Raw genomic sequence first — 72,089 nt, 5'->3', positions numbered from 1 at the left:
AAAAAAAAGCCGTGGCGCCGTGTCAAGAGAACTTTGCGTGTGCTTTTGTAGCGAGTGCTGAGGTGCAGGCGATGCTAACTCCTCGGTCTAATCGCTCAGTGGTCTGGTGCATGCGCCCGCTTTTCGTTTTAACGCGTTTTCTTTTCTCGATTTTTTTTTTCATCGTCAAAGTTGTAAAACTCGTCCAAGGCACAACGTGGCCATAAACGACGTCACTTACTCGGCCTGCCAGAGCGGATAACCGGGCGAGTCCTCGCTGCGAATTTCTATCCTTTCGCGCAGCGCTGTGCGCATCTCGACGGCCAGGACCATACGACAATATTCTAGTACACTCTAAACCGCCATGAGCTAGATGTCGAGAATTTGCCGCGTCCATGACTGTGCCGCACCGCGCTTTGCGGATCTCAAAGGCCACATTAATGCCACGCTGATCACACGGATCAAACTAACTCGCGTCGTCACCCGCTAGATGTCGCTACTATGCCGCGTCGTGCGTGCAGCCTTTTCCGGTCTGCGCTCACGACGTCGTGCGTGCAGCATTACTCTTAAATTAAAGCACGCAATCAAGTATTATCGTGCGCCATACTAAACTTAAAAACAGTGCGCCGGTACATGAGATCACGAAGCGCGGTCCACGCCATTACAAGAGCAATTAGAGAAATGAAACAAAGAAAACAAGAATGTATAAAATATTTTGTCTCAATACGATGCGCAATCCAGTTTCCTGCAGCGGCTTTTGGCTCTGTATGAACGGCCAAGCCAGTGCTAAGCCAAGCTTGCGTCCCTGATCAGCTGTTTGTTTCCATCGAGAATTCAAAAGTGAACTGGCAATTTGTTTAGATGATATTGCTAAAGGGCTTGAAATTGAATATTTCTCTACGTACTACTGCTGTACTTCTCCTCTCTGTTTCCTGATCACAGTGATGAGGTTGAGGAGGTTACAATTTAGAAAACAGCAAGTGCAACTCAAGCATTGCTAGTATCGCTGTTTCGGTAATAAAATGTTACAAAGATTTTCCCCGCGACCTGCTTGCCGTGTTCGAGCACCCAGTAGAAATTTACGGTGCCGCGTTTGAAAGAGTTGAATAAAATTGCAATATTACGAAAGGAAGGCTCTGAAGCAACATCGCATTTTATCAGGCCTACACCTCCCACACCTAGACGAGTAAAACTCGTCGATATTATCTTGCAAAGCTGTGTATAATATTTAAAACACATTCTTTAGCCCACGATGAATTGTTCTCTCGTGTGGATTCTCCATTTGGTACTGTCATGTTAACTTACAAAGGCAACTTTCCATATTTAGTCTCTTTAGATGTTGCAAAAGCTTGACACGTGGTGTGTATGCCATACTGATAATTCTCCTCGTAACCTGGGTCCGCCTCTTTAAACAGCGTCGCAATTTATTGTTCGCAATTGTGTTTGTTTTATACTGTAAGCCAGCTGTGTGATTTCATCAATATTCACGAGTGTTCCCTGACTATACAAACACGTGCGTCTTATTTGGTGCGGTGCACGTTTGTATGTAGCAAAAAATGTCATTTCGTCAGCGTGTGTCTGCATACACTTGCATGCCCTGCAGTACGTGTACATAATTAATGCAGTAAGGACTGCAATGCATAGCCTTGCATGGGACATATATTCCATGCACCCTCAGAAAAATGTTGTTTGTTATGAGCCTACTGTTTATCATTTGATTTTTTTTCGTTAAAGTTTCATCTCCATATAAAGCAGCTGTATACAGGCACGAGCTTCAGCAGCTTCCTCGTTGTTCCATTTTAAATAAGAACACCAAGCCTACCCGAATCAATGATCTGTTTGCTATCATTACTGTTATGTGTTCTACGATGTACACAAGGACAGTAGTATACAAAAAATAGGGAGGGAATTGAATGCCCTGCCTGCATGGCTGCGCCGTTTCACAAGATCAGGCGCTGCGCTGTGAAGCTTCCTACCGGCCTGCAGAAATTCAAGGGAGCGTACGATAGCGTGGTTCAAGAGGACTAGTGGGGAATACTAGACACACTGGGTGTAAAAGATGGAGTCACTAATCGTTTAAAGGAAATCTGTAAAACTAACAAGGTAGTTAAAAAGTGCGAAAAACAGGTATCCAAGCCCACAGTGGTGAAACGTGGACTTAGGCAGGCGTGCCCACTGTCACCCTTCTTATTCATGATGTACCTACAAGGATTAGAGGCCAAATTAGAGGCAAGGGGACTTGGCTTCAACCTCTCTTTAGTCAAACAAGGAAAACTCATTGGTCAGGCACTACCAGCATTAATCTACGCAGATGATATAGTGCTAATGGCCGACAACAAGGAAGATTTGCAGAGGTTGATGGACATCTGCGGTAATGAGGGAGATGGGTTAGATTTTAGATTCAGTTAGGAAAAATCAGTAGTCATAATTTTTAATGATAACAAAGGTAGTGAGCTTAGAATACAGGAAGTCACGCTAGAGATAACAGATAAATACAAATAACTGGGCGTATGGATAAGCAATGGGACCGAGTACCTGAGGGAACACGAAATATGCGTGACGACTAAAGATAACAGGAATGCAGCAGTGATGAAAAATAGGGCACTGTGGAATTACAATAGGTATAATGTTGTGAGAGGAATATGGAAAGGGGTCATGGTTCCTGGGCTGACGTTCGGCAATGCGGTCTTGTGCATGAGATCAGAATTTCAAGCAAGATTAGAAATTAAGCAACGTGGAATAGGTAGGCTTGCTTTAGGAGCTCACGGGAATACGCCAAATCAGGGAGTACAAGCTGATATGGGATAGACATCATTTGAGGGCAGGGAAGCTAGCAGCAAGATAAAATTTGAGAAGCGATTGAGAGAAATGGGGGAGGACCGTTGGGCTATGAAGGTTTTCAGCTACTTGTACATGAAGAATGTCAATACAAAATGGAGGAAGTGAACCAGGAAATTGACTGGTAAATACTTAGAAAACAGCAGGTGGCCAAACCAGAAAGAACTATCGGTTAAAAAGGAACTGCAGGAAACGGAGACTGACATGTGGAGAATGGCATCATTAAGAAGTCCGCACTAGAGATCTATCGAACTTTTAAGCAGGAAATTGCCAAAGAAAGAATCTATGATAATACTCAGGGTAGTTCTCTACTGTTTGAGGCCAGGACGGGAGTATTGCGAACCAAGACATATCGGGCCAAATATGAAGAGGTAGACACAATATGCAGTGCGTGCGAAGAGAAAGAAAAAACTGCCGAACACTTGACAATGCTCTGTAAAGGGCTTCACTTTATAGTTCAAGATGATGGCGCAGAGTATTTCAAAGCACTGGTGTTTAGGGACAGGGAGGGCAAAATAGACTTTAAGAGGGTAGACTTAACTTGAAGGAGGTTATCTGATTGGTGGCTAAAGTCAAGGCACGATTGAAAATTAAACCTTTCACTTCAAAGTACCCGTCCAACTTTACTATTGAAAGGGGAAAAAAAATCTAGTGGTTAGTTCACTAAGCATTACGGCTAGGTGACGTTAGCCGCCGCCCGATCTAAAGGGTACAGCCACATCCATCCATCTATCCAGCCAAGAATATGCTCTCTGGCTTGTTGCTCCAGGCCTAATCAGGTAGATTTTCTGGCCTCACCGTTGAATTGTTTGCTCGGGTTGTGGCTTGCAAACATTGCGGTTTTGGGCTTCGTATCATCTTGTTCCGTCATCATGTCCTCCAAGTGGAGGACATGTCGCAGTGTGAGGAGGGAGTACGACAAGGCGCTGATAGAATGAGCTGTCAGTCTTACCAGGCAGGCGGTTGAGAGCGCACCGAGGCAGCTGACGCACACCAGCACTATCCGTTTCCTGTATAATACAGGCTAGGGAATTATAGAAACACAGAGCAGAAATCAACTCTTGTGCCTCTCTCATGCACTCACAAGGCGGAACCTGCTTCGAACACTGAGGACCGAGCTAAGCAACACCATGCGTGACGATAAATCATGGTCTCCTATTGCAGTAATGGTTAAGGCACGCATGCAACTTAAACCATTGTCACGCAAGATGAATTCACAACACCATCGAAGTGAACCCAAGGCACGTGCTGATTATTATGTACGGTACTAGCACTAAATTCATGCAGACGTTTAGTTGGCGCTGCAGTAGGCTTGGTTGAAGGAATGGCCACAGCTACTGCTGTGATGGAGAACGGGCTCATTAACATCTTTATGTAGATTAAAACGGCTTACCACGAAATGGCTGGGAGTGTCACGCTATCCCTAGCAGTGGCACATGCAGTTGCATATTTAACGATTACAGAAATGGCGTACCGATTTCCAAAGCACCTATATACTTCCGTCAAGGCATAGCACCAAACACTTTATCGCACATTTCGGGAAACATTCCTTTTTCTCCCAATCTGGTGGCTAGGCATGACTAAGCCCAAGAATAAGCATGTTATTATGTATGTCGGAGGTATTTTCATCTGATCCCTGAAAAATTATTTCCCTAAACCCATGCAAAAAAAAGAAAATGGAATTCGCACCTGTCATCACATTGCACCCCATCACAGGAGTGGGATCAGATTGGCCTGGCGCTCAATACTCCCTTACGCTTAATCAGAGCTCGGTCTGGCACCAGCTCCAGACAAAACCATTTATAATCTCCTGTCTGGCACATCTGTTTTACTCTGCTCTCTCTCAACCAGAGTGCACCATGTACCTGTGGTTCACCCCTGGTGGATCTTTTTCACTGTTTGTGAATTGCACACAAAGCCCTTACTGGTAGATCCTATTCCCAATTCTTCACTATTCTCACGGGAGGCCACTCTTTGGGCAGCTTACATCACGACATGTGCGTGTCATGATGTCAGTGCCGTCTTTTTCAGAGTCGGCGCCGTCTTTTCTTTCTCTTTTGCTCCTTCCCTGTCCTGTGTTTCTGGTGTTGCGCTGCAAACAAGTGAAGATGTTAAAGAACACGAGATGTTAAAAATTTGCTTCTCATTAATATATCGTGGTTTTGGAAATTAAAACCCCAGATATATTGAAAGAAGATGCATGAAAAGGGAAGGATGATATTGGAAACTGGCAAAAAAGGAATGACAGACTTCTTAAGCTATGCTGCCATTGAGATTTTCAGCTGTTCACGCAATTCTCACACGTGGCTTTGATGCAGCTATGCACATATCACACAAGCATGCTGACTGTACAGTTAGTATAACTGCAACCTTCATGTACCCAGCCTTCATGTACCCTCTATGACATTTCAGAACATATGAGTCAGTGTTAGCATCAAGTTATGTTCTTCATGCTGGGGAACCAGTGTGATGAGTTACCATTTCTACAGAATGAAGCCCTGTCTACCTGGAACAAGCTGCAAGATATATAACTAAACGGCCCTTTTCAGGGCCAGTCAATCTCTGTCCGGCTTAGATGCACCAACTGATTCCCTTTATCATCAACCCTCAATAAAACTAGCAAATGTTTGTACATGTGCAAGCAGTGTCATTCAATATCTTAGGAAATGCTTGTGAAGCAATTTCAAGGAGAATCGTTTTTCTGATCTCATAGTGAGGCATTAGGAACACCTTAGTCACACCAAATGCCATTATTCAATGAGAGGAACAAGAGAAATATTTCACTGGGAACTATGAAGTAAACAAAAAAAACAAATGTTTTCAGATACTGCGAGATCATTTCATAAAAAAGTTCAGAAGTTGCTATGTGTGGCCACATTTAATCTGTGCAAGCATCGTGTGGTTACAAAATTCTGTACCAAACATAGGTTCAGCTTTCTGGAATAGACCGCGCTGCACAAGCTAGCTCAGTGCATGCACTTCTGTACCCTGCCAGAGAATATTTTTACCACCAGTATGTTGTAACGTGAAGTGAAATGGTGATTGCATACTAGGGCGCGTCCTGCAGGACCCCAATAAAGTTGTTTCACTTGATCGGTTGGTGTGCTGTAAGCAGAACATTTCCAAGAAAAATCGCATAGTTTGGAGGAGGACTTAAGCAAGGAAAGGTGTAGATAAAACACTGGATTCACTGGCACTATTCTCACCAAGTATAACACTGTTTTTCTGGTGAAGCTTTGTGTCTGAACAGCGAGCAGGATAAGCTGGTAAAAACATGCAAAATGGGAAGTCTAGCACAGCAATCTGTGCAGTACTGCTCATTTCATGGAGCATTAATTTCACAGGCTTTGCTCAATGTTAGCGTTAAGCCTATATTATGTCCACTGCAGGGTGGAAGCCCAATCAATGTTCCCTGTCCTGTATGAGCCAATTTCATATTATGGCTGATAATTTTTCGATCTCATTGGAACTAATCACCTGCCACCCTCTGCTACATTTCATGTGTCCTAATATAAATTAATTGACATTACTGACCTGTCATCCATCTTTTTTTCTCATTCCCAACTAATGCATTCATTTTTGATAAACTCTGCTTTCTTCCCATGTCTTAATATTATGCTAGCCTTTTTTCATTTTTCTGAAACATTATCTTTGCTCAGAAGCTAGAAGTTATCAGAAAGAACATAACGACATTCTACCTCCTGAGCATATGGCATCATCAATACAAAAATGTAATAAAAGTGAGAAAACATCCTATCTATATAAGAGGCCCTAAAATACTGCAGGGGGCAACAAATAAACTGGTATTTGTATAAAGGCAGTGACAAAAACTTTGACTACTGTCACTTATTCTGATTCTTGGGACATCTTTTTTAGTACATCATAACACATAATTACACATTTACACAATTTACACAGAGGAATTGCCACCACGTGCATTGAGGCCACCCTTCAGAAGTCATGTGAGCACAAGGATGAGGTAAGCCTTAAAAACCAGATTAAAAGACTAAAGGATGCTGGATATCCCAACAGCACCATCACACCCGTGTGCTAAACCCTCCTGCAGAAAGTCAAGTTAAACAAAACAGGACCAAAATAAAAACAGAATGACCAAAGATCTTTGCATGCTATACCGTACATACATAATGTGTTTCACAATATAAAGAAAATAGCGAGCCGATATGATTTTATCTTGTTATTTTCCATCCCTTGCAAGTTTTCAAAAGTGTGTGTACTAAAAAGCAACAGGAATAGCCATTATTTCACCATTCGTCACGAGAATAGGTATACTGAATGCCAATATAATGTTGTGTATGAGATACTATTGACACGTGGAAACGTAAACATAAGACAAACTGGGCAATGCCCCAATGTTTGAGCAAGACAGCATGCTTAAAATGTTAAGAATGGCTATGGTAGTCGCATGGCCATACACTGTAAAGAATGTAAGTGCAGTTCTATGTTTCATAAAACACTGTTTTTGAAAAAAGCAAGAACAAGAAATGAAAGAGAGACTGTGAAAGCATTTTCTTGTCAGGAAGGCCATGGATCAGTGCATCAGTATACCTTCACTCATCCTTTCGGAGAGAGAGTATTCTTTTCTCAGTTAAGATTATATTATCATGGTCTCACATGTGTCGTTGTGCATGAGCACTGTTCTTGTACTCTGTAAAAAAGTGGGCGTAGTACCTTCAATAAAATTTAGTTGGCAGTCAGCGCTCTTTCCTGTCCTTTTTGTCTCTTCCTGAGCTTCTCTCACTGTTACTAGAACACAACCACGATGAACAAACTTGCCCAGATTAAGCTATTGTTGACGAAAAGTCAGAGCATGAAAATACTTCAGGGGCTCAGAACCTCCTCACTACCCGTCTAGTTACGGCCCTGGTCTATGTGTTCCGAGAGTGAAGCACTAGTGGAGCTATCTAACTACCTAACGGTGAGGAGGGTTTGTGTATACTCGAGCTTGTTTCATGACATGGTGAGAGGTGGCAGGTTGTTGAAATAATATGCTGTGTGGGAGGTCAAGATTTTGATTGAGAACGCTGAGTATGAGCCAGTGACACTAGGCGTTCAAGACTTTTTGCGATATTCACTCTAGCATAGGACTTTGGTTGGTGGTTGACGTGTGCATTTGATCACATTGTAGTCTTCCATCATAATTTTTTTGCCACTTGGCGTCGACGCTCTTGAGTTGTACCAAAGTAATTAAGCATTCAGGTACAAGTATCTTCTGTCAGTGTTTCAATGAAGAGCTGAATATGAGTAATAGCTTCCATCGATACTTCTGGCATTGGTGTATGCACATTTCTTTTGAAGTTCTCTTGCGAAAAAGGCATTAAAGGTATGTTTTTGTGGCTTTTTAGTGTTGGCCAGAACTGCTGGTGTGTCCGAACGGCTCTTCGATTGGTTGTGGTGTTGTCTTGTTCAGGGCCACAGAGCTTTCAGTCTTTTTTTTATATTTGCCTTCACAGAAATGCTCTTTGCATGCTTCTTCAGTACTTTGTATTATTCCTAAAGCAATGACTTACAAATGTTGATTGTGGTGCTTTAATCTAGTGTTCAACTTCACGCTAGCTTCATTTGCACACAAAGCAAGAACTCAGGAGTATGGTAACTTTTGCTATGGGTTTTCCCTTCTTCAGTCTACTGTATTTTTGCCTGTGTTGTCTAAGCGCTGACAGCCTGTGCGACAGCTTTTTTTTTGTGCACTTATTGTGTGCCAATGACTTATTTGCCTCCTCAGCTAAAGACTTTTTGTATTATAAGAGAAAGCTCTGTCTGTATTGCTTTTGTCATTTGCTGATGGTGTATCTTCAGTATCTTTTCTCAGTGTACACTATACTTGAATGGAAGCTTGAATGACTACCTTCAGCTGTTAGCAGGCTTTTAGCTGCTGTAATACTGATTGATGCTCCTTTCTCGGGCGTTCCATTGTGGATGGTTGGCATGTCATTGCTTCTTTTAAACTTTAAAACTGCAGGTGCGCCTTTTTCTGGTTACACCTGGTATATTTTTCCAGTGGTTATATATATATATATATATATATATATATATATATATATATATATATATATATATATATTGCTAACTTGAGAAACAAGGCCTCTTTACGTTAGGTGCACATCAGGTGGGAAGAGTACTTCTATTACTTGCCAAGATTGTGGCCCCTTATGGGGTGGGAATCATAATGCACTGTTGATGTGTCAAATTCACATAGCATAATTCCAAGGCACTCGATCAATATCCAAGGAAGAAAATTATGTTCTTTTGCGTGAGTTTCAGCAACTCATAGTAATTTGTATGTAAATGAATACTTCATCATTCTTGGCTGTCATGGTTTATGGAAGCACATGTGCTTCGTTAATAACAAAAAACACGCACGCTCACGCCACTGCAGTGGCGTGAGCGTGCGTGTTTTTTTTTTGTTATTAACGATTTGCCCTATGCATTCACGTTTCTTCTTTTTTGTGTGTCGTACTTCTCGTATCGCGCAGCCTACCGTTTTGGGCACACGTAAAAAAAAGTACATAAAAAAGAAGCGTTCCACGCCGAAATTCGCGTTCGCAACGAGCTGGGCACCGACAGGGTGCCCTACGACGCCCACACACTCCGCAACACCTTACCAACCGTTCGCTGCGATGTTGTTGGGAATTCGTGTGGTCGTTGCATGAATATAGCGCGTGCGTGCGTGCGCACGCGCGTCTGTGTGTTAGATCACGGCAACTGCATATGTTGTATGATTCAGTCACCATAACGCAACTGACGATCCCCGCTCTTCCCACACGTCAAGCAGCAGCAAGTGCCGTTAACAGTACTGTGCTGTGAACGCAAAACAGATTCGAATAGGTCGCGTAGATAGCTAGCCCGACACATGATACGATAAGATTTGCGTCAGATATTCGACGTCTACATGCACACGTAAGACATCGGTATCCGCAGCAGCTTCGTCATACGCACCGCATCGGACGTCACGTCTGACAGAGAAACTTGATCGGTAATTTTTTCTCACTTAAAAAGTCTACCTTGCACAACTTCAACCAACGATTATGCATTTCAACGAGCTGTGCATGGTTTAATGATTGATTGATTGAAATGTGGGGTCCAACGTCCCAAAACCACCATACGATTATGAGAGACGCCGTAGTGGAGGGCTCCGGAAATTTCGACCACCTGGGGTTCTTTAACGTGCACCCAAATCTGAGCACACGGGCCTACAACATTTCCGCCTCCATCGGAAATGCAGCCGCCGCAGCCGGGATTCGAACCCGCGACCTGCAGGTCAGCAGCCGAGTACCTTAGCCACTAGACCGCCGCGGCGGGGCATGATTTAATGACGAAAAGATAGTTCTAATATTGTGCCCGGCACATATATTACTCTCTGTCTAACTTGAAAAATCGGCGCGTGAATTGGGGCCAGAACAGCGCCAAAAAGCAGCACACGCAGAAATTGGCTCATATTCTGATATTATGACATCGTGATGTTGACTTTTCAGCTGACGCTGGCAATAACGTTCAAACGGCGGGCCAATAATGCCGGTCTTATTGGATGGCTCCGCCCATATTGCCTGCTACTTGTACAACCTGGCCCGATGTGTCCGTTCTAAAAGGCCGGCACAGCCTATATGGGCGGAAAGCTCTGAAAACTGGCCCAATATAACCAATCTAATAGACTGGCACAGCCATCATTGGCGAAATGTTGTTAATGCTGGTCCAACATAGCCGTTCTATTCGGCTTGCAGAACCAATATTGGGGGTACGTTGTCAACGCTGGTCCAACGTCGCCGTTCTATTTGGCTGGCATAGCCAATCTTGGCGGTACGTTGTGAAAACTGGGCCGTTCATGGGCCAGGCAATGCCGATCTATCCCCAATATTGGGCCAACCTTCTGTGCTGCCTGGGTACTGTCTAAGATAGATCCCGAAACACACGCGCCACAGTGCAGGTTCTGCGCCAATTAAACAGCCACCCTTTACCAGATGATTTGGGAATGTCCACACAATCTCCCTCTGCAACCCAGGACACAACAAAACATGCAGGAGTCTGAAGGATCCCAAGGCCCAAGGGTCCAGCTCGGATTCGAAGACCCAAGAGGCGCTCATGAAACGTGTGAGGACGGCAGCCCGAGCTAATGGGATACTGGACTGAGGATCCCACTCACCGATCTGCTGTAATAAACGGGGTTTTTTTTAGATCTCTCCAGACAAGGGACTAGCGTATTTCGACGTCCTTTGCAGGTAAGCATGCAAATACGCCACAAATATTTCGTTTTATTATTCTCTGCTGTTCCTCCAACCCACTTCTAATTTCCTCTCTTACTTTGATTCCTCCAAAGCGTTGCTAGGCAACGAGAGATGTCATATAGGATAGAGGCCGTTCATTGTGATGACAGTTGTTTTATTAACGCCACAAGAGGGTTTCGGTGATCTCCACTGTTAAAAAATCAAGAACTGAGCCGGGTTCGCTACGCTTTCGCCTTCCGAAAGGAGAATTCGAGTTGTTGAATAGAACGGGGCATTTTGATTCAATGAATACGTTCAAGTTCGTTTATTTGAGACCATAGTGATGAATCTGCCGGAGTATTTAGTGAATTGTTGCCCCCCCCCCTCACTTTAAAAGAAATAATCAAACGCAGAGTGTTAATTGTGTTGAAACGACAAAGACGACGAGGACGATTGAAATCCACCGATGTGTCATGTTCGCTGCTTCGATATATTAATTTTTCGATTTTGTGCTTATTCGCAAGGTGGTCAAACGAGCCCTTGGCCTCCCTATCAACACTCCAACGTACAAACTCCTCGAGCTTGGCGTACATAACACGCTAGAAGAGATCGCCGAAGCTCAGAAACGTGTGCAATTGACCCGACTCACTACAACAAAGGCGGGCCGCCATATTCTGCACGAGCTCGGCTTCTTCTCCTCGAGGGCCAGGGACCCCCCAAAGTTGACTCTGATTCCCCGTGAAATCCGCGACCTTATTACGATCGCTCTCATACCACGAAATGTACACCCCGAATACAACAGAGGCAGGCGCCTTGCGCGGGCGACCGCCATTCTCAAGCGCATAGACATGGAAGCGGACAACGTCTCGTTCGTGGACGCCGCAGCCTTTCGCAACAACCAAGCCTTCGCCGCGGTCGCGGTATCATCCGCGCAGCAGACTCTTAACTCAGCCACAATCCTCACCGGAAACCCCGAAGTAGCGGAGCAAGTAGCTATAGCTATAGCTAGGCTCGACAGCAAACGAGAATTCATCTACAGCGACTCCAGGCCGGCCATCAAAGCCTTCGAACGCGGAGTCATCTCCGACCAGGCGTTACGTATCCTGCGCAATGCGGACCCGAGTGCCCTGAAGCACCACACTGTCATCTGGTTCCCCGCCCATCTCGGCCAGGTGCCGGGTGCCCTATCCAACCTCAACGAGATCGCCCATGATGCAGCGCGCGCACTTACCGACCGCACTGCCACAGGTAACCTCATCTTCCTGGGTTGGATACCAATCGGGATGCACCAATTACGTACAATGAAATTACAAAGCACTTTTACTTGGAACGCCGCAATTTTCCACCCCCACATCCGAAACTTAACCGACCGCAGGCATTAACCCTACGCCTATTACAGACACACACGTACCCAAACCATGCCACGCTTCACGTTTATTATCCCGATGCATACCCCAGCGACACATGCCCATCATGTGGACACATAGCGACACTCGAACATATGCTCTGGGAGTGTAGAACAACTCCTCCCGACTCTACCTCAAGCACGTGGGAGAGGTCCCTCAGGAGCTCACTTTTCGCCGACCAGCGATGGGCCGTCCAGCAGGCCCACGAAGCGGTCGCCAGGTACTGCCTGTCGGTCCCTACGTGGGAGACGCCCGCTACGCGCTAAGCGCGTCCTGTAGGACCGAAATAAAGTTTTTTCATTCCATTCCATTGGCTTTACTTTCTATATAATAATTTTTCAGTCCAAAATTACTTTGTGTTTCTAAAACAATAGGCCATTTAATTAAAGACCCTGCTACCCGGTTCTTGGCCAATCCCCTCTTTTTGAGTGTGGGCCAGAAAAACAAGGATCATCATCATCATCATCATAAGCTGAGATTCTTCTCACGAGGCACCAGACTAAGTAGAAGAAGAAGAAGAAGAAGAAGAAAAAGAGGCCATCGGTCGAGAACGGCGACTCTCCGCTTCTGGTAGGTGAGCGGAAATTTTGCTCTGTATGCAATTTGGCGGGCTCTCAACGTCACTGTACGCTTGTGTGTGCATTGTTTTTGATTGCTTTTAAACCATAATACCGGTAGGATGGTCAATCTTGTTGGATATATCGACAAGCTGGCGTAGCCATACTCGCAGAATGCCGAGGCGCAGTGATAAGTTTGCTTAACGATAAAGTGGGCTCTTGGTTGTCCATGTTACACAGAATGCGTTACGTCGGGTTTAACATGGCGTAGCTGCTAAAGTGCGCCACTTCCGTTTATCGGATCTACTCTGGATAATTTACAGCAAGAACTTGGTTACTGATAATAAAACATCGAGGCAGCTTCTACTGGCTTTATTGTTCTCTTGTTATTCTTTTTCGCCCATCGCTGTAACAGTATTGCAGCTATTTCTTTGAAGATTGTCTTCAATAATGAAAATTTGACGTTTTGAAATAAATAAGTTATACAGCGGGAAAGACGTCAAAAGACAAGTAAAGCGCTTAGGTTTTCCGGTGAACTGAGTAAACAGGGTGTTAAGGTAATAAATTAGAGACCAGTGCACGTTAAAAACTACAGGTGGTCGAGATTTCTGTTGTCCGTCACCCCGGGGTGTCTCGTAAATATTTGGTGGTATTGAATCGCTAAAAAGCAAAGATATCAAACAAAGGGAGTTGAACCACTACAACACTCGGTTCTAACTAAAAGACTTTTTATTACTGTAAAGGGCTAGTTCATGCACGTACACGACAGTGAATATCGAAGTACATTGCGTATAAAATGCCCCCATAGCCCTCATTCTGGTCTGTTCTTATTTTGGTTGCGCGAAACTCTGTGAATGCATGTGACAAGACTGTCTTTTCTCAGAGCATGCAAAAAATAGGCAATGGGCATGCCATCTTCTGCTGACGTCGAACCGGAGCACGCCTGACTGCGGACATTGTCTTGCGGTTGTAGATCTCAGCGTTGTGTCGGCCTTAAGTTTCATATCAAATACTGTTTCCTCTGGGCCTATGATAATGATAATAATAATAATAATAATAATATTAGTAACAATAATATTAATAGTAGTAATAATAATAATAATAATAATGTTAATAATAATAATATTAATAATAATAATAATAATAATAATAATAGGTTCAACTATAGCAGTTAGATAATGCTGTAAGGGAAGGTGTTACTGCAACGATGAGGTGGCCATATTTTCAATTTCCTGAGGACGCATAAAGTGCTGACGTTGCAACCAAGCCAGGCCGGAAATAGTGTGATTAAAAAAGGCTGGTTAGGCTTGAACGTGAAGACTAAAATAAGCCGTAAATCTTCAGTAGCGGAGGATTCTTGACCACGTGAATTGCAGCGCTTCTCAAGCAGACAATTTCAGTTTCGAAGAAAAAATTCAGCCAGCTTCGCTTGGCGGGCACTAACAAAACAACGAAGCTGATGACGAGCAGTGGCGTTGAATGAAGCGGGTTGAATCAAGTGGGAAAAATGTGGCATGAAGTGGTTGGTAAAAGTTTGAGGAGTGGTTGATAGAAGTGTGAGGAGTGGCAGGAAATTTAGTGGGCGTAGTTCTGAGTTGTGAGAATAGACGGAGTGGTTGCAAGAGTGGCGCATAAGATTTACCCGCTCTCCGCAGGTAAATGCCACTACGAGCTACGACGTCAGCCGGACCCGGAGTTGAAAACAAGACGAGCTCCGCTGCTAGAGGTGAGCAACTTTCGCATGTCGCGTGGCATAAGGGAGGCACTTTCCGTGCCACTTTAAAAACTGATATGAAGGCCCATGTTTGGCAAGTACAAACGCTTAATTGCGAGCAGCCGCATGAATGTGCCAATTAGGTGGATCCAATATATCATGTGCTCTCGATATATCGTATTGATATAGCATCGACCAGCAAGTGGGGTTCTGCTCCATTGAGTACCGGACATACGGGAGCAGCTTTTGGCTGTCCTGAGGGATTTCCATGCAGCGGAGGTCTCGCTCGGACAGTCCCGTCGTGCGAGCGGCCTCCCGTGTGCTACGGTACATGCCTTCAGACTTCTATCAGTGCAGTTTTACCAAGCCATAAAAAATCATTCGCTAGTGAGATCGCTTCAAAATTTTAAATCACAACGTGTTCTGGAATCGTGTCGTCAAGAGCCAAGAGTTTGAATGCATTTACAAGTATTCGGATTCTTCTGTCGAAGCATAGCTTGTAGCAATTCCTCCATTCAGTGCCTGTTTTGTTATCAAACTAGTACCGGCTACACTCAAAGAGCGCGCCACGCCATTTGGCAGCCCGTCGTACCACAACAAAGGCTAGTCGACTGCACCCTTGTGATTTCAGCATAACGAATATTCAACGCGGTTAGTTCAGATTCCAACTACAAGCGAGCACTACATGTGTCGTTTTGTTGCCTGACGCAGGTCTCAAGGGCAACCCTGCCTCACGGGCAACCCTGTCAAGAGCAGCTCTGCCAATAATAACAGGGCTGAATGGCTTCCACTTCACCTTGGCTCAATATGGAGGATTGGACGCGAGGGACTTGTTTCCACCTTATAAGGCCATGTCCGACCCTGTGCGCCAGATTGTAGACTACCTTTCGGCATTGAACGACTTCCGATTAGAACTGCTTGAACTGCCGATGCTTAGCGGGCATGTATCACTGACGAGCTTGGCAGAAGAAGGCTTGTGTATACCGCACGACGCGGAGATGACGTTCAAACAAGCGGTCGCCGTCGTTCATCGGCTGCTCTAGGTGCACTCGTGCATTCACCACGTCCACAATCACCGCGGCCTTTTCGCCACGCATGCACCGCTCATTCGCGATGCCCTCAAGTGCAACCTGTTGACTAAGGTATTAAATGTCAGTTTCAGAGAGACCATCTTCAACCGCGGCCTCGACGCCGGCTTCGTAGCCGTAGAACTTCTCTATGAATCAGAACGTTCGGAACAGCAGTGTTACTGCGAACGGTCGATAATTCTCCACGACTGCTCGTCGCTGACTACCATGGATGTGACCAAGTGGCAAATGAAGTGCAGAATGGGCACTGCGTTCTTGGCAGCCCTGAAAGAAAAGGTCACGATCAAGGGGCTGTCGATATATGGTTCTGCGATATGCGAAGCCGAGCTTTTGGCACAGTACCTCAGCGAGAGCTTGTCTATGACCACGCTCAGCGTAACGGAAGATGACGCCAGCAAGCGGAACTGCTTCAGCTGGAGGGCCGAAGATCTCCTAGGCAGCAATACGATTAAAAACGGTCGCACCAACAACGTTCATTTCCACCAAGATAACGCCGTGCTGGTAGCACGGCTCTTTGCTGAAAACGAAACAGTACGGCTCTTCAACGTGGCGTTTTTACCACAAGCTTTGTCTCTTACACCGAGCGCAAGCTACTGCTTCTGGCTCACGTCCTTGTCCAACGATGAGACGCTGGAGAAACTGGGCCTTCCATTCGCTATCTGGAGCTGGCTGCAGTGGTTACACTTATTTTCGGCCTTTGCGAAGAAACAGAGCCTGAAGAAGATGATGGTTGCCTTTCATGCGACTGATCATTGCTTCCTGCCAGCGTTGTGCGTGTCTCTCCAAGAAAGCGGAGCGGAAGACAAGGTTTCATTTGGAACTGACTTCGTCTGCAAAAACATGAATTCGATTCACTCAAGGATATTATCGGACGTGGACTTGTTCTGCTTGAGCAACATTGTGGGACTGCTTTCACACGTGTTGCTGGCTTGCACTCATCTCACGTTCATTCACTTCTGTCTCCGGATGGGACACGTGTACCTCGCTCTGGTCAATGCCACTTACGTGAGAGCCACCTCGTCGCTTCGGAGACTGCGACTCTCTCTGTACACAGACAAAGACGATCCGCTGCAAGGTATGAACACCACTTGGGCGATGACAGTTAAGTCGTTCACTCGCAACATGAGCGTGAGAGAGCTGGGACTACACGTAGACTTTGACTGCAACCTCAGCGATGACGAAGATGATGTGACAAGCGCGGCCATGCAGGACCACAATGACTGCCTTGCCCACGCTATCGGGATAAGTCAGAACATGCGAAGGTTGCACTTCCAGGAAGAACATTTGTCCAAGACGGCCGCCTTGTTTCCACGCTTGCCTGAGGACGTCGCAGATAACTTCAACCTCGTACAGATCGTCAGTGGAGTACTGGACCAAAACCGGCCTTGGAATATCGCGTCGTCCGGGACAAAGCGAGCAGAAACAGCGGCCTGGTGACGGTTGTCGTGCAGTCGCCCATAGGACGTTTGGTGGACAGGTGAGCTTACTTCCCGATCTTACGGGTGTAGTTCAAGGCATGAACACTAAATGAATAAGCGCTGAAAATCAGCGAGCACACATAAAAGAGAGCATACGAGGGACTAGTGCTACTAACACTTGTTTATTTTCGTCACACTCATTGAATTGATATACACTGTCATTGCGTTTCGCATGCTCTACGTGTAAATTCAAACGCAAAGCAAGAAGAGACAGAAAATCCGTATATGATAACGCCTGCCATAAAGCACCAACCGTGCGCCTAAACTTGGAATGTCTGACGAAAGTAAACAGAACTCTTTTTTTGTGATGGTTTATTTTCTGCCCTTGTTCTATTTCTAAAGCCCCCACGGGCTCCTTTTGGAGTAATGTGTGAAGGGGGGATTACAGAGTGCATAATCACATTCGTTGAAGCATCAAAACATAATTATACGTGTTAGAGTAGAGAAAACAGTAAATAACGTTATTTAATTGTTAGCGAGAGCTATCGAGACATGAAGCTAATAAACAAAATTTTGAAATTCTCCTTTGTAGGCGTACATCACATATTACATTACCAAACTACAATAGCTAGTGAAGAGGATTATACATGATTTATTTGAAGGTTGAAGCCACTAGTGATGAAAAAATTGTAGTATTTTCGTAATGAAAAAATACAGGATCATCAATGTCGACAACATTGTGGGGAAGGCCATTCCATATTTGAATTGCTACCAGCAACTGGCCTGCGCTTCAAGTTTCGGTTTCACTGGCACTAATTTTGAATATGCGTGCGCAGCTGAAGTTTGGCTAAAGCGAAAGTTATTATTTTAGACTACTTGTCTGCGCCTAACTTACAAGGCTATTGTTTGTCACTTTGATTAAGCGATTCTTTATTTGGCCTAGCTCAAAACTGTTCGTGCGAATTGAGGTCATGGCATTATTTTTTTTTCGACTAAGTTATGATACAAAGAGATGCAGTTAGTCATAATACACTACGCTTCGATTCAACGCGCTGGTTTTTTTACAAGTGGTCAATCTGTACATCAATCAAAAAGACAGGAGACAGTGTCCGCAATGTTTTATCTTAACGCAATTAAGGTATAGGCTGAGAATATTTAAAAAATGCGAAATGAGAAAAGCATCACACAAAAATGCTCTGCTCTATACTGTGTACATTGCACAATGTTAACGTCTTACTGTCGCATCCAGCCACAAGATCTTTTTTAGTGAAAGTCGCCGTCGTCATAAGCTTCAGAAAAAGATTACGACTGCGTCAGTAAAGACACCGCGTAAGAAACATAAAAACACGCCCCACACCAAGCGTAACGTTTGCAGGCATGTTTGTTTCTTACATTGAGTCTTATTGGCACAGTTATATTCTTTTTCTGAGTCAATGATCCAACTAGCCCGACAACATGTAAGTCCACAAGCATCACTTACCCCACTGCGGTGGTCTAGTGGCTAAGGTACTTGGCTGCTGATCCGCAGGTCGCGGGGTCGAATCACGGTAGCGGCTGCTCAGTTTTTCAATGAGGGGAAAATACTGTAAGCACGCGTGCTCAGATTTGGGTGCACGTTAAAGAACTCCAGGTGGTCTAAATTTCCGGAGCCCTCCACTACGGCGTCTCTCATAATCATATGGTGGTTTTGGGACGTTAAACCCCACAAAACGTTCAATAACAAGCTTCACTTGAAAACATTCCTCACCTGCTCTCTCACAAACGAAAACACCGAAGCAGCCGCCGCCGACGAAACCTTCCCGCTTTCATGCCTGGGCTTGTCGCATGCTCGTAAGGCGGGTACACGAATCGGCGGGAATCGTAGACGCTGTTTATAGTGGTGTGGCTAACAAAAATAACCACGTATGGTATATGAAATTGTTTTTATGTAAAAATAACGTGCCAAATTTAGACATATAGTTCTTATTTTGTTAAAAAAACATTGCTTTGAATTGATAAAAACATTGTTTTTTGCACTTGCGTCCTCTGGCGTTTGGTGAGAGCACTACTTTTTTACGCATTAGTGACGTACTTCCTGTGGCCAGTCTTGACCGAGTGTCCACTCTTAACTTTTCTTTCTCTATAGTAATGCCGATGAGTTGCGTTAGTGCGTCTAAAAGTGCGCCTGAAATAACGGTTATTGTGCAAACGGCCAGAAGTACGTATCTTCTGAATAAGAGTTGTTTCGTGCTTACCTGATACTATTCAATGAAACAGGCAAAACAAGGCGATCTCTCTGTAGAAATTTAAGCAATACAACGTAGCTATGATTTATTGTGAGTGATAGTAGAATGTCGGCTGTAATCGTCAGCAACGAAACGCTAGGCGCGGCTTTGTACACGTTCTAAGGCGTCGCTGAGTTAGGCCTGAATAGTTGACCAAACTGATGAGGTAAACTGAGTTGAGGACGAACGAAGGTTAGATATGCGAGTGATTTGGTCGATGTTACAGCATCATGAAGGTTACGCTCGAGGTAGCCAAGAGTGCGGAATGGCTGCGCTGAAATTTTGTCAATATGCATGGACCATGATAGTGAGAGTGAAAGATGCGCGCTAAGGTATTTTTTATAAGATGATGCAAGTTTCACATGACAGTTATTAGAAGTACAATTAAAGAGAGAATATTCTTTTTATGTGGAAGTGAAGGTCATTACCTTGCAATTATCTGTATCAAGCGTCATTTGACAGCGTGAGCCCCAATTAAATATGTGATCTAGGTCTTCCTGAAGAGCGAGGTGATCTTATGATGAAGTTGTGCGTTAAATAATGCAATCATCTGAACAAGTCGTATGTTAGAAGAGATAAGCGACGGCAGGTCATTGATGTAAATTAAAAACAATAACATTGGACCCCAAACACTACCCTGAGGGACATCAGAGGTTTCTTCGGTTAGAGAAGACGAAAAGAAATTTGTACAGTACACTACTCTTGGAATGAAAGTTTCGGAACCAGGATAAAGTCAAGGAGTCTAGATTTATTGACGACAGTTTAGACTTTATGCGACAATGGGGGACACGATCAAAAGGTTTGGAGAAGTCAATGAATGTCCAATGTATGTCAAGGTGAATGAATTATTGGCGAACTAAATTGTTTGTTTCCCATGAAAACCCTCTTCTGAATTCATCTTGGTTACGATTAAAAAATTCTTAGCTTCAAAGTGCTGACCGAGGTTGGATGCAATGACATCTACGAGCACATTACACGGGACACTAGTTATAGATATAGGGCGATAATACTAACATCATATTTGTTGCTGGATTTAAATACAGGTATGATTTTGGCAATTTTCCATTCATGTGGTATCTCGACCGTATACTGATTAATTGAAGATGTGGGTAAGTATTACACTAGAATATGAAAAGGTCCGTTTAAGAATTTTAGTATTAATAACATCGACTCTTGCGTGCGTTGGTATTTTCATGTTGTTAATGAGTGCTGAACTTCCAGCGGTAGGGACGACTATGGTGTTCATGAAGTACGTGTAATCAAGTTCTTCTGCAGGTGGAATGTTGGAATGGTCTTCCTTAGCATACATACCCAGGAATTCGGGACACCGCTTTTAGTTCGCCGGTTTTCAGACCACGTGACGAACAGACCTACAACTTTCAAAACTGGCGCGATAACGTATGACGCGCGGCAGACCAAGTGGCCAAACATTAAAAAAAACAGTTTGATGTCGATTATCGCGACAAAGAGCGAACCATGATCACTAACTGATAAGCGCACGTTGTACGGCTAGCGGTCGGTTGGTTGCTCGATTGTGAATGAAGTTGATTTTTAATGAATTTGTGCGCAAAATTAACTTTGGTGTGCTTGAAAGAGTCTTATTTTGAATGGGAGTGCTGTCCTTGTCATTGGTTTCAATATATTTCGTCTGGCTGTATAGTTGGTGGCCCAGGTTCCTGGAAGAAAGTAAGAACGTCCTTTTGTCGCTGTTCCTTTTATAATCTACAAACAATTTCAAGAAAATATCAGCCTATTCGATGGCGATGACTCTTTAGGAATATGCAGGAACACGCCCCAGGTTTGTAATTTTGTTAGCGTCACATAAGAAGTGATTTTTTTGTGTGTGCTATAGCGGGAAGGCAACTTGCCATGCCGTGTTCTCTGCCAGAGACAATCTCTTTGAGAGCTCGAAAAAAAGCAGAAGATGAACAAAATAATTAAAAAGTGAAATCGCTTTATGATCTTTCAAATGTGAGCATTTGAAATAGGACGCTTTCATTTAATTGCGTTTTTTTATGTTTCTAGAGCACATAACAAAAGTCATCTGAGATAGTGTATTTCATTACGTGTGTGATGTGCTTTACAGCTCGTCTTCCCCCTTTTTGCCAACTGTTCGTGGAAGTTTAATGAAATTAATTAAATTCGTTTCAACATGACCGCAATGACAACCGTCCGCTGCTACCAAATATGCGACTGTCGGCGGCGGTGATTGAGTGGTCACAATCATCGGGTACTGACCCAAAAGCCGTGTGTTTGATCCCGGCAGCGGAGGTCACTTTTCGATAGAGACAAAAGGGTGGAAGCGCATATATATACTGTGCGATGTCAGTGCATGCTAAAGAGCACCAGATAACAGAAATTTACGAAGCCCTCCATGATGGCGACCCTCATAATTGTGTCATGGGTTCGGGGTGTAAAACCTCGGATGAGATTTGGATGTAAACAACCGCAAAACACATCTCTTTCTTTCAATGGCTATGCAGTCTGCACATTGATTGATATGTGGGGTTTAACTTCTCAAAACCATCATATGATTATGAGAGACGCTGTAATAAAAGGCTCTGGGAATTTCGATGTGGTCTTCACAGCGGCATTAGGTCCTGGTTCAAGACTCGGGTATTTCGGCCAGTTTTACTAAGAACGAAGAATGGGCATAAGCAAGTATGAAGATATATGCTCGTCGGGATTACATGCTGCTACTGGTGTAATTGTTTCTTTGAGTGCCTTGCTCAAAAATAGCGTCGTGAGATTTTTTTACGCGTAATGTTTCTTAAAAGGTATTTTAACCTATTGACAATATAGTGTTAAAGATCTCGTTTCGCAGATGTCGGCGTCGTTGATACTGAGCGAAAAATCTTGTACACGACGGAAAATTTCAGAAAAATGGAAATAAAACATAGAAACTTTGAACATTCGAGGGAAGATTGAGCCCACATCGTTTGCGTTGTGAGTAAGTGTTCTACCACACTGTCTCGCGTCCGCTTCCTAACATAGTGAGAATAACTTCCTCTGCTTGGAAACCTGCGCTTCGCAATGAAATAGAAAATATAGCACTGATAATTCGTGGTAAAGGCATACATTGCTTTCGGGTGTCAGAAAACACACCTGGCTAATCCAAAGATCTATTCACGTGTTTTGCTGGACCAACTGATAGTTTTTTTTTCATTTATTCACTCGCTCTGAACATGGTGATTATCATATAGGCTTCATGGTTTAAGGGACTTTCCATGCGATTTCCTCACAGCTGCAACGCACGTGCCGGGACCTCTATCACATGCAAGCGGGGGACAAATAAGACCACGGCGACGCTCTTTCACCCTCAGCAGCGTCGCTTATTGGCTTATTTGTTCCCCGCTTGCGTGCGATATGGGGTCTCGGCACGTGCGTTTTGGCTGTGCTGAAAGCACGTTGAACGACCCTAAAGCCTGTAACCCACTCCAAAAGACACACATGTTACCACGCTTATTCAATTAAGGCCACGTAGTGGGTGCATAGCTTGTTTGAAAAAATTACGTACACTAAGTGTTTGAAACACGCACTAGGAACAAGATATCGCTGTCGCGTTATACTTTTAAGACGAGGCTTAAGGATTCCCTAATTTCTCGTTATTGCTTGCTTGACACGCTTATCGGTGAGTTTTCAAAGCAGCTACTAATCATGCAATTCATTGTCTTACGCTGGTGCCATTCTATGCTTTTGCGACGCAACATTACACACCTTAAGAGGCCTCCTCACAGTATATTACAATATCATAGTTTTTTTTTTCAAACAGTTGCAAACAGTGGCATGGCTGTGCTGTAGAAAAGACGCCTGTCTTTCGTGCAGAAGTAGGGGCTTAATTCATGCACCAGCTAAATAAAAATAATATACATTAATTTGCATCTATCTCGACATACCCCGACATCAGCTCCTGCACCGCATTTTCATAACAGATCACTGTTTTTTCAGTACATTTAGCCACCAATAAATTATCACGTGCTGCTCTAAAAACCCGAAGTTGGTGTAAAAACTAAGTACTGCAACGCATCTTTACCGTTAGTAACACCTCTAATAACACTATACTCACTTTGTCAAAAAAATGTGTGGCCTACATAGTAATAACATGAGTAATATCAAAGTAATTATTATTATTATTATTATTATTATTATTATTATTATTATTAACAGTAATACTTTTTAATATTAACAAATTATTTGTTCTCATATAAATATTGTATTGCTGCTGTTGTTGCTGTTCAAAAGTTTATCGATGTCTGGCGTAGGGTTTGGCCGGTAGCTTGCGCAACGACTCTAATAAACGGATCTTTCAAGCGAACGAGCAGCCTCCCTGCAATTCGCGGTATATAGATCGACCTGTCATGCCACAGTAGATGATGACCCTCTATAGTGTTCGTTCCTCCTTACTTCATTATTATTAATATTCGCCAAATCTGAAAGTGACGCAATTGAGCGAGTTCTGAAAAAAATCATCAACATTTACAACCATCGCTTTGCTACAAATGCATGCCTCTGGATCTCGTTCTAACACGGCTAGATTATTATCATTGCCACCACTATACTGCCGACAAAATAGCGCTGACCTCTTATTTTTTTACAAACTAGTTCACGGTATGATATCCTGCCTTTCGCTTTTCCGGTAAATTTTCCCATTCCGCGTAAGTTAACCAGAAAAATCGACCATTTGATGTACCTGCCAACTTCTTTGAACACTATACTGCTCACAGAATGCTAAGTCTATATTATGTTAATTTTCATGACTTTGATGGTTTCCACAGTCCACTGTCATTGTTTTATTTCAGCTTTGCACAATCATGAGATAAGTAGATTGTTCCCCTACCCGTTTTTCAGGAAGTCTTCCACATAGTTGTGTATATTCCTCTTCATTTTTCACTGCCATTCTATGATTCTCGTCTTGTCTCTAATTCTCCACATTTCGCACTGATTTCTTTTTGTCTGTGCGCGTTCGCACTCTCTATTTGATTTTTTGTTTACTGTATTTTATTGTTTATTATTTTATTTTTGCGTGCACCCCCATAAGGATCTGAAGGCTGTTCGTGGGCACGTTAAATAGGTTATTAATACTAATATTGTTGTTTATTAGTTTTATTATTGCAAATAGGACTCATTATAAACAGTTTTATTGCTCTTCTATTATTGCTGCTGGATCTCTTGGTTAAGTATATGATAGGTTTTGCACAAAAATACGTAGTCTGCAACACTCTTGTACTTGTATTAGAAGGGCTAAGCAGAGACGTAGTCACAGCTGGCTGTCTCGAGATATTTTTGAAGAAATTTGCGACAGAGATTTGCTTTGGAAATGGCCTAAACGCTATCCAGGTAATACAGACCTCGGTAGCAACTACAGAATCGCAAGGAATGAAGTGGTTTCCTTCACCCGATCGGCAAAACGAGGATATTTTCACTATTAGCTTCAGTTATCTGCCGAAAATACGGCGTGGATGTGGCTACCGATAAACCACCTTCGTGCTCAATGAAGTAGCGATGGTAAACCTACTGATGCGTTCACTGGTGATCCTACACATACAGCCGAAATATTTATACACCACTTTGCAAAAGTGTCTGGTGGGATATTATCAGCGTCAGCAGGCCACTCTGGTTTAAATAAATTATTACCTGCCTGTGCCCTCCTCCCTACTTTATGAAAAGGCGAAGTTGTTTGAGTAGTTTCTGGTTTTAAACGACAGAAACCAACAGGTACTGATGATATCTCTGTATATTTGCTGCAGCGGAATTCGGACGCATTTGCTTTTCATTTTTCGTGGATTCTTGGAGACAGCTTCTCTGCCACCAGATTTAGAAACAGCAATTGTAAAGCCTGTTTATAAAGGCGGACCCAAAGGTAGTGTTCACAGTTATCTACCTTTATCAGTTTTGCCTATCTTATTCCAAATAGTCGAAAAATTCTTATTGAAATGCATGTCTTCGTTTCTAGAAAAAATTTCGCTTATTTTAAATCACCAGTTTGTTTTTGTCGCATGTTGAGGTACCATTGATCTACTTGAAGAATTTTTCTATGAACTGCATGATGCTTTAGAATATAATATGTTTTCCTATGCTTTTTGGGATATCTCGAAAGTATTTGACACCGAAAACCATTTTACCTTGCTTGAAAAATACACTTTCTTGGCTTCAGAGGTTCTTTCTATGACTTTCTTGAAGATTATCTTTCTGACCGCTTCCAGGTAGTTCGAATAGACAATTGGCTGCCATTCAGCAATATGCTTGCCTTGAAAGCTGGTGCACCACAGGGATTCATTTTACCATCTCTGTTATTTTATTCATAAACGATTGTACTACTGCTGTTACAAATTGTCTCGTATTTCAGTATGCAGACGACACTCTTTTAACCAAACACGTCTGCTACAATGAAGCGAGTCACTACTGCAAGGCAGTGTACATAAGGCTGCGTCATGATTCGCTAATAATTGCTTAGTGATCATTCAGAAAAAAAAACTAATTTGCCTTAAAAATTTTTTTTATTGGGCTCTACGATAGTGACTGTCTTGGTATGATTATTTGGCTTACATATGTGGCAGAGTACGGAAAACCTTTTGATTACTTTTAATTATTAGATCAATTGTGGCCGCAAATAGTAAAGTGATCTTTGTGCTTGCTCTTGCGTACAGTGTCCTTCATTATGGAATAACATTGTTTGCTTTTTGTTCTTCTCAATGGCAGTGTATGGCTGGTAACAATTTGAATAAAACATGTTCAAATATATTGTTTACAATCGTACTTTAACAGACAATGAAAGTTTATTTTCTTTACTACGCCTGCCATCTTTCTAAGCGTCAATTATTCAAACCGTGGTATTACGGCATTTCTGGAAATCTGAGTTCAAAGTAAAGTGCATTGCCCTTCGTATATTGAGAAAACCTTTCCGCTTTTCTGTACCATTCGTCAAAACACGATATGAAAAATCTATTAGAAAGGTCTGCGTTTATTCCGTTTTTAATGACCTTCCCGACATTGTTTTTCCTGTAAGAACTAAACGCAATTTACGAAATGCCTTAAAATCACTTTATTGCTAAACAATTATCGCGTGAATTTTTTCCTACCCTTTTTCATGCCAGGTATAATTTGTTGAAATATTGTTCAATCCTCGTCTCAACATTCTGCTGTTTAGGTTGTATTGCTTCCGATGATTCATTTGTATTATATTGTGTTTAAGTGTAGTTTGAAAGAGTTACATGTATTCTTTCCCTGATCATTTTACGTAACAAGCTCTTCAATAGGTATGTCATCTCTCGTTTGCCAATATGCCATAACTAGTCATTCAAGTCACCGTCTGGCTTCGCCAGGCCTTTTATCTGTGTCTTACTTCAGAGGATAATAATAATAATAATAATAATAATAATAATAATAATAATAATAATAATAATAATAATAATAATAATAATAATAATAATATTATTATTATTATTATTATTATTATTATTATTATTATTATTATTATTATTATTATTATTATGATTATTATTATTATTATTATTATTATTATTATTATTATTATTATTATTATTATTATTATTATACGAAACACAAACAATTAGTAGTCTTAGCAAAGGCGTCACTAATGTGAACGAGGAATGTTACTATAGGTATTTTACACTAGCCCCACATTTTGGAGCAGCACATGCATTCATCGGTGGCAGAGTACTAGCGAAAATAAGCCTCTCCCAGGGACCAGAGATTGACATACATACAAATAAATAAACAATATGAATATTTCGCTTGAACGGAGTTATAACCTTGGACTTCGCACTGAAAACACGTGTTCTACACTGTTTCGATAAAAATAACTATAATAATGTTTTTTCGTACGAGGAGCCTTCATCACACATGTAATATTGCGCTGCGCCGCGGTAGTCTAGTGGCTAATGTACTAGGCTGCTGAACCGCACGTCGAGGGATCGAATGCCCGCCGTGGCGGCTGCATTTCCGATGGAGGCGGAAATGCTGTAGGCCCGTGTGCTCAAATTTAGGTGCACGAAATTTCTGGAGCCCTCCACTACGGCATTCTCATAATCATATAATGGTTTTGGGACGTTAAACCCCACATATCTATCTCTGTAATATTGCGTGGCAGACGTGTAAAATCGCACAATCGCCATACATTCAAATTACATGATTAGGTGCTTTGAAGGCCTACCGATTCCCAAGTGGGCAAAAATAAGTAATCATCATTTTCTGCAACACCATCAACAAAGTGTGCTGCTACGCATTTACGCGTGTAACCTTCAGGGTCTCAGAAAAAATTATGCCCTAGCGAGCCTTTTGCAAGGTGTTCTTACAAAATGCGTTGTCGGAGAGTTTAAAACAGTAAATGTTACGCGCAAAGGCGTACTTTTCCATGCGGCAGGATGGATGTGTACGCCGAGAAAATAAGCGAATCTGGCGACGGAGAAGGCGAGGCGAACAAAGCGTGATTGCGCTAACGTGTTCTCTTCGTGAAGGCGAAGCTCAGGCACGTTTAAAGTTGTTTACTTGGTTTATGGCGTGCTAAATAGGAGCCCATCTATCGTTGTACTCCTGCGTCAAGAAATTTCACCTTCAATAGGAAGCTCTCGTTTACATCTCGTTGCTGACGTGATGTGCCCAATACGTGTGTTGTCCTGTAAAAATTCCACAAATGAACATGCTATATTTATACAGGATTTAGCGGAACAAGGCACCATCTCGGCTGTATTTCTTCACGATGGGAACAAGTGCCTTAAATATTTTCAGTATGACTGAGGGCTAATACAAAATGATGTCAGGAAAACTATAAGGAATGTGTGTATGGTAATTCTAATGTAAATGTGTAGAAAGAAAAGTTCACGAAAGGTAACTTGCCGCCGGCAAAGAGCGAACCAGAGACCTTCGCATTACGCCTCCGGTCCTCTACCAACTGAGCTATACAGCGGCGGTGATCACCCGTCTGTTTTATGCAACATATATATGCATTTGAACCGGGGACCGTTAGTCAGTGCCGACTAACGCTCCTGGGTTTAACCCAGAGATAAGCACCAACTTGAGCACTGCGTCCCTGAGTTGATGTCTGCGGTCGACGCGTTCGCAGACTCCATTGCGACATCGATGGCAAAAAAGCACCAGACCACCCAGGCTAAGAAACTTTCCTACCTGTTGGACCGGAGTTATCTCCAAAGCATCGAAAATTCTAGGTTTGTCACCAATCTTTCATCTCTTCTAATCACTGATCGGAAAACTTCTGGTCTGGCAAGGAGACACGGCTATAACATATCAATGACGCCCCGTCTACCGAAACTTGTCGCGGTTGTAAAGGAAGCCGTCCGGAGCATGATGCCGGGCGCCAGAGAAGAAATTCGAATCCTTTCGAAATTACCATTACAAAGGAAAAGGAACGTGACCGCAGAGGCAAACCAGGCAGTTCGGGAACTCCGACGGGCACGGAGCATTGTCGTCATGCCCACTGACAAGGGCAATTCGACGGTGGTGTTGGACAGCGGACACTACGATCGGAAGATTTTAGCTCTTAGAAGGGGACGCATACACGCCGCTAAGAAAGGACACAACAAAGCAAACCCAGACACAGCTAAACAAGCTACTTGCGGAAACTTTCAAGCATCACCCGCATCTCAGAACACTTTACCTACGACTAATCTGCCGTAACGGAACCGCACCGAGTTTCTATGGACTAACGAAAATTCACAAGCCTGACATCCCCCTCCGACCAATTCTAGACTTCACTTCCTCTCCATGCTGAGCCCTTTCAAATTTTCTACACCGAATCTTCGCCCCCTAACTCGGAAGACATCAACTCATGTCCATGACTCCAGTCTCTCCGTGCAGCTAGCGTCAGATGTGAGCATCGACGATGTCGAGAGCCTGGTCTCAGTTGACGTCATTTCATTGGTCACCAATGTGCCAGTGCCCTTAGCTGTCTCCTCTGACCGTGCTGCGCTTGCAGGTGATGCAAGTCTGAGTGAAGAGACTCCTTTGGCACTTGAAGAACTCTGTCGTCTACTGAAATTCTGCCCATTTAGTACGTACATCTCCCACAAAAGAACTATATTCAGGCAGAACAGTGGAACCGTGATGGGAGCTTCCATCTCCGTCAGGATGGCAAACCTGACCAAGGAGTACATAGAAGAAAAAACACTCAGCTCCTTCTCGCCACGACCCAAGCTTTTTCTTCGCTATATGAACGATTGCTTTTGCGCCACGAAGACGTCTGAAATTAAAAACTTCAGGCAGCCTTTCGATTCTGTGCACCCAGCCTTACAATTCTGGGCCGAGTGGGAAAGCTACTGCTTCATACCCTTTCTCGACGTCCAGTTGGCAAGAAAGCGCCACGGCCTGAAGTTCTCCGTTCACAAGGAGCCAACGCACACCAGCCGCTACCTTCATTTTGATTCTTCCCACCACGCCAGACACGAGGCCTAGGTTTTCACCACGCTACTCCATAGAGCTAAAAAATTACTCTCCAACGACACAGAAAGAGAGAAAGAAGAGGCCCTCGTAAATTTGAACCACAGAACAAAGGGATACCCTAAAAACTTCATTTGAGCCGCCACCCGCCACGCAGAGCAGTAGAGGATACGAAAACCCCAATCAGCAATAATTAGCAGCCCTCCGAAACGCGTATCAGTCCCATACGTTCTGGGAACCAGCGAGATGTTGGCGCGGATCTTCAAAAAAGTGGTGGTGGTAGTAGTTAGAAGATGAGAAAAGGCACCTAATTTCTGCAACCCGGTCTGGAGCACGGTGCAGTGCCTACCAAAAAAAAGGAAAGGGTTCGCATTGCGTACGTGCCTCCGTGTACGCTAGGCTGCTTCCTCCTCCGCTCGAAAGACCGGCCGACAATGAACAGGACCCCCGGTGTCGTTTACAATATCCTCTGTGCCGACTGCCCTTTTTCGTTAATCGGCGAGACGAAAAGCTGACGGGAACAACTCAAGCAACAAATTTTGAAGCAACGACCATCCTTGAAAGCGAGGTGAACTAGAGGAGAAGGTTATTACTTGAGTCAAGGGATATACAGCAGACAGCCCAAAGCATCAACCGCTCTCTCGGATCCCTTCCGCCAGAGTATGCACATGGACTGCGCCCTACGGCAAAACGAGAGAAAGAGAGAGAGTCATAGTCCACCCCGCGAGTGCTTTGAAGATGCTTCTGCTACGTTGTCCGGCAATTTCCCCTGAGGAATCAACCAAGTCGGTTTCGAAACGTCGAGTTTCTTCAAAAACTTTTGCTTGGAGATTAAATCGTCTCGCAGCTTTCATAACCAACCAGACAGACTTCTGTCGAATGTTAACATTCGAAATCTAGTATGTTCTCTTGACATGTGGCTTGATTAGCGAGCTGCGTAAGTGCGACGTCAAAGTCAGGTCAATGAAATCGTGAGTGCTACTTTACCATGACGTTGGGGACCATCCCGTCAGAGTAGAGATAATTAAAATCACCAAAGATCAGAGACAAAGGAATCGTACTTGCCCGGTAGCATGTAGCATACCCCGAAGAGCGACCTATATGAATGGGAGGTAATTCAGATCCACAGAAATACTAATGGACTGCTGATACCAACACGAAAACTAGAAGTATGCTTTTCGATCACGATGAGCACGCCTCCGCCTCCCATTAAGCCGCGGTATTTCCGGTATATGACATATATATACTCGTCGGTGTCATTGAGCACTTCTCTGTTAATACCGCCGCTATGAATCAAGGTTTCAGGTAAGAGTAGAAGCTCGCAGTCACTTTATCAAGTCGGGAACTGCGATATCTAATGTGAAAGCGCTTGCAAACGTCGTTAGGTTAGGTTTATCTAAATAGGAGCTCAATCACACGCGTTTTGGAATCAAGCTTCGTGTGTTTGTAAGTCATACTGATAGTTTAAATGCTACGGCCCGTGACACAATATGATGGTTAGGTGATGGTAAATTTGAGCTTCGTGATAGCCATTGCGGTAGTGATCTTACAGTATCTGACTCTGCGTACACCGTTTGGTCAATTAACAATTTGTCTGCAGTGAGCTTGCAAGTTGTATTTTTCGATTTAGCAAATACTAGGAGCTTTATTCTAGCGACGCGTGTTTAAAGCGAAAAGTCTTCCCGTATGGTGAATGCACTGCCTCTTAGCTTAAAACCTTTTTTCAATCACAAGATGTTTGTCTAGTGATCATGGATAGCCAACTATAACCCAACAATTTGTTCTAATAAAGTTCAAGGCATGATTTGACAAAATATATGTAATGCTGGTGCCTCAATACAGACTGATTTGAACCTAATCGTTCGAGACAGAATGACAGCGCGTCCTGTGCACCCTTTGCTTCGGCGAATGTCTTCATTTTGCTGTGATCAGGTGCAGTGGCGTAGCCAGGGGGTGGTACACCTTGTCCATGCCTCACCCTTCAGAATTTTAAATTTCACCGTGGTGCAGAAAGCGCAAAAGGGCAATTTGCTTTCTCGGCCTCAACTTTGCAGTTCAGAAGGTGCTACTCAGGGCTGGGCAGATACATTAAAATTATATTGCATATTGATACAAGATATTCAAGCCAAAATAATTGGGGATATACAAGATACTAACGTGCAAAAAAAGACTCCGATACGATACTTCGTCATTGTATCTCAACATATTTCGATACATTCGCAAATGTGTTGTTATATAGACCCCTATTGTGTAATATCGTACGCCTATGCACAAAACAAGTATGTTTTGAAGTTTCCTAAATGCGGCCAATTTTTTTTCAGTGTTTCATCGTATGCCAGAAAATGAATTTTCTAGATCAACCTTAAATTGGCTTACTTCCGATTGATTGATTGATTGATTGATTGATTTCATTTGTGGAGTTTAACGTCCCAAAACCACCATATGATTATGAAAAACGCCGTATTGCAGGGCTCCGGAAATTTAAACCACCTGGGGTTCTTTAACGTGCACCCAAATCTGAGCACACTGGCGTACAACAAGCTTACTTCCGATGAATAGGGCAGCTCTGCAGACACTTCGTTGACGCCGGTTTCTGATGGGAGATGCTGGTGAGCATGCCCGGTACGCTGCCGTCTAACCACACAGGCTTCGATAAGAGGCCTTCCCACGATGGCGCGAATACCGGTGTGCGGTGTTACTTTGTCCATAAACAACCATTTTGTAACACCCAATCACCGGTGCACACTCTCTTCTCTCTCTACTTTATATATATATATATATATATATATATATATATATATATATATATATATATATATATATATATATATATATATATATATATATGTATATATATGTATATATATATATATATATATATATATATATATATATATATATATATATATATATATATATTGCGGAATGCGTACATCTATTCCATTCACTTCAATGCCTTCGAATGAAGGAAGCAATCCCATTCCCACTCCGGGAATGGCCAGCCAGGTCAATTTCATTCCTGCAACTGAAATTCATCCACGTAGGAAAGGCACATTTGATAACTTTATTGGGCTAAGAGTGATTTTAAGAGCATCAATCTCGTGTCGTCAGATGCACAAGAACTGCAAAACTGAGCTAAACACTTTACTACGACCTTGGGATAGAAGCTTGGTGACTTATCTAATGCCATACAATGACTACTAGTTCCCATGCTCCATGGTATTTGCATGGTGGTCAGCACAATCTTTAAAAAATTAGTAAACAGTTGGCCACGCATGCATTTACTAGTTTCGAGCGCATTCGACTACCTTCGTGGCATTCATTTATTATAGCAAGCAGCTAGTAAAAGTTGAAACTTCTGCCATAACAAACAGGGAATGCCTTCTTGGTCTCTTTAACTAGGTAACTACTAAGCCACATACGTTGCCAGATCTCTAGCAAGCACCACCGTATATCTTACCGGAATCGCGACACTCTTAGGAAAACTTAAACCAATCTTAATTTTGTGGACTATTTGGAATAAAAATGCCGTGCTAAGTGATGACACACTCATATAAAAGGACAGACAATGATGTGTGGAAAACGTCCATTATTTTCCTAAATTCTATGACTTCTAACCAGTGCACAGAGTGCTGTTTAAAAGTAGGAGCATGGATAGCTTTCAAACGGTTGCTGCAGTATACGATACCGGCTAAGTCTTGATATTCTATGTGCGCTGTCGCGTATATGTCCTCGTCTGTTATTCGTTCATGCATCTATGTATGTTGCTGTGATGCGTACTTGTCATGGTAGTTACATGAAGTAATCAGTGGCCCCTAATTATACTACGTGGACAATTACACTTCGCTCATTCTCTTATATATACTTCAGTAATTGAATTATCTTTATGTGGCAACGCACATGCACATAATAATACCCAATAACAAAAAAATTTGGTAATGAAGTAAATATTCAAGTCAGCACTATTTCCGAACTATTTTGCAAACCAGCAAGTTTCACTATTCAGCATAATAATACCTTCAATTACTAGGAGGTCAGTGCTTCTTGTGACAAGTAAACGGTTAGTATTTACTTGGATGTAAAACAGCAAATATATACAGACAAAGACAGAAGAAGAGACGACGAGGCGCTGAACTTACAACTAAATTTTATTATAAGGAGCACACACTGATATAAGGCTGAGGACCTAGTCACATAGCACACCATAGTGACTGCGCAGCTGAGCAAACAGGGTACAAAGAAGAATATAATCACGAGAAAATTGAAACATGCGTCAACGCCCAAGAAAAAAACAGAAGTACTGATCACACCAACTTGCAAAAACACTCGTGACAGTGGAAAATAATAACAATCACTTTAACCTAACAGCACTGAACTCAGGTATCCAACATCCTTTTCACCAAGTGCCAAGGGCGGTTTGCTCACGCGTCTCCCCCCCCCCTTTTTCTGCAAAAAAAAAGCCTCCATCACCTCTCTTGTACATTTGTCCTGGTGGTCGAACGAACAAGTGCTTTTGTCTACCAACGGCTGACAGCCACACTACCTGCGATGTGCTGGCAAGTGCAGACCACCAAAAGTAAAGAGGCGAAGTGCTCTCTTAGTCTAACATTAACGCACCGCCCCGTTTGTCCTATAAAAACCCTCCCGCATGCCAAAGCAGCATATACACAACACATCACTTACATTCAACACATCTATTCTGTCTCTTTTCCGGACAGAACAAGCAGGTGTTGTGAGAAACTGAATTTTCATGCACACGGGAGCAAGTAGAGGACAACTCTTTGGGAGCTGACATCACAACACATACCTCATATCGATAGGCCGCGTTCTTCAAGCTATGAGAAAACATGCATGTAGAGGACCACAACCGGTCTCTTTTCGTTGCGCATGTGCCCTGTTTCCCTACGCGATTCATTTACGCCTTTGACCCGCTTGGTTAGTTTTTGACAGCCCCTTAAAATTTCCGTATCAGGGTAGCCCGCCGACTTAAAACTTTCAACTTGGCTCGGGAAACTTTCTTTTAACCCATGCGTGCAAGTTCTTTAGAGTTCAGCTCGTAGCGTGGCATAAACAAGGCTGAACTTGACTATCTTAGAGTAGTCTCAGGTAAATGGCAAGGTATACCCTATACGGATAGGGGCTTGTACAGCCAATACAAATGTTTCTTTTGAAAGTGCAGTCCACTGTCTAGAAACTGAAGCTCTCCTCCCGTAAACTCGTAGGTGAACGTAAGCCCATGGTCAAGCATGAACCACCAACTTGTCCAACTTTTGCTTCTAGTCATTAGCATTTAGTTAGTTAGGATCGGGAGGGTGAGTAAACAGGCCCGTTTTGTTAGAGGGCATGTTTAAACGAATGTATTATATTGTTCAAGCTTGCATGCACTAATGCTAAGATGATGACTCAGCGAATCGTCGCGTAGGCATTCGAGGAGGCGCCGCCTTTGTTACGTGGGATCGCCTGCTTTGGCTGGCTACCCAAACCAATGGTTTAAAAAGTGTAATACATCTACCTGTACGCTTAATATTGTAGAGCAGATCATCGCACACACAGTTCACACAGCACACAGTTGATTGTGTACAAATGTGTGCTGCGCTCATCTACAGACCTTTGCGAATGAGTTTCAGGCAAAGGTGCCCTTGTGGGGGTAGAGGAAACAGTATTTCTGAAGAAGGGGAGGGCGTAATATGCAGCGAGACTGCGCGCAAGCTGGTATACGAAAGGTTGCAGTATTCAATTGCATCGTGTCGGTTCAATAAGGACGCAACTTAAAGGAGCACGTTTTCTAACATGCATTAGATTCACCGGCGGGGGCAGGGAAAAAAAACACATCGTGTAATGTGGGTATGCCACCACCGTATAATTCCGCAAGACGGATGCCATATCATAAAGGCATGGTTGGGCTAAAAAGTAAAGGAAAACTTCACAGCAACACAGTCTCTGTAAGAACAGAGTTATATAGTAGGTGCGTTGCTTATACATGTGTCATGCCTGTAATTAGCCAAGCCTTTTTAAGCTACCATTTTATAAGTGAATGCAAGGGTCTGACTTAATAATGCTTTAAGTTGGAATAGCAGCACGTCGACGAAAATATGCTATATTTTGGAAATATACGTAATTCCATTCCCCTTTAATTCCGGGGTCTTCAAAATGTGGAATAATTCTGGATTTCATTGGTATATATATATATATATTTATATATATATATATATATATATATATATATAGAGAGAGAGAGAGAGAGAGAGAGAGAGAGATGCCGGGGTCGCGGAGGGTGATTCACAACCCCCCGAACTGCTTCAAAAACAGTGTATAGACATGGACTTGACCATACTACAAACGCACGCACGAAAACTTCCATCACCACATGGCTCGACTAGATTGGTACCGAAGGCGAAGAAGAACAAGGTCTACTGGTTGTGCGAGCGTTCTAAATGCTCGGTCTTTCGTGGTTAAGAATAACAGTCTGCTACTACTATGGCATAAAGTATAATTGAACATTCCCCCCCTCTCCCAGAAGAAAATGCGCGAGAGAGCGCGCATGATTTCTCTCGTACTGCTCTCCCCTACCGAAAGGAATGCTCATGCCTCATCACCTGACCTCTCGAGCAAAGTCGGGCGGAAAAACAACATTATGTCACTTCCCTTAGTTTTAGTGAGGTGGCTTAGTGGCACTAATGCCAGTCCGAGAAGAGGAGTTCAATCATTGATTAATGTTGTGAATTTTAGATACAGGATTCATTATCGACTGTAATGAAAATACAGATACACATACTCGTCTTGCGAGATGTATCGCAACACACATGTACACACACGCACGCACGCACGCACGCACACGCACACACACACACACACACACACAGTAGATTGTACCAGAGCGCGTGCGCGAATGGTACATACAGGTATTTATCTCCAGCAAGAGTCGCATGGCCTCTAAGGCACACGCCACGCGCTCGCCATCTCGGAGGCCATAAAGAGTATCACAATGCCTCACAGACAGCGGCACATTATCTAGCGTTTGATGTTTGCTGGATCAACGCCTCTGGAAAGGCATAATGTGCTCTCCACTTAGAGCTGTTGGAAAGTTCCTTTGTGTTTTTAGCGGCGGTGACAGCACTATACCGTCGTTTTTCGACGCAGTTAAAGGCCTCCTAAAAGTGCCTACAAATCGCCGAATGGGCTCGTTTTCGTCGTGACACCTGTCGAACAAAATGCGTTAAATGGCACGGAAACACTTTTTCAACTACCCATGGAATGAACCCACTAGAAGAGCGTATTACCTCACGAATTCAACGCGGAAAAAAGTTTAAGAATCCTTCTAGTGCGAGCGGAGTTACAAAGGTTCGTCGCAAGCGGCAATTGCGTTATCTCGACGAAAGCGATGGAAGCTGAGCAGAGGGGGGTGGCAGGAAGTTACTCGAGCCTCGTGACCTTGAGCGCTTTTTTTTCGAATGCGCTGTCTTGCGTGCACGCGTAGACAAGTAACAGCCTTCAGCGGCGATCTCTGTAACTTGCTTTTTCGCTCACGGACGATTTTTTGCTCACAACCAACGGGGCCGACGCTGACGGCGGTACTTCTGCAACACAAGCTCTCTAATGATATTGCGTTAAAAGAACCGTATTAGGCATCCGCGGGTTCATGTGGTGAGCAGGTGGGTAATAGAGGGTGACTGGATGTCTTCGCCCAATCTTCTCAGCTCGGCTTTATAAATATGAGACTTTACGTAAGCTGGCAACGAAAATGCGCTCTGACTACTGTTCAAGCCATCGATTACCGACGTGTGACCGCAGAACAGCCGTGCTTCACCAGTGCACTTTTCCTTGCGTCGCGTACTCGGCAAACGATTGCGTTGTACTAGCGACTACCCAAGGCAACGTGGGCTTTGCCTATATCGTGCAGTTAGTGGTTTCCGTACCCAACACCCTTTATTTACTTTACACTGCTACTCCAAGCATAAGCGCAGACACGTCTGATTCCACCGCTGGCATGAACGGTAGACTTGCAGGAAGTGTTAAGGACGAAGACAGTACGGTGACCTATAGATGATGACATAAACTATGTTTCGCTCTTGCAGCCACTACGCCTAGCCTTGGAAATCGTTTGGCGTCATGCTAGAGTGCTCCAAGAGTTCGCACAGCAGCTATTCCAGAGTGCGACAGACGCTTTCGTAATTCGAAGGGGTCTGAGGAGCACGCAAGGCCTCCACGACTTCATGCGTCTCGCTCGTGTAGTGCAGGCAAGCGTCGTGTGAAATCCATGCCGCGATAGTCGCCATCAGCAGGACAACATCAACGAGAACTGCTGGAGGCTGGTCTGCAGCTAAGTAATGCTTGACGACGTCAGAGAGTCCACGTTCATCTTTCAGCGATATGCTGTGAGGAGCCATCGATGTTCCCATATAGGACGTTTATTTATTCGGCAGTGTTCTTTTTTCCACGGTCGCGTGGTCTCCTCAGATGAATGCCTTGCCTTTTTGCGACGTTTTTACAAATAATAGCTTGATAGTGTCGCCGCGGAGGTGCTCATTACTACATTTACCTATTGCTGCCCAGAGGTCCTTTTGGTATCACTGAGGTGAGACGTTATCTCTGTCAATGTCAACTTGGAATGGATTGATTGATATATGGGGTTTAACGTCCCAAAACCACTATATGATTATGAGAGACGCCAACTTGGAATGGAAACAGACAATTCGTTATAAATTATGTCGTATGCGAAAGAGTCATGTTAGTCACGTATGTGTAATGTGACAGAATAAAGAATAAAATGCAGTAACACACAGCAGTATTACGAGCGCAAGACCTAGCACATCAGAATTAACGCAAGCGCAATGCATAAAATAATGCTAAAACAATTCATCAATTAATGAGCGATGGTATCGGTTAACAAAGAAGGCGCCGGTTGGAGTTATATTCCTCCCTCGCACTGAACCACATTGTTGACATTCAAACTTCGATCTCAATGATGACTTAAAAAATTTGGCAGATGCCACACATTGTGTAAATTTGTTTCAAGTGAAAGAGAAAGTGGGTAGCTATGCGGCACTCTTTTAGGCTTTGAGTGAAGTGTCACGAGTTGAATGTACCTGTTATTTTTAATGAAATAAATAGTTTCATAAACATCGTGCGCTTACCAGGCATGCTGACTACACTGACATATAATGTCAAACTTATGGCCTCACGTATTGTCTGCACTCATGTCAATGTCAGTTTTTTATTCAATAATAGGCTACAATATGGGCTAGACTATACTGTAGCTCTATAAGAGTGGTTTATAGAACTCCCACATGCCACCAAACCGCAGGTAAGAAGTTTAGTCTCGCAAAGAGCTAGGACAGTGACAAGTTTATGGCGGCAGCAAATGTTGCCATTGAAATAAAGGCCCTTTTTATATGCCATATATGCATCACTGCTCGAAGGAATTCGTCGTATTTGAAAAACATATTGACACCTATTTCAATCGACTAAAATCTGCACTGAACAGTTTTTGTTATGCAGTTGTTTAAAGCACAAGATGACTGCATGCGGTGCCTCCAGAAAAAAAAAGAACCAGGCAGGTCTGCTGTAACGGGTGACAGAGCGGGGCCAGTAACAGACGCAGAACAGCTTTATTTTGCAGATAACGAAGTATATTGTAACGAACTTTATTGTAACGAAGTATATCGTACTCCGTAAGAAGCCTGTAGTTAACAGCACACAAGAACGTCAGACTAGACCGACCACTGGAAATGCGACTTTATCATCTCCTGAAGTTTGTCTTCGTCCTTTTTTTAAAAACAGCACATACAAGCCTGCAAGCATCAACAGAAACAATACTAGCAGAACTCTTACTAGTGGCATTACCCCACTTCCCAGAGGGCGTCATCCCGATGGCACACGATAATTACGAGGAAGGAAAAATACACATATAATAACAAATGCACACGGCTTCCGCAAAAAAAAGGAGTCATCCTGGCGACTTAATTATCATTAAGGGCTGTGAAACTGTAATACAGCTTGAGCCTTTGAACGTGGACGACCTTGAAGTTACGACGTCAAATATCAAAAGGTGTTGTGAGAGGCTCAATGATGTAGTTGACCGGGGAAGTCTTTTCGAGAACCTGGCGTGTGATGCGGCACCGACAGCCACACGAGGGTACTGGGCAGAAAAGCGAAAGTCGAGTTACATGCGTCGTAGATTGCTTTCCGGTGGTTCTGTTCGGCTCTTTGCCTATGACGTAACACGAGACGGTGAATGACGTTTGACAGGTGTAGGCACCGCACTTCTTTCACGTCTCACTCAATTTTGAGCTAGTGTCTTTGCATGGGTCTTTGTAGTCGGGTAGACTGTCGTAGGACCGCAGGAGTTAGGTCAACCCCCTCCGCTGGAAGAGCTGTGAACGGCGTTTAAATAACGAGGACGGTTTCATTACATGATGGAGTCACCAGGTGTTACCGCTCCGGTCGTGCCTGCTGCTCAACGATGTGAGAACTGGGTGGCACTGAATCGAGTGTCTACCTTTGAAGTCCGGGCTGACATATGCATCCGCGGCCAAATATGGTACAAGTAGCGTCGGGTTGGCCCATCCGGTGTGTCACCTTTTACGATTCTTACACCTTCGGTGCCTTTGAGGATGCCTGAACATCCCCTCCTACAGTGTCCAAAGTTGCACACCCACATCGGGTCCCTGGAGTGGAATCTGGAAAGATGCGAACGCCTCCAAGATATAGATGGTACACAAGTATCGAAGCGTGAACGAACTTGGTAATTAGGCAGCAGTTCCGAAGGTCACTTGCCCTATGGTAAGGGAGTGCGTCAATAGCCTAGTGAGACGTCCCCCGCTACGCCATCGATTACCAAAAAGAGGGAAGACCACTCAACTTCTTGTCTATCCGGTTCCCTCTTGGCTACGTGTCTCAATCACTTTCCACATACAGGAATTCGTGCTGGGGCCGGGGAGTAAGAGACGCTACAACCTGTTTCTGTTTACTGATTCATTAAATTTATTACTAACTGCAAACATCGTATACCCGCGTACATCAACAACTACATCAAATTATAACACCAGATTCACAGACTCGTGACGTGCGACGCAGGATACATAAGAGAAATAACTTTGACAATACAAAGGTGCGACGATACAAAGTAAACACAGGCCGACACAAATGATAAATTCATTAAATAATAAAACCGCGCAATGTCTCAATATGCCGCATCCTTTCCCGCAAAGCTCGTCTAAGTAAAGGAGGTGAAATTTGTCTCACGAATGGTCCATGTGTTCATTCTTCACCGTCTTCGTCGTCTTCGTTGTCTCTCTCGGCGATTTCCATCTTAATCTTCTTTCATAACGTCCCGCAATCACTCGTTTCCTCGTTTCCCATCTCTAACTTTCATTCCTCGTCGTATATTCTCTGCCTCAGTCATCACCCCATCGACTCTCATTGCTATCTCTTCACACCGTTATCTTCCTTTTCCATTCCATCTCTCTACCATCTCGAGCTCATCGCATCGTATCTCCGACTCCCTTCGCATCGTATCTCTGACTCCCTTCGCATCGTCTCGTAGTTCCTTTTTGTAGGACCCGACTCCGCCCTACCGGGCACCAAACCAGTCGCCACTCCACGCGGCATATCTTTTCTTCTCATTCCGAGTGTATCATCCTCGGCGGCCGCCCCCGTGGCCTACACCAGTAGAAAACCCTCTCCCAAACAAAGCCGAGCAAGTAACATTGTACAAACTCAAGCCTCAGGGAGAGTGATGCGCGAGCCGTCCGAAGACACTTTACTTACGGGCGAACAATGATCCTGATGCTTCCGGTACTTGGTGAGCCGATGTCCAGACCAAGTCTCAACGTTTCCATGCAGCTCGGTGTCTCCCGCGAAATTCTCCGTAGCCGCCGCTTCTTCGTCGTTCACCGCCGCGGGCGGCCATCCGCGCAGAACGCAGTAAGGAGCCCTGGAGCCACGGAGGCTGACGGAAAGGCATACTGGACCCGGCACGCACGCTTCCGCAAATGTCGCATTCCCTGAACCAACAAAAGGTGCTCTGCTGCTCCCCCATGCCACAGATCTGAAGGGTGCACGCCCATTATCTCCATCGTACACTGTCTCACGGTCTGTAGACGACAAGGCGCCGCCCAGTCATCGTGTTTGCGCGGGGGAGCCCGTGAGAATAGTAGAAATAATCCTTCTGGTACTTAACTCCGGAATGCCCATTCGTTACACCGAAGGTTTTCTTTTCCTGTTTTTTATGCGTGGGTTTGAGAAACGAGCGTACACATCTATAAAGGAGCGGGGTTCAGTCCGTGTTTGCGCGGACGTCGCAATCCCTTCAACTTGCAGAAAAATTTTCCCAGCGGGGAAATTCAAACGCGAGAAATGCAGGCGCATAACGCCTTCGGGTTGCGCAGGGAAATCGAGACATTGCGGCAGTCTTAGGAATACGATATGCGAACACAGCACACTAGTGATTCAGCCGTGGCGGTGGCGCGTCGCTAAGAGCAACCAATCTATAATTGTCGCTGAATCATCACCCACCACGAAGGTTTGATTCCGTATTTCTACCGCGCACAACACACTTGAAACCTACAGAATCACTGCAGAAATTCGTGGATGACGCGGGGACAAAACGCACACTGGTCACAGCTGCTCGTCGGATGGTTTGGCACGCCGCGTTCAGTCATGAGTGCGGAAGGTTCACTACCATGCGAGCACAACACACACTTCGCCTGCACTGTCCACTCTCGGCACAACCAAACAGAGTATACACACATTTCATTACGCTTTCATTCCACACATGCACAAAATTTTAAGATCTTATCAAACATTTCAAACCAAACGAAAAGCGGGATGGCGGGAGAACATAGGTCATACAGGCAGCAACACTGAATTACGCTCGCGTACCATCTCCTGCCCGGCCTCTGCTGCATCTGTCGGTGAGGGAAAGGGACCTTCAACGCGAATTGCGTGTTCGGGTTGGCTGAGGACGTAGCGTATATGCAGTCCTGTGCAACTGTCACATTGGGCGTGTTACATCAATACCGATCACAACGCTCCCTGCCTCCTAACGAGGTGTGGCACTTCCGTGCGGGGTGACGCCATGAACCAATTTCAATTTGTACTTTCTAAACTTTCTCGTTTCTTAAAATAGTCCCTTTTTTACCTTCCTTTCCGACAAGTGGCGAGATTTCGGTTACCTCACATTCACTGACTCCATGTTCTTCCCCCATCATTAGATGTTAATTGACCCCAGGTGGTACCACTCACTCACTGATCAACATCAGATACCGCGAGCAACACAAAACTACAATAACCGAGTGAACTGCCTGCGTCATTTCAAAACACAATCAACAAAATAAAATAAGTGTTCAACCCAAAACAAAATAAAAACAGAAACTTTGACACAAGGTCTCCACTGAAGTAACACGCACAATGACTGAGCAGAAATCATAGAACATAAAATGACATACAATATTGTGGACTCTTATGACCCTAGCCGATCCCCGAGCGCTCAGCGTCTACCCGTATGCAGACCTCTTCCCCGACTCCGAGTCCCGGACCCTCATTAGATGGTCCGAACTTCAACCTACTCAACTCAGTCGCAGACTAGGGCATGTGCGAAGCTATCCTATAAGACCACTGCTGCGTATGCCCGGGTTTGGTGTGGTGTACATCGAGTGTGCTGCAGTTCCCCTTTGACCCCACGAAAACCACCCCGTTGCAATCTAGGTATTCCTCACTCTCACTTACTTTCTCTAACGTTCGGTCTACCGACGTGTCGACCAAGACTCCGACAACTGCATCCTCAGAGAACCCATCCTCCTTATACTCCATATCTGCTACTCCTACTGGTAATGCCTCATCGTCTCGTGGGACCTTCGAGGTAGAAACCGCAGCTAAACCGTCTGTATCCGCTCCAGCAACCTCGCCATCTACAGCATTTAATTCACCCAGTGGCACCGGCGTGCCAGCGTTCCTCTCAAACACACACTCGCTCAATGGCGGAACATCCTCCTCGATCACGAAAATTACATTAACCACTTCCGCGCACGCTGAACCATGACTCATTTTTAAGGAGCTTGTTTCCTCGCAGATATTTACGACTGCGATTTACCTCTGTGCATCAATGTCATGAGGAGGGGTCACGTCTAGGTTTCCAGATTCAAATTTTGTAACCATCTCCTTGTCTTTGTGAATGCGGCTGTCGCCCATCGGATTCCAATTTCGTCGCCGGTACCAGTGGCATTCTCGCCGAATGTGACCAAACCTGCCACAGTTATAGTACCCGTCGGAATAAGGGAGCTTCTTAGGGAAATCATGCGAATTTTGTTTCACCTTATTGCGTACTGCCAAACTCTCCACAAGTTTTTCGAGGCGGTCAAGGCGGCTATGCATCTCATGAACATCCGTGTCCTCTTCCACGTATCGAATGGGTAACGAATGGCTGCTCGACACTTTCTATTCTGTTCCTCCTTGACCGCTTTGGCAATGGCCTCGTCAAACGTTTTTGAGTTTCGAGAGAGAGCAAATCTGCGGACCGGATGCCTCAGGCCTAATAAAAATTGCGAGAGCAATTGTTCGTCTAGAATTTCGCGGCGCAGTGAAGCTTTCACCGGATCCTGACCATCGGAGCTCGCCAGGGTGGCGATCCCGAGGATGCGCAAGCGACTCGCAAATGACCGCACCTCCTCATCTGCCTTCTGCCTCGCGTTTAAAAACCTTTCCATTTTGAAGATAAGGGGCTCCGTATCGAACCTCTTGAGGGCCAAATATTTGAATTCAGAAAAAGTTGAAGCCGCACCGACGCCATCATCCCACCATGCAAATACGTGCGCCGCGCCTACCATCTTGCATCGTGCTATGCAGACCAGCCCATTATCGCGCCATCCACCCAAGAGACCAACCTGCTCCAAAATGTTCAAGAACAACCCAATATCCGGACCCGTATCACCTCCCGTAATAGACGGAACCATGTCCGCTGACATTGACGCGCTCATTTCTAGTTGGTCGTCTCTGTTGGTCATCTTGGTAGCCTGCACGTTCATTTTGTTTGCCGCCTCTCCTTTCCTAGTACGAGGGTGAAATCTCGGACCGTTGCCCCAGCAGTAATCCCACCGCTGCCACCACTTGAGACGTCTCCCGCTACGCCACCAATTACCAAAGAGAGGGAAGACCACTCAACCCCTTGTCTATCCGGTTCCCTCTTGGCTACGTGTCTCAATCACTTTCCACATACAGGGATTCGTGCTGGGGCCGAGAAGTAAGAGACGCTACGACCTGTTTCTGTTTACTGATTCATTAAATTTAATACTAACTGCAAACATGGTATACCCGCGTACATTAACCACTACAATAAATTATAACACAAGATTCACACACTCGCGACGTGCGACGCAGGATACATAATGGAAATAACTTTGACAATACAATGGTGCGACGATACAAAGTAAACACAGGGCGACACAAATGATAAAGTCAAAAATTAATAAAACCGCGCAATGTCTCAATATGCCGCATCCCTTCCCGCAAAGCTCGTTGAAGTAAAGGAGGTGAAATTCGTCTTACGAATGGTCCATGGGGTAAATCTTCACCGTCTTCGTCGTCTTCGTTGTCTCTCACGGTGATTTCCATCTTAATATTCCTTCATAACGTCCCGCAATCACTAGTTTCCTCGTTTCCCATCTCTAACTTTCATTCCTCGTCATATCATCTCTGCCTCAGTCATCACCCCATCGACTCTCATTGCTATCTCTTCACACCGTTATCTTCCTTTTCTATTCTGTCTCTCTACCATCTCGAGCTCATCGCATCGTATCTCCGACTCTCTTCACATCGTATCTCTGACTCCCTTCGCATCGTCTCGTAGTCCCTTTTTGTAGGACCCGACTCCGCCCTACCGGGGCACCAAACCAGTCGCCACTCCACGCGGCATATCTTTTCTTCTCATTCCGAGTGTATCATCCTCGGCGGCCGCCCCCGTGGCCTACACCAGTAGAAAACCCTCTCCCAAACAAAGCCGAGCAAGTAACAATGTACAAATTCAAGCCTCAGGGAGAGTGATGGGCGAGCCGTCCGAAGACTTTATAATTACGGGCGAACAATGGTCCTGATGCTTCCGGTACTTGGTGAACCGTTGTCCAGACCGAGTCTCAACGTTTCCATGCAGCTCGGTGTCTCCCGCGAAATTGTCCGTAGCCGCCGCTTCTTCGTCGTTCACCGCCGCGGGCGGCCATCCGCGCAGAACGCAGTAATGAGCCCTGGAGCCACGGAGGCTGACGGAAAGGCATACTGTACCCGGCACGGGCGCTTGCCGCAAAGGTCGCATTCCCCAAACCAACAAAAGGTGCTCTGCTGCTCCCTCATGCCACAGATCTGAAGGGTGCGCGCCGACGATCTCCACCGTACACTGTCCCATGGTCTGTAGACGACAAGGTGCCGCCCGGTTCTCGTGTTCGCGCGGGGGAGCCTGCGAGAATAGTAGAAATAATCCTTCTGGTACTTAACTCCAGAATGCCCATTCGTTACACCGAAGGTTTTCTTTTCCTTTTTTTATGCTTGGGTTTGAGAAATAAGCGTACACATCTTGAAAAGAGTGGGGTTCAGAGGGTGTTTGCGGGGACGTGACACTAGCAATACCCAACGTAATTTTACTTCGAGATCGTTCACAATTGCATGCTTGTGATGGTCGTCCTTTATCGTCAACTGCGCACTCCGCAAGACGGTTAGACGGTGGGTGGTGAGGGACACAGCGCTGATGCGTTATGATATCTGTCATGAACCGTGAAACTGCTGACTTGGAAACTGAGTACCACTATTGGACGCTATTGTATGCGGCAAACCAGAACTCGCTAATAATTTGCCAAGCCGTGTGATTGCATCTTTGGTGGTTGCCGAACTAACCGAAAGTGACTCGAATCACTTTGTGTGCGGGTCGACGACTATTAGCAGCATGCGCTTCTCTATTAGCCCAGAAGCCGTGACCACCTCATCTCTGTTTCTTGCCAACTGAAAGGCTCCTGGAAATGCACTTGTACACATAAGATGCATGAACGTGCGAGATTTTTAATCTCACCATCTAAACTCGGCCGGTAAAACAGCGTCCGAGGCACTATTTTCATCACAGATGCTCCCTAGTGTGACCAATCTCGAACTCATCTTGATCTTGAACATCTGTTGCCTGAAGGCTGCGGCTGCGTAGGATCACGAGTTTCTTTAAGGCCACACGTAGTCATACGCAGCCACTTATTTTGATGATTTTGCTGTTGAATAAGTATGCCTGAGCAATTTGGGATGATTGGGCATTTGAAACAGCCACTCGTTGTGTGATTCCCACATTTTCACGCCTGATTCTATGCTTCTGTCCCGCAATACAATAGACCTGACGAAGCCTCCTCCCACAACCTTACATTCATTTTTTAAATCAATGACATGGCTACGAAGTAGCACACCTGCTTTCCACGCAGGCCTGGGTTCGATTTTCACTCAAACCAAATATTTCGATATTTATTTTATTTGCCTGTTCGTTCATTTTTTGCTCATAACCAACAATAACGACAACAGAATTTCTACGAAACGAGCTCTTTATTGGTATTGCAATATTACATAACCTACCAAGAAGAATGTTGTGTCATTACAACTAGCACTACTTCAAATAACAGACGAATTTTCGCTCTGGTTTCTTCTTTCGAACTTGGGACACATGCTCTCCTCTAGCTTGTTTCGTCGTGCACTCTAGCAAATCACATATTTTATCTGTTGTTGACGCTCACGTGATAATAGTGGGAAATGCATATGTAGCATCATTTCAAGGTGTAGTGCTTCATCATAATAGCGGAAACTTGATAAACAAGAACACTTGTTTCCAAGTCGATAGATGAGTGCATTCGAATGGTTGCGTGGCAGCACTGTCCAAACAACTTACCTCTTGAGTCGGTATCCAGATCCAGCTTTTCGGAACACGAGTGGTTTAGTTCCCCTGAATGATACCACATGGCGTATCAACCTTAATGAATTCAAAAGTCCCACCATGACGTAAGCAGTCACGTACATAAAATAAAATATATTCAAAAGAAACAATGTGCACACCCTGAAATGTTATCTCCACCTCAGTGCACAGATCAGATTTGGGTGTGTTGTGGTTTTCTCGACAAGGACAAATGGCAATGTATTAACAGTTTTTCTAGACGTACCAGTGCCAGACAGCTCACTTCATTTCGCGCGACATATGTGGCAATTAAAGCAGTGAAGAGGAAACTTGGGGTAGGCAGAAATCGGATGTATGCGCTAAGGGACAAAGAAGGTAAAATAACTACCAATATGAATAGGATAGTTAAAATAGCGGAGGAGTTTTACAGAGACCTGTACAGTAGCCGGGACCACCCCGAAATTAATAGTATAAGAACTAACAGTAACCCAGATTACACCCCACCAGTAATGCTAGAAAAAGTCAGAAAAGCCTTGAAGGGCATGCAAAGAGGTAAAGCTGCTGGTAAGGACCAGGTAACATCAGATCTCCTGAAAGATGGAGGACAGATGGTGTTAGAGAAACTAACCACCCTGTTTACGAGGTGCCTCCTGAAGAGAAGAGTACCAGAGTCTTGGAAGAATGGTAACATCATCTTCAAACATAAGAAAGGATATGACAAGAACTTGAAGAATTACAGGCCGATCAGGTTGCTCTCCATGGTACACAAGCTATTTACAAAGGTAATTGCTAGCAGGGTTGAGAAAACATTAGAATTCAATCAACCAAAGGAACAAGCAGGATTTCGAAGAGGCTACTAACAATCGACCACATTCATGCTATCAATCAGGTAATAGCAAAATGCTCAGAATATAGCCAACCACTATACATAGCTTTGATAGATTACGAGAAGGCGTTTGATTCAGTAGAAATATCAGCAGTCATGCAGACACTGCGGAATCGGGGCGTCGATGAAGTGTATATAAACATCCTGGAAGAAATCTACAGGGGATCAACTGCTACCATATTGCTTCGTAAAGAAAGCAACAGAATACCAATCAAGAAGGGTGTAAGGCAGGGGGATACAATCTCCCCAAAGCTATTTACTGCGTGTTTGCAGGAGGTTTTCATAGGCCTAGAATGGGAACAGTTAGGGGTAAGAGTTAATAGAGAGTACCTTAGTAACCTGCACTTCGCCGATGACATTGCATTGCTGAGTAGCTCGGGGGACGAATTGCAACTCATGATTACGAAGTCGGACAAAGAGAGCACAAAGGTGGGTGTTGAAATTGGTCTGCAGAAAACAAAAGTGATGTACAACAACCTCGGAAGGGAGCAGCGCTTCAAGATAGGTAAACGCGCAGTTCAAGTTGTAAAAGACTATGTCTACTTAGGGCAGGTAATAACCGCGTAGCCAAACGATGAGATTGAAGTAACTAGAACAATAAGAAAGGGGTGAAGCACAATTGGCAAGCACTCTCAAATCATGGCAGTTAGATTGCCACTATCCCCTAAGAGGAAGGTACATAACAGCTGCATCTTGTCGGTACTTAGCTATGAAGCAGAGAACTGGAGACTTACTAAGAAGGTTCAGCTTAAATTGAGGACGACGTAGCGAGCAGTGGAAAAAAATGGTAATTTTTACCTTAAAAGACAAGAAGAGAGCAGAGTGGATTAGTTAACAAATGGGGTTAAGGATATCATAGTAGAAATAAAAAGAGGAAATGGACATGGGCCGGGCATATAGCGCGTATACAGGATAATCGCTGGTCTATAAGGGCAACTAACTGGATTTCCAGAGAAGGCAAGCGGGTTATGGGGAGGCAGAAGGTTGTGTGGAGAAATGAGATTAAGTTTGTGGGTATAAATTGGCTGCAGCAAGCACAGGACCAAGTTGACTGACGGAACATGGGAGAGGCCTTTGCCCTGCAGTGGACGTAGTCGGCAGCTGCTGCTGCTTCTGCTGCTGCTGCTGATGATGGTGGTGGTGATTATTATTATTATTATTAATATTATTATTATTATTTTTATTATTAATATTATTATTATTATGTGGCCATCGTAGATACATCCTTAGTGTATCCAAAGAAGCGTGTTTCTTTTTCTTTTGTTTTTAGTTTCTGCGCTGCGCCGTATCGGTGTGGATATCAAAGAAGCATGCTGCTTTCAGCCTTTTGTGTTCGCTGAGCGTCAAGCATTATGATTTGGTACGAACTGGACATTGCGGTTGTATAATACCCCTTTTTTGTGTGTACGCTACTTAGGTGAAGCTCGCTTGCTCCTTGCATTACGTCGAAGTGAAATTGGATAACATTGAGAACGCTGAAAGTGAGTATGAAAAGTCATATAGGATTATGAATTTTTTCGTTTTCATTTTGTAGTAGAATGTGGCTATCACCTACAGCTTGGCGCTGTCGAAGCGGCTGTGGCTTGAACTTACGCACACAGTCAAGCTTGCTTTCACACCGCGCCATGATCTTGGTGTCTCACGGACATTTTTGCTCGCGGTTAAGGCTGGTACGGATCAATTTTGTACTCAAGGCCGCAACAGATCGAGGCTAGACACTCCTTTCTTAACATTTCGACGTGCGCACAGTTCACTGTGTGCGCGCCGAAATGTTACAAAAATGTCAAACTAACTCGTCAAGCTTTCCACACTACTACTAGATACCCCTGTTAAAACCAAATTTATGTACACGTTAAAGAACCCCCGGTGGTTGAAAGCTTCCGGAACACTGCGTATCCAGCATCCGTTATAACCATGCCATTATTTCGACGCGCTACACGCCAAGTGTCATTATTACTGTAAGGACCACCACAGCACGTGAATGTGCTAATCGACACTGTCACGTGAGAGTGAAATTGACGTTTTATTAGCGTTTCGGCAGGTGGAGGGTGGGGGGGGGGGACAAGCCTTCGTCAGCATGGATGTACTACATGTTACCGCCTCTATATATGGGTAAGTAGATGTACGCTAAACGCACTGCACCACAATCACAATATATGCGCATCAAGAACAAATTAGTGGAGCATGGTGTACAGAACACTCCAGGGTAAATCACAACAACAATAAGAAATAAATCGCGTTAGACAAGGACTCATGCATAAGGCGTCCGCGTCCCGTGTCAGAAATTCTGAAGAAACGTTACAATATGTGGGCCCAAAGCGAGCGCCCCCAAAAAAGCTTCAGAGCCTCCCAAGGCCTTGTATCACTGTTGTAAGATTTGGCAGGACATTCTCACCTCCTCCAAAGTTCGCATAATAATTATATTCCATTCACTGGTTCCCATAATTGTTGCAAACTTTAACGCAAGGCATGCAATCGGATGAATACCACTGCGGATAAAAGCACCATTTATGATTTCAGCTTGAAAATTTGTTGTGAGTTTTCTTATCAGACAGATTATGTAGTTTATATGCTTGAGTGCTCCATTTGCAAGTCACTGTAAATCGGTCAAACTAACAATGCATTGTTGTACCGGTTCAATATGCATAACACGCACGTGCACTCTATGCTTCATTAGCCGATATCTAGACACGTTCACATCATTCGGCATACCTTCAAAATAATCAGAACGATAATAATGAAAGTAGAATTCACTTCTCATTATAAGCATGAACTGTGCGAGTAATTTTTATTTCAGAACTTGAAAGCGGTTTCTGGGAGCCTAAACAAAAACGCTGTAAATTTGTCCACCATACTTGCTTATTTTAGCAAGCATTCCTGGATTCTTTCACAAAAGTGCTCTTTTTTGTGGTCATTTTTGTCTTATTTCGTTCGGAGAGTGCAATCCTTCGCTTTGCACGTTAGCACGGCACCGATAAATCTAATAAGTGCTATGTCTAAAATATCTCATTGCCTAGATGCGTGGTTTCTTTGTGTCCACCACGTGCCTATAATGTCTTTTCGATGTGCATAGAGTCTGATTGTGGTGCACTGCACCCTATAGTTCACATCTTCCCACATCTACACGCAGGATGCTTTAGCTAAAATCGCCAAGTAATGAAAACAATTATACATGAGCACTACACGTCTCCAATAGGCGCAGTATGCTTCTGAGCCATATAGTACATGTCAGAATATTTTTGCAGTTGGCCGAGCTACGCAATTAAAAAATGTCTAATGAACATTGTAACAGCAAATCTAGAGAAAAATTTGCAGTTCAAAATATGTGGCGCTTAAACAGAAATAATGAAATTTTCATTCTCTGGCAAGACAACTGCACTGCCTAATTTTGGCAGCCTCGGTTTAAAAAAGTTCGCGAAAATGAAACATTATCACACCCCTGCCTTCAAAAGAGCTGCGTTTTTAATGTCTTCGAATATGGGTTCAAGGCATGATCCATAACTGTTAAAAAAAGAACGTCACTTGATCAGGCTATCACTGGCTAATAAAGACGTTAAGCGAATGTAGAATTGTTTCAATATAAAAAAAGAAAAAAAAACATTGATGAAAAAGTGGCTGCCATGTACGACTATGATGCAAGACCGCAGGCAGAATGCGACGCAGTGCGGGCATTTTTTTCGTTCCTTTCCAGCGATCAGCGTGCCTCGAAACATTGCTTGCAAACTTGAAGCAAACAAGCAATGCACGTTTTATTTGTTCATTAGTTTGATGAACCATCATTGGGTTCGGCTCAAGAACACTGTGTGGGGGGCAGTATAAGGGAGCTTCGAACACTAGGCTTATTGAATCTATAGGCAGAACTTTAACACGAAAAGCACTTGTTAGTGTTGAATTATTTTTATCGTCTTTTTTCATTCACACTGTTGTATATTATTCCTTACATATGGGCTACCTGTTCCGGGTAAGTTAGCAGTAAAGACGACATGCATGTGTCCATTCCTGAACTTAGCCTCTTAGGAATTGCTCTTTGAACGGCGTAAAGTGCTATTGTGGTAACTGAAATAGTGTGTCATAGGTTAATATTTCCGATGGAAATATGCTCACCAGGATATCACCACAGTGGAGCAGCAGTTATGGAGCTTGGCTGCTGGCCCTAAGATTGCAGGTTAGATCCCGGCCGGGGCAGTTGCATTTCGATGGAGGTGAAATGATAGCGGGCCTTGAATTGTCCCATGCTAGTGCAGGTTCATAAACACCAGATGGTCAAAACTTCTGGAGCCCTCCACTATGGTGTCTTTCATAAGCATGTCGTGGTTCTGGACCGCAAAACCCCAGATATTAGGCCGATAAGGAAAGCAGAGTATACTAAAAACAGCACCTGCAAACAGTGTCATTTCGCCTAAAAAAATTGTCCTGAAACCTTGCATGCCTCTCGATTGTATTATCAACGCAATCCCGTCACTTCCACTCAAGAAAGGCAAGCATCTTATGAGCCTGCCATATTTTGTTTGTTTTATAGGAAAGTTGCCAGCGCCGAGAATTGAAGTAACGAAACGCAAGCCAGCAGCAAAGAAGCCGATGGAATATATTTGTCGTTGATATGGAAACTACGTGCAGCGGCGTTTTGTCACGTTTCCGCGTCTGCTTGGCTATGCCATTTCGCCGTCTATTCCGCGTGCATCGGTTTTCGCCGCCGTCTTCGTGGACCTTTGCCGCAGTCACCGAGCAAGAGGGCGAGGGTATTCATACATTTCATATGCATGCTCGTGCGATCGTTTTTTATATGTGCGTGTATATAATTAGAAAACTTAAAAATTTTGAAAAGAGTTAAAACACCCCCTCCTCCACCTACTCGATTGCTGGCTAGTGAGGAGTACATCGCAGTAGCGCACCATCTCTGACGCCTAAAAGCGGCAATTCTACGTTTGTGTACACTTTTACTGACACATTGTTTTCTAGCAATCAATGTCGCCATAGGTTCTACATTTTTGTCAATAAAATTGTCATGTGTTGTCTGTTCTATGTGCGCATATGCAATTGTCTTTTTTGGTACCCTCACAAAGTACAGGAAACGTGGAATGGAAATGAGCCTGTTCGCCGAGGAAGCTCGTATTGCAGTGATCCTACGAAATATCGCCGCTTCACTTCCCTTTTTGTAAGGAATTGTTTGTAACTTGGCTCTACTTTGCAGAAATGATGCTTTTATACCGGCAGGTAATCTTTTTCATTTTGCCGTAGGCGTGTTTACAGTGAAATGAGAGTATTAGTGTAACTTCCTCGAGAGTGGTCAGAGAACGATGAATTTTGACAATGCTTCAGTGGCGCCCGCTTTTCGACCCACTTCTGCTACGATGTAACTGGATATGTTGATATTGTCGCGACCCCACATCCAATCACACAACGGAGCGTTGAATAGATCTTTAAAAAAAGAGATTTTGTTGTTTATTTGTTTTTTGCAGTGTGCATTTGGGCTGCAATACGTAGGACAACAACAGCGTTTGTCCTCGATGTGTCCTACGTTTTAATCAGGGCTCCTTGCCTTCCGATAAATCAGAAAAAAAAATTGTTAAACTCTCGCCTGTAAAAAGTTTCCCAATTCTATTTTATCCATCAACTCTCATTTCAACGTGATAGCGTTAAAGCGCTCGTTTCACCGAAATTCTGGCGTCGGTCTCGTCTCCATCGTCGTTGGTTGTGACTCTCGAGCGAAAAATCATCACCTTACGGGGCACTGAGAAATTGAGAATGGTGCAAACAAAAAAAAATAACAAAAAACCTGGGTTAGAGTTGGGATCAAAGCCAAATTGTTTGCGTGGCAAGCGGATGTTCTACTACACGGCCAAGCGTCTGCTTTAGAGTATATTGAAAATAACTTCGTAACGCTTGGAAATCCAGTGAAAGGCACACGTGCTTTAGAAACACACGCATCCTCTGTACATGCTTCACAATGCAACATGAAATATTGCAGTAATAATGCGTGGTACAGTATAGTCCACTGTTAAAGGGAACACACGAATGCGCACTATCAATACTCCTGACTCTTTAGGAGCAAGTGGATCAAGAAACAATCTTGATGCAAGTATATTCTGTAAAAAAGGAGTCGGAACTTTCAACCACCAGAAGCCTTATGTATATTTAGGCCGCTATGATTCCGTAAGGTGGCGAAATCTAAACATGCTGTTACGTAGGTGTTCCCTTTAATAGAGGACCATGGCAATCATGTGCGAGAACACGTGAATATCCCAATGAATTCATGATTTAAATCCGGTAACCCCCTATTAAATGCACAAACGCTACTGCACCTCTTTTCTTAAGGCGATGTAAAGGGTGCATAGCTGGTTCGAAGAGGTTGCATGCTATATATAAGTGTTTGAAGTACGCACTAAGAACAAAGATCGCTATCGCATTGAACTCCTATAGGCGAAGCTTTAATGTGCCCTAATTTTTAAGAACTATCTGAAACATCGCTCTAATTTTAGGAAATGAGCATGATCTCATCGGTCATTGATGCGTCGGCCGCAATGGCGTAGGCAGGTTTTTTAGGGGAGGTGGGGGGGAGGGGAGGCACTTCTTTGATATGGGTTTTTTTCGATGAGTATGCCATAGCGAAGACAATAAATTTGGGAAGGGGGGGGGGGGCACACGGGCCTGGTCTAGTGCTGTGACATGGCTACGTCATCGGTGAACCCGTTTAGCTAATATGAGCTTTACCTTTCTTTCGCTGTGATTTTACGCATTTGGCTGATGGATCTCTTGGACTCTTTCGAATCAACTGTCCGGTGGCATGCATGATTCCAAGTACTGAAAAACTATATCAGAAATATAAAACAAAAATGGTAGGAAGGGGAAGATGGAAGCTGGTGATGCACAATCCGTAAACAGGGGTTGTGTCGAGACATGTCTTCCTCAAGGCTAGCACAGAACTGTTTTTTTTTTAGCGCAAGCGTGTCTACGCTTCGTACCCTCTCCTCGATACAGAAAAAACTCTATGAAGTTAATGCAAAAGACATTGCGCTGACAGGCCTTTTTATGAAAGAACTGCCCTATTTTCATCACCATCGACGAGTCACCGGAAATTTTCGGATGAACGTCAGTGACAGTTTGTGCAACCATCTTTGACGAGGAGCTTCCAAACTATCACTTGGCATGTTGATAAACCCCCTTTTTTAGAGACCAGGAATCACCACTCGAAAAGACTGCGCTTCCATCAGTGCGAACAAGCTCGTAAAATATTGTGGCATTGATCACATGTGTACACTTGCGTATATTGCCGCAAGCTTTAAGATTCGCAAACGGACAGAGATAGATGTTCTCGATTCGAGTTTTTCAACGTAATCATAAATACAGCTTTCACGAACATCGGCGTTTAGTTTTCCTGTCTTCTACCACGTGCCACGTGACCTTTACCTTTTTGAATCTCGCACGTAGAGAAAAGTTGTGTCACGGCAAGAATAAAAAACTTGAAACATGCCAAATTTGTATATTACACGCATCCGCATGAAACAGAACGATGAAGCATGAAGAAATGATGGCAGAAATTAATGGCAAACTACGAGCGACAGAAAGTCAAATTACCATGCTGAAAAAACAATTAAGCGATCAAGAAAGAACCATTAGGAAAATAACAAAAGAAGTTAAGCAGCTGCATGACGAGAGCGTGAACTCGGAAAATAAGAGCGGGAGAAACCGCCATGTTTTTTATGCGCTCAGTGATTCTGAATCAGAAACGTGGCAACAGTCTGAGCTATTGCTCAAAAACATCTGCAAAGAAAACTTGAGTTTAGAATCGCAGTCAGCGGAAAGAGTACATCGTATAGGTCTCCATAATGCATCTAGAAACAGGATTATAACCGCCAACTTTGCCTCCTACAAAAAAAAGTCCCTATACTTTCCGAAGCTAAGAAATTCCAGGGAATGGCGTACAGTGTCGAGCAAGACTATGCGCCTGAATCAAGATATATGCGGAAAATTCTTTGTGAATATCTCAAAAGTAACAACATTAACGAAAAACAATGCACTAGGTTGAAGTTTTATAAGTTAATTCTGGATGGTAAAACATATAGGTGGGGAAAATAGAAGTAAAAAAAGTCATTGAAATTGAAAAATTGAACATTGCCAAGAAAAAGGGGGCGTCAAATTCAACATCTGATGTTGAAATTGTTGAAGTGTTGTAAATAAAGATGATGAACTCGCGGCTCTTATCAATTCCGTAAAAGCTGATCTAACATTCGAAACTGAATTATGGCTGGACCCTTCGATTAAAGATAACGAAGTGTTTCCGAGCAACTTTGCTGCTTATCGAAACGATGGATCCCGGGCAGGCGGGGGCGTTTTTCTTTTAGTCCGTCGCTCTTTAATATCATCTGAATCAGATATAGGTCATGAAGAAATAGAATCAGTGTGGTGCAAATTACTATGCGAGACAATTTCTCGTTGATAGCAGGTACTCTCTATCGGTCTCTAAACTTGTCCGTAATGGCGCTAAAACTTTCATGAAATAGTTTTAAAAGCTTCTTGTCACACGTTCGTTTTAGCGGGAGACTTAAACTTGTCTGACTTATCTTCGTGTGATAGAACTTGTGAGATGACAATATGGGAAATGTTATGATGGTATGATATGTAGAATTTAACGTCTCAAACCGCCATATGATTATGAGAGACGCCGTAATGAAGGGCTCCGGAAATTTTGACCACCTGGGGTTCTTCAACGTGCACCCAAATCTGAGCACACGGGCCTACACGGGGGGAATTTTGAACCTTGAGATGAAGCATAATATAGATTCTTACGGACTAATCCAATGTGTTGCTGCTCCAACACGATGTAATAATACATTGGACCTTGTTTTTTGCAACTCGCCAAATACGGCGAATTCCATATATGTCGTACCAGGAATAAGAGAACACCATGTTGTCGTTGCCATTGCCCAAACGAAAAATAGAAAACTAACGAAACAGGAGACAAGAACGGTGTACCTATATGAAAGACGTGACTACGCTTGCATATCAACGAAGCTTCTAGATTATCTGTCACTTTTTGAATGTGTCTTAGATGATGTGACGTACAAGAATTATGGGACAAGTTTAGACAAAAAATGAAACAGCTTACTGAAACCCACATTTCTAGTATCGAAAGCGGTATACTTAAAAAGCAAAATAAACCATGGGTGACTGTGCGTATCTTAAGAATAGTAAGGAAAACAAGGCGCATAAACTTGAAATATAAAATGACTAAACGCCATCATTCCTTTGATAGCCTGAAGGATGGCACGACACGAGAGTTCAAGCCTAATATAATGGAGGCTCAGTGGCACTATTTCCAAAAACTCGGAAACAAAATAAAAAACTCTTTCAAAGGCGTTCAGGTAGTATATGGAAGGCTATGGAGCAGACAACTCGAGATTTATCGTAATTGTCTTCAATAATGAGGAGTTATTAGACGACACTGAGAAAGCTACCTGTTTAAGCAACTATTTACTTTCCTAATACTTGCCTAATTATAGTTCTAGTGCTTCGCAATTGCACAAGTTCCGTGCCGGAATTGTAATCAGTAGAATTAGGTATAAATAGAATCAGGGCATTACTCAACAAACTTACATATAGTAAGGCAATCGGAGCGGACGGAATTTCACCTCGAGTCTTGAAGCAGTGTGCTGAGTCAATTTCCCTTTACCTGCCCGTAATGTACTCAAAGTCTTTTTCCTCCGGTGCCCTTCCAGATGACTGGAAAATTGCGCATACAGTTCTTATTCATAAAAGTGTATCCCAGCCAGACGTAACCATCTATAGATCTATTTCACCCACGTATATACCCCGCAAGTTAATAGAGCATATCCTGTACAATTTATCGGCAAACAACTTGCTGGCGTCTAAACATGGGTTTCGTAAAGGCTTATCTTGTACAACGCAATGGAATTTTACTATGGCATAATATCTGAGTTAGAAAATAGCGGACAAATCGATTGCCTTTTCCTTGACTCCCAAAAAGCTTTCGACACTCTACCGCCCTATTTTCTTTCAAGTAAGCTTGCGCTTGCAGCGTTAAACATTGAATGTAAAGTTATGGTGAGGATAGAAAATTACCTTTCAGGACGCCAACAATGTGGAGTATTAAAAGGTAAGAATCGGGCTTTGTAAACATATCTTCAGGGGTGCCACCGTGCTCAGTCCTAGGGCCACTTTAAATTTTAATATATATAAATGACATTTTCTCAGCAATTGATTCTAATATACGGTCGTTTGTAGATGACTGTGTCTTGTACAGGAAAATTAGAAATGAGAGTGATGTCGCCCTGCTTCAAAGCGACTTAACAAGAATGGTTTTCAAGGTAAAATGACATTAAATGTCAATAAATGAATTCATGTTACTTTCACGCGTAAAAAACCCCACGTTAGCTTCAGAGTTTGTAATCTGCAATAGTATAGTAACAAAAAATGCATTACAAATATTTACGGTAAACTTTTTCATCCGTCTGTTCATGGAATGCACACGTTGATTCAGTTGTTGCGAAGGCCACCAAGTCACTGAATTTTACAAAGTGCAGCTTGAGACGTGCCCCGGGTGTTTAAAATCAACGGTGATTTCAACACACAATCGACATATGCTTGAATATGCTTGTGCCATGTGGGACACCTCGCAAGCACACAAGTGCCAAATTTGAAACAACACAAAATAGAGCTGCAAGACTTATCCTAAGTCTGTACTCTAGAAATGACAGTTGCACCAATATAAAAAATTAGTTAGAATGGGCATTACTCTCATCCCGTCGAAAAAAACTACGGCTGAAGCCCTTGTATGAAATATTTCATTGTGAAACCGGCCTTCGAAAAGAAAATTATCTTCACAGTCCTCATTATATTTCTTCGCGAAATGATGATTGTTTCAAAATTCTAGAGTACCGTATCATATCTAATTTGTATGCAAATTCATTTTGTTCGTTACATTAGAAAATGAAATCGCTTACCTAATGAACAAGTGTGCTGTATAAATGAAGATGTGTGTTTTTTTTTCAATATTGTAACCCCCTTCTGCAGCGCCTTCGGGCTAAGTGGGGTAATAATTGAATAAAGAATGAAAATAAATATTAGGGAAATAAGCCCTCCTTATTGTTTTATACATCACCATAAAAGTATTCTTTAAATTATTAATTACGTAAAACACATCTGTATACTACGGTTACTATTTTTAATAATGCTAACGATTCATCCACAAGTTTGTTTCGGCAATTCTCGTTGTCGCATATATTACGTATTTTGTGAGACCAGCGCTAATTTTCGCTAGGAAGAGCGGTTGTAAGGAAAACACGTTTTTATATTTGACATATAGGATGACACAGGGGCGTTGCGAAAGGAGCTGTCCTCTCGGATAACGCATTCCCGCCCTCGGCTTTCCTATATAGACCAGCGGTCTCGAACACGTGGCCCGCAGACTTCTCACCCATTAACTTAGGCTCACATGTGGCTGTCTTCATCACTGTTTCCTTCTTCGTTTTTTTTCCTTATAAGTGCGCTCATGAACTACACTGGTTTGACTCGTCTAGAGCATTTTTATTGCGATAGCAATTATATGGAAACTCTCGGCTGGATTTTGCCGCCGGCTTCGGCGTCGATGTCATGCACCGTATATGTATACTTATCTATATATATAAAAACGCAAGAAAGAAAAAAATCACAAAAGAAAGCCTCCGGCACACGGAATCTCACGTGGGACCTCCGACTCGCGAATGCGAGGCGTTAACCACTGAGCCCCCGTTGAGTATCTCCTCGGCAAGCGGCAAGCTATTTATATCTACCACTTACCATGGTTGACGGGAATCTCGCAGGGGAACTATGATGTTTTCAGCATTATCAGTAAGATGGCGCAGTGAGCGTGCGGTGGCTCTCTCACGCGTACTTTGGCCCACGTAGAAAATAAGGGGGTGTATGCTCGATCGCGCGCCGTTATCTTCCAGTGGCGAGGATCGTACGTCTCGTACGTATTCTGTTGTTGTCACCTGGCGCACAAAGGTCACTGTAATTGTTGTAAATCTTTTGTTTGCGAAAAGAGCGAAAAAAACAGGGCCAAATAATAACTGAGACGCTGAATCACGTTCATCTAAATCTGTGAGTACGTTTCGTGCGTCATTTGTGAGTGAGAAATGTGGAGCACGTTTCGATCTACTTGCCATCCTGCGCATGACTTTCCATTTTGTTGCTATCGCGTTCATTGCTTCCCCTTTGCGGCAAAGCTGTGACTTGTTTTTTTTTTATGGGATGGCTGCAGTCTGCATATGTTGATACATAACCACAAAACAAACCTCTATATTTCAGAAACACATTGTCCAGATATTAGACATATAGAGTTTACCGGGCCTAGCGGAATAGTGGGATCGATGTGCGCATGCGCAGTAACGTACGTGACCTCTCCCGCTCACCGTGCGCATGCTGTTCTTCACATTTCACATTACCGTGTTAGCGTTATTTACGTAGTGTACGCAGAACATGGTGGTGGTTTCGGGTGCTTGCTTCGAAGTGATTTTGACATAGTTGTGTAAAGATCCACCTCGTTTGCAGCAAACGACTGCTTCAGATGGCTTAGCTTGCCTTCAGTTAGATTTGATGACCGAGTATTACGAATCAGTTACCGTGAGTTTTAGGCAGCTTCCCATTTAAAACGTCTCTAGTCCTATAACTAGAAGATCAATGTAAACAAACCAGCAACACCAATGTTTTCGCGTTTTGTGCGTGGTTCACATTTATTTATTTTTTAATATTACAAAAGAACATTTAACTTTGCTTTGTGCAGTGACACAGCCCCGCCGCGGTGGTCTAGTGGCTAAGGTACACGACTGCTGACCCTCAGGTCGCGGGTTCGATTCCCGGCTGCGGCGGCTGCATTTCCGATGGAGGCAGAAATGTTGTAGGCCAGTGTGCTCAGATTTGGGCGCACGGTAAAGAACCCCAGGTGGTCGAAATTTCTGGAGCCCTCCACTACGGCGTCTCTCATAATCATATGGTGGTTTTGACACGTTAAACCCCACAAATCAATCAATCAATCATTCGTGCAGTGACACAGGCACACATTATCGTTTTATTTTCTTTTTACTGTTCTTCAAGTTATTCACCCTCCAACAGGTGGCATGACAGTCAAAGCTGAAGCAGGTAAACGCTACCCCGCTAAATTACAAGGCCTCTCTGCAACGAACGTTTCCGGCACGATAACGCTATTCCCTTAACCCCCTCTATCATTCACATTAACAGTAAGCTAAAACTGTATATATATATATATATATATATATATATATATATATATATATATATATATATATATATATATATATATATATATATATAGTGTGTGTGTGTTGTTGGAATCCCGGTGCTAAATCGACTTTAGAAATGACCCACATCTATATGATATAGAGAAATGTATTTCAGATAGCAACGTTAGAAATTGGAAACCTAGCCTCTTATGTGTGTGTTTTGTGCCCTATTCGGAGTCAATATCGACAAGATGACGCTGCTGCCATGTTATGTAATCAGTCATCATAACCCGTTTATGTGGAACATCAAACGGAAAACCTTGAGCTATATTAGCGGACCATAAAATGTCATTTAGCTTGCTGCTTCACTGAAACCGACAGTAAAGTCTATGTCCGAAACCATGTTGTTTCCCGAAGTAGTGGGTAAAACATAAACGTATACATCTATTCTGGTGTAACTCCCCTGGTAAGGTATCCAATACGCCCAGTCAGGGATCTCGAAGGTACGCTAACGAGAAACGTCAACTTGATGTGGATTGAGCAGAGGCATTTAAAAGTGTGTGCAGTTTTGGTTGAGTGTGAAAGGTAAGTGAACAAACGTGATAAAGCGGAGGTAGAGTTTCCCTTATATACTCAATGTATCTCACCCCAGACTCTGTGCTGAATGAATGCCGTCACGAATCTGATGGCCCATAGAGAATTAAAGCGCCATCACACGTCACCACGCGTGCTATTGGCCGCTACTTGGTCGTGGTGCACTGAAGTCACTGCTTTAATGATTTCCTCGATCGATGTGGCTGCAAACTTTGAACCTCGCAGCGAAGATCTCAACATGGATGTTTGAGTGCATTTCAGTCAGTCTTCATTGATACCCCGTTCACTCGCAGCGGCAGCAGCCCTTCTGCAAATGAACCCCGGCTCTTTCGTCTACGGCATACGCGTGGTGTTTGACTGCCAAATACTGTTTATGTACACGCGTATTTATTCTTACGTTTTCATCAATGACGTTTTCGTTTTGTAGAACTCGAGCAGAGGCGCCCTGCTGTGGAGAGAATCGCGGCAGAGCAGTGATAGCAGAGCCATGCATAGCTGTTCAATCCGCCCCTGGAATGCTGCACTCATCCGAAGAGTAGGTGGGAGGGTATCAGTGAGAATAAATGGAACATAAGTTCAAAACAATCGAAGCATCATAATTCGCGGGGGTACAGTGGTAGAGAACGTGTGCATTCCGACACAGAATCACTACGGCGCTGACTCATATAAACGATCTCTACATCACTGGAGCGAGACAACACCTGCGGATGTTGTTATTGCCAACAAGCTCACCGACAGAAGCAAGAGAACAAAACAACAAAAGTAATGTGCAAGATATCAAGATGACTAACTCTCGGAAAAGAACGCCTGGACTGGGTTTGTGATCATTAGAAGAAACTTGAACCGATGTTGGTACTATGGGCATGCAATATGGAACGCGAAGAGTGGCAAGCACTATAGCAATGGTCTGGTGTGTGCCGTGAAGTCATCGCCGTGGCAATATGCAATGATGCGAAATAGGACGTATGCGCACCTATCAGTGTTAGTGACTGGAGGGCACACAGTATACGAGTTTTGTAATTTAGCGCTGTTCACACCTATTTGGAAGTCAATATTACATATTCTTTAAGTTATCATAATTTTTTTTCTCTTGTTAAAACCAAGTTCACAGCAATAATGGAATGAATGTGATAGCAATAGGGTATTTCGCCATTGCCATTCCACTTCCTGTATTCCTTTAGTTCTATTATTCGCGAGGCCCACCACTGAACCCATAGTGCAGCAGTCTACGTATGCTCCGATATAATCATCACGGGATACAAGCATTTCCGACAAGGTGACTTAGCCGGTGGCCTAGGAACGCAAACGTTAATTAGGTGAGTGACAGTGAGTTCCCACGTTACACCTTCTAATCTACATGATGACGCAAACACATCGAAGCCTTCTCAAACATTACTCGAGTACATCATTTCCCATAGTCAAACCCCTTCTGTGCATGCTGATCGGGATTAGGGCCGCAAAAAAAGTACCGGTACACAGAGATAAATGAGGACAGCTGACACAATTTGATGTAACAAAGCAGTATGCGAACGCCCCGCCACAGTGGCCTACTGATTATGGCACTCGATTGCTAACCCGCAGGTTGCGGGATCAAATGCTAGCTGCGGCGGTCACAAGTTCGATGGAGACGAAAATGTTTGAGACCCGTGTACTTAGATTTAGGTCTCGATAAAGAATTCTAGGTGGTCGAAATTTTCGGAGCCCTCCACTACGGCACATTTCATAATCATATCACGGTTTCTAGACGTTCAACCCCAGTAATATTGTTATTATGTGAAGAAGTTTCTAAATCCAAAAAATATAACATTCAAAAATTGCAGAAAGGCCTGTAATTTGCTTTTTCATTTCATCCTTTCACCCTTCGTCGGCCCACGAAAGCTCGTCGTAAGCGTAGAGACTGACATGTCTGATGAGTTGCTAAAGAGCTTCTCGATCGCAACTCTTCAGCAACAAGACCTTGGATAGCGGCCTTCCTTTCCAATTCTGATTGATTGATTGGTTGATTGATTGTAGGGTTTAATGTAGGGTTTCACGCCCCCAAACCACCATAGGGCTATGAGTGACGCCGTAGTGGAAGGCTCCGGAAATTTCGACCACCTGGAATTCCTTAACGTACGCCCAAATCTGAGCACATGGGCCTACAGCATTTTTGCCTGCATCGAAAATGCAGCCGCCGCATCCGGGATTCGATCTCGTTACCTGCGAGTCAGCAGCCGTGTACCTTAGGCACTAGACCACCGCGGCGAGCCTCGTTTCCAATTTTCACTATGGATATATACGTGTTGAAGAACCAAAGTGGTTTTGACTGAACAAGACGAAAACGATAATTTCAAGTGATAAGTTCAGTGGTGATGCTAGAAAGAGGATAGAAAGGTTCAGCCTCTCCCCGTGCCGATATAATTAGATTTGTCCATGCGTATATATGCACACACATACAAAGAGATGCCAGACCAAAAATAAAGCGAAGACAGAACACCAGAAGGAAGGTTTGTCTACGATTATGAACACGCATACGTTCGTGATCAAAATCGTGCTTATGTGAAAACAGGCTCACATCTACCTGTTTATGTTATCAATTTGCATGGGCCCAAATATGAGCAAAGAGCTATGGGCTCTTTGCTTATATGAGCCTTCACAATCTTCTTCGAGCCCCAGGCTCCCAGAAGATTGTGTTTCGTTAGCTGGAAGAAAGGAGCCGCATTTAATTAGTAAAATGAGTTTCTAGCCTCGCGGATGGTATCAGGAGAGAACAAAGTGAGGAAAGGAGTGTTGGAAAAGCGTGGTGGCATGCCTCCACTGATTTTGAACTAGTAAGGCTGAACTTTCCACGGGACGCGGGTCGCTACAGTATTCCGCTTGTGTGCTGAGGAAGCCCCCGAGCACATGTTGGGCGGGCTCGGCTCGGCACCCACATCCAATTGGCACCGCGGGCAGTTGTGACCCACCCTAGTTATGCCACTACGCACACGTATCTAAATCTACGTAGTCTGACATTCTCGCCTACTTCGAATTTTGAGAGCCACGGTCAGGATCCTACCTGCTTCTTTCTAATCGGCAGCTGAGCACAGTAACCACTGACAAAAATTCTGTGAAAAAAGAAGTAAAAAAAAGAAGTGGAAATATTTTTTGGGGGGAAGGGATTCATGATGATAAGGGGCGCGAAAAAAACGACGCACAACAGAGAAGAAGTACACGGGACGACGCGCTTTATAGCGCGTCGTCCCGTGTACTTCTTCTCTGTTGTGTGTCGTTTTTTTCGCGCCCCTTATCATCATGAACCAGCACCAACTCGCCCAACTTTTTACGTTACTGGGAAGGGATTCCCCACGCCACACCGAATTGCCAACGCGCGAGCTACCAGCTTGTTCGCTAAACCAACTCGGCCATAATGCCAGTCGGGTGAGAGGCTATAAGATTTGTCTTAAGAAGTTACGGTCCTAGACTCGAGTCGGCGATGTGACTGTGTTGCGAAAGACCGCTTTTTTGAACGTAATGTTCGTCACGCATAAACATGATTGTGAGCTCAAATCAAAGCTTAGTCATCGTACTACTTATATCTACCAGAAATTTGCTGGGTTCTGCCTTAACTTTATTTTGTACGGTTTTTTTTTTGTCCCGGTAAACAAGCTGTGATTTGAGTGGCTGCCATAGAGCCTCATTGTGTACACTTTATTCGTCGGAAGAACAGAATTGGAAGCCCCGACGTTAACAATGCTGCATTTGTGAAGTGCAGTACAGCTACTAAAACTGGTCCCTTTAGGAACTTTTCGAATTTCCGCTTCTGAATTTTTTTATCGTCATAAAATGACCCCGTCCCATTGAAAAAGCGCGAGTTTCCAGCCGTGGCTGCTAGGAGCGCTGATCGGTCAGTCTCCCTGAAAGCTGGATATGCGATCGGTATCTTATCAGAACTTATCTTCTGCGCAGCAAACGCCATGTCATGATAGTGTGTCCATGCTCAGACGAGTAAGGCAAGTAGCATAAATCCATCGCATAAAACTATACCCACCCAGGGTGACCACCGCTTTTTACTGCTGTCAACAGAGCGTAGTTGTTCTTATTGTGACCTGGTTCCGTCAGCGAAAACTCCCAGATTGTTCCGTGCCCAATATAGTGTTGAGGAATTATGTCCCATCTATTCGGATGTTTTCCTCAGATTTCGCGTGTGGCGCGTATAGGTAATAGCATCCTGGAACGTGGTCAACGACATGACATGACGCTAGAATGCACGATGGCGCATGCGTCGAAACAGGCACGTTTCACGGAAGGTTAGATCATAGACTGCATTGCGTAATATCGATCACTGCCTGTAAGTGTTATTTCCTTCACAGGTTAAAGGATCCCGGATAAGCCAATCGTGACCGCTTTGATTGCAGTATAGTTCGCACGCATCACGGGGTGACAAAGTATGAACAGTTATAGGAAGAAATTCAACACTGTTATCGCTCACCTGCAATAATAGAGGGAACATTTTTTGTTGTTCAAAACGCAATAATTGCTACGTTTGGCCAGGCGATTCATCTGGGCAGACACTATTGTGCATAAACCGGTCTACTGGGGAGGGGGGGGGGGGCTCTCAGCCTTTTCGGTTCCCAGTCTGCCAGACGCTGTTGGAGATTTCGGCAATTACCTAGACCACGGGGCAAGCAAAGGCGAGTTCCTGACTTTCAAATGCGGACCCTTTCATCGTCCCTTCGAGCAGCAGCGGTGCCTGATGACCTCGGCGACTCATCTAGCGAGGGGGAAGCTGTTGTCACCGGCGCCAGAGCTGACGGGGGAGTGGCGCTCTTTTAATCCTCAATCAAGTAACCGCCCGGCCGGCTGCCTATGCTCGTCAGGCATTTGTCCCTGCTAGCCGGAGGATGAGACGTCGTGTCACCACGACGCTGTTAACTGTTCGAAAGAGGACAACAAAGACAGCATCTTTCTTGGAAGAGACCGTGGCGGTCGCCGCAAATCGCCCCGCTAATTAAGCGAACAAATCGGCGGACCCTTTGGCGTATGCTGTCAGGAGCTTGGTACCTCTCGACTAGCGACACACACACGACGAGGAAAACCCCACTGGAGCCACCTTGCAGTGCAGTGATCACGACTCAATATTAGAAGTTCACGTGCACTGTGCATGCTCGACCCCCTCACCTGATGTGTGTGTGTGATTGGTGTTCCACTCGGAGAGGAGGGGCCCGACAGGGCTTAAAACGACGCCGCAGTGTGCTGGACGTCGCTCTGAACCATGTAACGGTTCAACCACCACGCTCGTGTTTTGTGAAACCACTAACCTTTCTTTGCTGTAAATAAGTGTAAACAGTGTCATAAACTTGTTTGTTTTCGTATCCTCTTCTTGTCAGCGTTCGTTTCCTCCACCCGGTTACACCACGCTACCACAAGAGACCGGGTAGACCCCCATTCGCAACAACTGGTAGTAGCGGTGGGATGCAATCAGCGACCTTCCTCTTCCGACCTTTAACAACTGGTGGCTGCATTTGCGATGGAGGCGGAAATGTCGTAGGCCCGTGTGCTCAGATTTGGGTGCACGTTAAAGAACCCCAGGTGGTCGAAATTTCCGGAGCCCTCCACTACGGCGTCTTTCATAATCATATGGTGGTTTTGGGACGTTAAACCCCACAAATCAATCAATAACAACTGGTGGCAGCGGTGGGATGCCATCTGCAACTTCCCCCTTCAACCTGAAGATAATGTACAATCAAGTATGGTATTCTAATACGTATAAGGGACGGGACATGGTGAAGGCAGGAAAAACCAGCCGAGGGTGTTCATGTGATTGCTGTCGCAATAAAAAAAGAACTATGGTGGCAGACGAAGGACTTCTGTATTGAGAGCCGATGGGGCATGAATGCCGCAAACAGTGTAGCAAACCAGTATCTTCACCGGTCGACGATGTATGACGTTCTGAGGGGACCTACTACGTCTCCCCGTATATTACTAAAGGCGGGTGCTGCGAGGCATATATAACACCAAACTAGCGGCTCTGAGTAACGCGACGGCTTTTTTTTTCTCCCCTGTCCGGCCCACACCCATGCCAGAATAAAGATGAAACCGAAGCGAAAAAAAGAAAGTAGGGGAAATAGAAAAAGTCGAGACACCAATCTCTCTCTCTCTCTCGCTCTCCTGCATCTTGGACCATCGACGGCATGCACGTTATATCCGTTGCTTCAGCGACAGCGTGTACGATTCGGCCGCCATAGGAGCCGCGGCAGTAGCGGTGCGGAAGCCACCTTCCACGTTTGCACTAAGCAAACCCATTTTATCGCAGCTATCACACACGTCTGTGTGCGCAGCGTTACAGACTGGTGCGATGCCCGCTCTACGTCATTTCTTTTTGGCTCGTATGCGTGGGACTCTTGCGGCACTGCCACCCACCCCCATCACTTTTCTTTTTCCTGCTGTTGCAGCGACTACTTCTCGCGCACATATGTTTGTCTTTGTGTATGTACGCGTTCTTCCCCTTCTTTTTCTTAGCCATCGCTTCTAGAAGGATGGCGTCCATCCTACCTTTGGACGGGAGTGGTCCGTAGGCTCGTGTTTGTTCGGGGGTGGTTCGTGCGGTGCACCTTGGGCACTCTCAAGGCTGAGTTCTTTCGCGATTGCTTAGCTCCCCGTAAAATGGGCCTAAAATGATAAAGCTCCCGTTTCAACAATGGAGATTCCTTTCTTCATTTTCTTTGTTTTCTTTCTCGGAAGCCTTCAATGGTCATTAGATTGGTGTGTTAGCTCACTCCCGCTGGGTAGGTATTCGGGATACAAATATTCCGGAGAAGGAGCCGAATTATTTATTCTCTGGTATCTATCACAGTGACTCGGTGGATGTAACGTTCTTGCTGCTGAATGCAGCGGGCTTGGACATGGGCTTGAATTGCCGGCCATCAATAGACGCTTTTAGTTTGTTTTGGAATCCGAAAGCGCTCATGTCATGGTTGCGTGCTGCTTTGTTAGCACTCATTGCTAAACATTTTCTCTTTTTTTAATTTATCATACTTATTGGAATACATATTTGGACGATTATGTTTGGTGAATATTCCTCCAGCTATTCACACCGTTCTTTTCTAATTTATTTATTGTTTTTTTTTTCTCAGTGAGCATGCATCTAGCCTTTCAGTCGGTTGAACTGAACTGATGTATTCGAATCCCGGCTGCGGCGGCTGCATTTTTGATGGAGGCGGTAATGTTTTAGGCCCGTGTACTTAGATTTGGGTGCACGTTAAAGAACCCCAGGTAGTCTAAATTTCCGGAGCCCTTCACTACGACGTCTCTCATAATCATATGGTGGTTTTGGGACGTTAAACCCCACATATCAATCAATGGAACTGATGCAAAATAACAGCCATAAAAATATCACTCTTATAAAAAAAGCATGAAGGGTACAAGCGAATGCGATGGTGAGTTTGCGCAGCAACCATATCTTTGACTAAAGTTTTTGCTACTCAGGACGTCCCCTCACATATCTTGTGAGCCTTTCTTTTTCCCTCCTGATAAAAAAGTGAGATATATATGCGCAGACCCATGTGACGTGGAAAAATAAGAAAATGTCGACACACACGTGCACACGCGCATAGACCTACTAAGCTTTGGCGACTCTGGTTTACGTTGCCTGCCGAGCCAAAAAAAGAAAAAGAGACTATAGCAGTGGTCGAGCAAGCAGTCTTTCGAATGATTAGTTAACTGTAGCAGCATCCTCTTTTTAACAGGCCAATGACGAGTGTCACCAAGCTCTTCATTAGTTCTCTCTGCGTTCTGTAGTTTCTACTCACAAACTGCCAATTCTAACTTTACTACCTCTTCCCAGATTTTCCGTGCAAATGCAATACCCTTTCATTCACTGAGTTATATAGTTTTAATTCATCAATATTCCAGCCTGCTTTCTCTGGTCTCTACCGCAGAATAATTTATACACCCAGAGCTGTCTTCGGGGCCTATTACATCAAGCAGACTTACTGCGTCCTTGCTCATTGGATGAATATATCGCGTGATTTATATAATTTATTGTGCAACATTTGGGATGAAATGCCATAGCAAACCAACATCACATCATCTGGGAATGCGAGAGGCTTCTCTCACCCGGAGAGCTCCTACCAGCTGCTCCGAAGCAACATGAGAGACCTTCATATGGTCCTTCGATAAAGGACTTCAAAAAGTAGTCGTCGTCGAAGACAAGCAGCCAGCTGCAAACTCATGAACTTTTTTGAAGTAAAGTTTTACCTCCTCCTTGGCATTGCATTGCATTTTAATTGCACGTTTACCATATATTAGATGAGAAGCAGCTCTTTGAGCAGCCTTTGTAATGCTGTTCCTCATTCCGCACCGCGCTCCCCTAGCCGCAGGTGCTGGGGCGGTGCCAAGTAGATGACGCCTTCCCTCGCAGTGCGAGCGTCTTGATGTCACTCTCTCCATAGACTGTCACCACTGGCCGCATGTCAACTCTCTCGCTTTCCCCTCTCCACCGCTCGCAATGCTCAGGCCGACTCCCCACGAGGCCATAATCCCACCCGCGCCACCTCTCTCCATCATTAGGTGAGAAAAAGCGGAGAGCGGGCGGATCCGCGTGCACAGCGAGATTAGAGAGTAATAGCTGAGCCTCCCAGCGAGCAAGAGGACCCAGCGAACGAGCGAAGACACCAACAGCGCATGTGCGGCGCACAGTGAGAGCCAGTGTTTTTACGGAACGAGCCACACACCCGCTCATATCGGCGGAATGGATCAGCGGTTGACAGGACAGGTGAACTGCGCATGTGCAGTCCACTATAAAATCCAGAAGGTTTACGGATCGAGCCGCTAACCCGCTCAGTTTGTCTCTTCAGTGAAGCGTCAGCAGCGGACGAGTGTGCCAGCGTATGCAGGACGGTAGCCCATACACTGTAAACAAATATACACCCAGTACTTCCCTGAAATTCTTTCCGGACGAAGTAACTACATTCGTAAAATACTTCGGAGGTACCACACGAAAGCTCCGAATAGCTGGAGTGAAAAACCCACGAAAAATGCTCCAGACATTCCACGTAATCAGTCCGGCCAGCCGGAGGAAAATGCCAGTAAAAAGTATTCCGGCGGCGCCACGCAATTGCTCCGGTCGGCCGGAGTGAAATATCTCTTCAAAGTACTCCGGTTACACCACGCAATTCTTCCGGCAAGCCGGAGCAAACATTTTGCTCCGGAAGTTCGCAGTAAAAATTGCTGTGAATAGGGGGGACGCTAAAGGACAAGCGTTTTACTCCGACCTTGGAGTAGTTTTTTGACAGTGTACAATCAAGAACCAATGGGCAGCCCCCATCACAAGTGGCAGTGATACTTTGCTGTCTACACCCCCAAGTGGGGAGCAACCTCGGCTACAAGTAAAAAGGCCCTAACAATGTTTCACGACAGAGTGGGACCTAGCTATTTTAAGAAAAGTGACAGTGGCGAAACCTTTTGACGACGACATAAAGTGGATCGAAGCAATAGAAACTTTGAAACATGTGATCAGCGGGCCACACTTCGAGGCCTGAGTACACATGTCACGTACACACGTGATATGTGTACGTGAACCGCCTCACTGAATCAACTTATTTGCCTAAATTT

The 72,089-nt window shown here is 44.2% G+C and overlaps 1 protein-coding gene across 1 annotated transcript in view; it reads right to left on the bottom strand.

Moving 5' to 3' along the window:
- Window positions 1-540, bottom strand: part of LOC142776594 (uncharacterized) — a 13,018-nt gene extending 12,478 nt beyond the window's left edge. The window contains exon 1 of the mRNA XM_075880515.1: window positions 1-540. This exon is cut by the window's left edge and continues 964 nt beyond it. The gene's annotated coding sequence lies outside the window, so the exon portion shown is untranslated.
- Window positions 541-72,089: the final 71,549 nt, after the last annotated feature.

Source organism: Rhipicephalus microplus, chromosome X (assembly GCF_043290135.1).
Source record: "Rhipicephalus microplus isolate Deutch F79 chromosome X, USDA_Rmic, whole genome shotgun sequence".
In the NCBI taxonomy this organism is placed as follows: domain Eukaryota; kingdom Metazoa; phylum Arthropoda; class Arachnida; order Ixodida; family Ixodidae; genus Rhipicephalus; species Rhipicephalus microplus.
The sequence above is the reverse complement of the archived record's forward strand: the minus strand, read 5'-3'. Positions and strand labels throughout refer to the sequence as shown.